The sequence below is a fragment of the Argentina silus genome, assembly GCF_951799395.1.
Source record: "Argentina silus genome assembly, chromosome: Y".
NCBI lineage: Eukaryota > Metazoa > Chordata > Actinopteri > Argentiniformes > Argentinidae > Argentina > Argentina silus.
Window position 1 is genome coordinate 20,465,943 of NC_139654.1, and position 72,089 is coordinate 20,538,031.

Genomic DNA, 72,089 nt, shown 5'->3' on the forward strand with positions numbered 1-72,089 from the left:
ACTGGCAGACAGGGTACTCACATACGGACAGAGAGAATCTCAGACAAGGACATCGGGGAACACACAGGCTATATATAACAAACACAGGACAGGACAAACAGGTGATCGGAATACTGGTGATTGGAGAGCACTGGCACTGACCGCCAGAGGAGGGCACCAGAGTGACAGTGTTACAATATGCGTTATTGCGCTCTGCGTCCTCCCATTCTTACAAGAACATCCCTATAAGAACACTTGAAAGATCATACTGAAACACACTTCAGCGTCACCACTGTAATGACCTTTAACCTTAGCGTGTCAACAAACTAATGGTGCAGGTAGCGTTCGAGCATAGGGGTAGCTAAAAAATGTAGGTCGGCTAACAGTTCATTACTGCCTCAAATAATTAGTAATCATCAAGATTATAGTGTGTTATCTTGCTCGATAAATAGGACATGGCTATCGTTATTGATTATGATGATATCAATATCTCCATACATTCATCATAATGTGTCCTTGTGTGGTAGGGTTTAAACAGCAATGTCCTCGGCCCTGTATTTAGTTCCATGCGGTCTAGGTTTCGGCTCAACAATAATCCTGTTTTTTGCGGCTTTTGACAACCCATAATATCTCACATAAAAGTTTTTTAGTTTTTTTTATATTTAATGGTCAAATCAAATCAAATCAAATCATTTATTAAGGACCACACAACCAAGGTTGGTGGAATTTGCTTTCAGTACAGCATGTTATTAAGCTCAGATCAAGTGTCATATCACAAACATTAACAAGACAATAACATTAACATAGACAATCAATACAGACATATACACAGACAGTAGTACAGCAGACAATATACACAGACAGTATACAGCAGACAATATACACAAATTAACACATGCAGTGGTGATTTAGTGCAAAGAGTTAAGGGTCCTTATGGCTGTGGGGAAAAAACTGTTTTTGAAGCGGGTTGTTTTGATGGATATGGATCTGTAACGCCGCCTGGAGGGCATCAGTTGTAACAGGTGGTGAGCGGGGTGAAAGGGATCAGATAATATTTTTTGTGACTGTTTGATTGTGCGTTTATGATAAAGTGATTCGACTGTGGGGAGGGGGGAGCCGATGATCTTTGATGATTTTTTGACTATGCGCTGTAGTTTTTTGCGTGAATGACTGTCCAGGCTGCCGTACCAAACTGTTATGGAGGAGGTGAGGATGCTTTCAATAATGGCTGTGTAAAACTGAAGGAGGAGGTTTTGTTTTATTTTGAATTTCTTGAGCTGCCTCAGAAAAAACAGTCTTTGATGGGCTTTTTTGATGATGTGGTCTGTGTTTATGTTCCATTTGAGTGTATTACTGTGTGTGCCAAGAAATTTGAATGAGTCCATTACAGTTATGGGTTCGCCAGAGATGTGAATGGGTGTTTTGAGGGAGGGTCTGCGCCTGAAATCTATGATGAGTTTATGGTAAATTAGACAATATAAAGACAATATTAGCCTTAGCAATCCCACACCTAGTGAAGAGATCACAGGACAACAGATGGTCCTGGAACATTTGGAGAATGCAGTCAGAAGGGGTGAGATCAGATAGGTGGGGGTTGACTAGAGGGTATGAATACAATGAAGTACAATGGTTCAAAGCTGTAGAAACAGGATAGAGTGATCTAAGGACAGGATAGATGAGTAATAAACACAGTTGTAAACAGCCAGGACAAAAGGCTTTAGAAAACAGCCTAGGTCAATTGATCTCTCAGTAGACTGACCGACGCCAAGCCAGGTAGGAGTATCTCCCTGGATGACGAAATGTAGTTCTTGAATGTCATTGGTGCATGTAGACAGGAATTAGAAGTTTGTTGAATGGAGGGGGTTGACCTGTGTGATGTTTATAAAAAGACAGGTAACGGAAGTGAAAGGGGTTCAACTTTGCAAACCTGACCCAGCTTCTTTCTCTGTGAATAAAGTCTCTGAATGAATCAACAGCTCTGGTTAACAGTATTTTATTTCAAAATACTATGATTTAAATTCTACGACATAATTGGCGTCACGAACAGGATTGGATAAATAAGGCTCGCATCGTGAACTATCGTTGAGGAGGGGACCGGATGATTTATACAAATTAAATGAGCTCAAAAACAAGGTAAGCAGAATTCCTGCTTTTAGTATAGAAAATGTGTATAAATCGCCCTGGATCTTCTGCCTCTACGGTAAGAAACTAGCATGAGTCTTACCAATAAAGAAACCAAATTTAGGATTTGAACTAGAGCTGTTGAGGATTTCAGAAAATGTGCATGCCGTAACTGTTGAATAACTGTAAATAAGGTAAATCCTGTGGATAAACGCTGTGATATTGAATAAATATTACGGGGCCGAACGGACGGAAGAGCTTAGGATAACGCCAAATCAGATCAATATTTCAGGCCTGCTCGGGTAAAATGTAAATTTTATGGAATACCGCTGAAATTGAAATTGATTGATTTGGGGCTGGATAGTAAGCTAAAGAGTTAGAGCGATATTTGAGGTCTGTATAGGTGTATACTAATCTGTGGATGCCGCTGTCATATTAAATAAATGTTACAGGTCTGAACGGGCAGATTATTGCATGGATAACGCTGAAATATTGTTGATGTGTAGTTTTAGTGAAATAGTGCTGGATAGAAGTATTAAGTAGGTGGACGTAGATAACAGAAGCGCTTGTTAGCGCTGTGTTATGATAGAAAACTGCCGCCTGTAGTTTTAATGAAATATTGCTGTGTCGTGTTGTGATAATATTTGTACAATTGCTATGTCATGTTGTGAAAATGTTTGTAAAAATTGCTATGTTGTGAGTGTTTGTGAAAAGCGCTGTGTTGTGTTGTGTCTCCCGGGAATTCAGGCTCTGTACAGAAGCCCCCGACCAACCCTCTTGTAACAGGTGTGGATCCTCAGCCTGCAGGGTCTTACCCACCTCAGCTGCTGACTGGTCCTATGTAGGTTGGTGTCGATTAGACTCACTCCGCTGTTAACAGTCTACGTCCCATAGTTCCTCCCAAATCTTCCTCTACCCACCTCAGCTGCACTGAAAAGTCACCCCAATAAAACCGTACACCGAAGTGGGTAATCTCTATGGTTAACGACTGCTCCAATCTTATAAGAGTGCCCGATGGTGTGGTTGCGGATAAAATGTTTATCGGTAAGGATAACTTACCCAAAGGAGGTAATAAGGGGCCAGATATAACCCTTCAGATCCCAAGATGTAATATGCACAGTAGTCTATAATGTTTTATGTCACCAGGAGGAGGTAAAATTGCTTATGATGGATGGATACTAAACTTCCTTATATGTATAAAACTAAAAACTAAAAATATAAAAATTAAGATTAAGAATTAAAATTGAGAAAACTGTTCCTTTAAATGCAGGTTAAATTCTTTAATGATGGCTTAAAGCATTGCAGCGTTACAGGCAGAGTGATTATATTGTAAAATGGTAGTATTCAAAAACGATAAAAACCTATCAGTCTGTCCCTACTCTGCCTGTGAAATTTAGAGAAGTCCCAGTTTCACTCCGTCGAGCGTAGCCGGTTCCTCTATCCGCCATTGCCGTTGTTGTACAAAGAAAGGTCCGCCAAGGTCCTCCGTTGTGCTTGAGTGGCGAGGCCGTCAGTCAGAATTCAATCAGAGTGTGAGCTCCGGACAAGGAGAATCTGCTCTGGTGCTAGAGTATGGAAGCTCCAGTTTCCACTCCGGGGTAGTCTTCAACACACTCAGTCCTGCTCCGGTCCTTCATGTGTTACGCTCCGCAGCGGGGAATGACCGTTGTACTGCTCCGGGGAGCTCTTTTTATATTCTCGATAAAAAGTCCTTCAATGTGGCTTCTTGTTACCCCCACCCTCTCTTATGGGGCTTCCTGTTCGTCTAACACCAGAGTGCAGGTGCTTTGTGTGTTTGTCCCTAAATATGTGTTACACATAGTGTGTGTTTTATTCATGCTTGTATTTCTGTGTTAGACACAGTGTCTGTGTTTGTAAGGTCATATTAAGTGTTTTTAGGGAAGTTCTTTTTAGGAAGTGTCTCTGTCCCTCAACTCTCAGGGTCACAAGACATATAATCATACACTTTAACCTTTATACTCACTTAGTCAGGCATAGAATTCGATCTAGTTCACTCAGTCAGGCATAGAATTTGATCTAGTTCACACAGTCAGGCATAGAATTCGATCTAGCAACTAGTACATCACCCTGAGTTCGCACCCATGCTTAATCATGGGCATAAGGGCACCTGTTGTTATGTCTACTAGACATACTTATCACACTCATGCTTAACCATGGACTCAAGGATACTTTTTGTTACGTCTGCTAAACCCTTCTTCTCACACTCCTGCTTGATCATAGATACAAGGGCACTTTTTGTTGTGGAATTCTGCAACCTGACCCACTACATCCCGCAGATCCTACACTATTAACCCTTCTTATGCCATACTAATCTAGGCATTTATCAAAGTTAACATTTAGTACATATGGTATACAATCAAACATTAGCACACATGATTAGCCTACTTCAGTAATCATCCCTGAGTAAGAATTATACTGTGGGGGGACATGCAGCGTTCGGACTGTAGGGGGAGCTACAGGACCGTGGCCGGGGTTGTGTCGGCGAGACTTTGTTGCACACCTGCTGCAAATGAAGTCTCGTCGGCGAATGTTTAAGATGTGTGTGCTTCTGCCATTTCAGTAGGAGAGGTGAGCTGGGAACGGCGGAGCGAGAGAGAGAACGGGGCGAATACAAAGTCGTCGAGCGTGCGTGAAAGAGGCTGGAAAGCCAAGAGACATTGACAAAAGACTTTATGAATAAACGGGAGCAATCCCTCAGTGACATACTGCGTCTGCCTCTCTGTGTCAAAGGACCTTGTTACATATACAATCAACATTAGTACATACAGTGGGGGAAATAATTATTTGATCCCCTGCTGATTTTGTTAGTTTGCCCGATTACAAAGAAATGAGCGGTCTATAATTTTTATGGTACTTTTATTTCAACAAATAGAGACAGAATATCAACAAAGAAGTAAAAAAAAAAACACATTATATAAAGTTATAAATTGATTTGCATTTGATCGAAGGAAATAAGTATTTGATCCCCGACAAACCAGCAAGAATTCTGGCTCATACAGACCGGTTATATGCCCATGAGGCACACAGATTACTCCTGTCACTTTAAGAAAGTACTCCTAATCTCTACTTGTTATGGGTATAAAAGACACCTGTCAATAGAATCAATCTCTTCCATTCCAACCTCTCCACCACCATGGGCAAGACCAAAGAACATTCAAAGGACATCAGGGTAAGAGTTGTAGACCTGCACAAGGCTGGAATGGGCTACAAGACCATCAGCAAGAAACTTGGTGAGAAGGAGACAACTGTTGGTGCAATTATTAGAAAATAGAAGAAATACAAAATAACCATCAATCGCCCTCGGCCTGGAGCTCCATGCAAGACCTCGCCTCGTGGGGTAAGGATGATCATCACCGGTTCCTCACTCCCCTCCATCGAGGCTGTCCAGGGCAAACGATGCTTGCGTAAGGCACGCAGCATCGTCAAGGACATCTCTCACCCCAACCATAGACTTTTCACCCCACTCCCCTCCGGGAGGCGCTACAGGTCTCTCCGCACCCGAACCAGTAGGTTCAGAGGCAGCTTCTTCCCTGCGGCTGTCACCCTGCTGAACACGAACACTACACCTACCTGACAACCTACTACCCCCGCAACCCCCCCCCCCACCCGGACAATTGCACTATTGCACTATTACTCCCCTCCCCTGCTCTTACTCTTACTCAATACCACTGCTCTTCTGTACATACCTGTCCATACTGTTCATACTGTTCATAATGCACATAATGCACATATCCTATATTTTCTTTAATACTACTGCACATACTGTAGATACTTGTTTATACTGTTTATACAGCATTCCATATTTATATTTATTCTGCATCTACCTCATGTTACTGTTAATACATATATACTGCTAGACTGCATTACCTATACAGCTCATATGCTGCTACACTGCTCATACTGTAACTATTTATTCTGCTATAATGCTACTGCTACTCACATACTGCTATACTGCACTGCTATATATACTGCTTATACTATACTATATTATACTGCACTACTACTGATCATATATTGCACTACCTGTAAATACTGTTCATTGCACTTTCTGCTATTTTGCACTTCTGGTTAGACGCTAACTGCATTTCGTTGTCTCTGTACTTGTACTCTGCACAATGACAATAAAGTTGAATCTAATCTAATCTAATCTAATCATGAGAAGGGTGAGGGATCAGCCCAGAACTACACAGGAGGAGCTTGGTAATGATCTCAAGGCAGCTGGGACCACAGTCACCAAGAAAACCATTGGTAACACACTACACCGTAACGGATTGAAATCCTGCAGTGCCCGCAAGGTCCCCCTGCTCAAGAAGGCACATGTACAGGCCCATCTGAAGTTTGCCAATGAACACTTAAATGATTCAGAGAAGGCTTGGGAGAAGATGATGTGGTCGGATGAGACCAAAATTTAACTCTTTGGCATAAATTCGACTCGTCGTGTTTGGAGGGAGAGAAATGCTGAATGCTACAATCCCAAGAACACCATCCCCACCGTCAAACACGGAGGTGGAAACATTATGCTTTGGGGTTGTTTCTCTGCTAAGGGTACAGGACGACTTCACTGCATTGAGGGGCCAATGGACGGGGCCATGTACCGTAAGATCTTGGACGAGAACCTTCTTCCCTCAGCCAGAGCACTGAGGATGGGTCGTGGATGGGTCTTCCAGCATGACAATGACCCAAAACATACGGCCAAGGCAACAAAGGAGTGGCTCAAGAAGAAGCACACGAAGGTCATGGAGTGGCCTAGCTAGTCTCCAGACCTTAATCCTATCGAAAATTTGTGGAGGGAGCTGAAGCTTCGAGTTGCCAAGCAAAAGCCTTGAAACCTTCAGGATTTGGAGAGGATCTGTAAAGAGGAGTGGACCAAAATCCCTCCTGAGATGTGTGCAAACCTGGTGACCAACTACAAGAAACGTCTGACTTCTGTGCTTGCCAACAAGGGTTTCTCCACCAAGTACTAAGTCATGTTTTGCTTGGGGATCAAACACTTATTTCCTTCGATCAAATGCAAATTAATTTATAACTTCATATAATATGTTTTTCTGGACTTTTTTGTTGATATTCTGTCTCTATTTGTTAAAATAAAAGTACCATAAAAATTATAGACCGCCCATTTCTTTGTAATCGGGCAAAATAACAAAATCAGCAGGGGATCAAATAATTATTTCCCCCACTGTACATACATGCAAGTACACAGTTGTTGGTTATATCTATATTTGATTCCCAGGGTGTAAGACACCAATTGTGATTAGGATATCTCAAGCTGATTCTAAAGTGGTTGCCTAACATATTTCTTTCATTTTAAAGCGATATCCTCGATAACCAATAATACAATATTGTTCTCTTTTGACAAATTACAGAAATGAGTGAAGATTAAGACATTTTACAATAACCCTAAAAAATAATTACTGCAAAAGGAAAGATAAAAGGAAAAATGGAGAAAGGGATTACCATGGTAACTCCAGTAGGAATATTAGAGAATAAAAACCCTCTTTTAAATAACCAAATAAAAAAGATTTCAGAAAAATGGGAAAAACGAACCAGTAAGAATCATACTAAGTGGCCTAAGGAAGGGACATTTGATGTTGCAGTGTGTAAGGAAATGGGAACACTGATAAGAAACCACAAACCTCGAGAAAATTCAAGAAAGAGACAGGAGAAAAGAAAGAGAAATAGACATGTTGAAACTGTTCAAAGCAGAAGGGAAAGCAATGTTAAAGGAGGCTAGAGAGCTAAGAAAGTTGGAGAAGGGCACAGAGGAAGAAAAGGTGATGCCCCCACCCTTCAGCCATGGGGAATTCTCTCTGTTATCAGCAAAGATACACCTGGATGGGAATATAAAGTTGGAAGAGGGAGATGAGGAAGAAGAGAAGGGAAGTGAAGTGAGAAGGGGATCTAGAAACCCCACAGAGCTTGATTGTTATGCAGGATTAAAAGAGGCCCTAAATCAGGTCGACAAAGGCGGGTGGAGGTCAGAGTCAAGACAAGAGAAGAGGACTAAACCAAGCGCACGCCGAAAGGAGAACACAGCTCCAGTGACTGACAGAACGAAAAAAACTGTTCCATACAGAGCCACATCAGAACCACTTCCAGTGCTGAGACCTCAGGGACAAGAGCAACCCACCGTACCTGTAGTTCAGGTGTATACCCAGCAGCCACAGCAGTTTCAGCCATGGACGGACAGACAGGGACCCCAAGGAAGGTTCCAAAGGACAAACCCACAAGGTCCACCTGATGTGTGCTGGAGATGTCAAACACCAGGACATTTCCGGAGGGATTGTATTAATCTATGGCAGCCGAGGGAGGATAGTCAACAGGGCTATAGTCAGCAACAGCAGGAGCCTCCACAAGGACTAGCCAATCCATATAGGGGACTAAATTATGGTTACTAGGGATGCCCAGAGAATCCGAAAAGGGAGGGTCAGCTTCCAGTATTAACCACAGAAGCTGATCAAGAACCAATGCTGCAGGTTCAAATAGAAGATAGAGACATACCCATGATGATAGATACAGGAGCAACCTACACTTGTGTAGGTCTAAATTATGCCTCTCACCTCCCCAGGTCAGGAAAATTAGTTAAAACAGTAGGATTCTCGGGACAAGCGCAGCTAATTCCAATGTCAACTCCAGTAAGTCTGAAGATAGGAGACAGAGCCACGACCCTACCCATACTGACCTCTGACCAGACACCGGAGGATCTCGGGGTGGCCGGACGGCGAGTGGACGTACCATCTGCTGCCCCTCCTGTCAGGGGAGGCGCAGCACGCTGCCCACAGCCTACCAGCGGCCGCCTAACGGGACTACCCGTCCCTGGCCCGGGCAATTCGAGACCGCCTGGGCTTCACACCGGAGGAACACCGTCGCCGGTTCCGGGCCCTGACGATGGAGGAGGGGAGCCGGCCCTTCGCCTACGCCCAGCGGCTGCGGGACAGCGTGTGGCGGTGGCTGGACCCGAGAAACAGCTCGGCGGAGGAGGTCGGGGACCGGGTGGTGTTGGAACAATTCCTAACGGGGCTCCCGGCCCGAACCGCCGCCTGGGTCCAGTACCACCGACCCCAGGATCTCGCGGCCGCCGTAGGCTTGGCAGAGGACCATCTCTCCCTCCCACCGCGGGAGGTGCGACGACCAACCCCGGCCCCCGGGAGGAGTCGAGGGACGGGAAGGAGAGAGGCCGGCGCCCGCCCCGAGGAAGAGATGGCAGGGGCACACATATCGAGAGCCAGCCCTGGCCCCGCAGGCAGCACCACGAGCGACAGGGGGGGTGTGTTGGCGATGCGGACGGCCGGGCCATGTTCAGGCCGAGTGCCCGGTGATGGAGGTGGGGCAGGTCGTCCACATCGGCGACATACCGGGCCCTCCCCCCGGACCAGGAGCGGCGTATCGTGTTCCCGTAAGGTTACAGCATGATACGCACCAGGCGTTCTTGGATTCGGGCTGCATGCAGTCCATGATCCAGGAGCGCCTGGTTCGACCGGGGGCATTGTTAAAGGCGTCGAGGGTGTTGGTGAAGTGTGTGCATGTGGACATTCACGAATACCCTGTGGTCGCTATCGAAATTCATTATGAGGGGAAAAAAACATAGTGTACAGGCGGCGGTTAGCCCGGGCCTCACGCATCCCCTGATTCTAGGTGTAGATTGGGAGGGGTTTCTTCAAGCGGTAAAGCGGGCTACCGGGGTGCGTGCACGACAGAGAGGGGGGTGTGAGGCGTGTAATGTGCTCTGTGCTGAGGCAATGCCTCGCGACACTGCCGAGGAGCCGGAGCCGGCGGGGGGGTCTCAACCCGAGATTTCCCCGCCGAACTATCCGCTGCTAGGCGACTTCCCCCTCGAGCAGTCTCGTGACGAGACCCTACGATCGGCCTATGACCAAGTGATAGCAATTGATGGTATTTTGGTACGGCCAGACACAGTGCGCGCCCACCCCTATTTTGCGATTATCAGCGACAGGTTATACAGAGCAAGTCGTGACTCACATAGTCAGGAGGAAGTAACCCAGTTGTTGGTTCCCCGTAGCTGCCGGGAAATGGTCTTCCAGGCGGCTCATTTCAACCCCATGGCGGGCCATTTAGGGTATGATAAGACACTAAACCGTATAATGGCTCGATTTTATTGGCCGGGAATTCGGGCAGAGGTGCGTAGGTGGTCCGCTTCTTGTCGCGAATGTCAGTTGGTAAATCCGCCAGCCATTCCACGGGCCCCCTTGCGGCTCTTACCATTGGTCGAGAACCCATTCGACTGCATTGCTATGGATATTATCGGGCCATTTGATCGGTGTACACAGGGATATCGATTTGTGTTGGTCTTGATAGATTACGCAACCCGATACCCCGAGGCAATATCGCTGCGCAATATTTCTGCCAGGAGTGTAGTGCAGGCATTGTTTCAAGTAATCTCCCGCGTGGGAATCCCTAAAGAGATTCTCACCGACCAGGGCACTAATTTTATGTCACGCACCCTCAAAGAACTGTACGGCTTGTTGAACATCAAGGCGGTTCGAACCAGTGTTTACCACCCGGCCACTGATGGCCTTTGTGAGAGGTTCAATCGGACCTTGAAGTCAATGATCCGGAAGTTTGTACACGAGGATAGTCAGAATTGGCATAAATGGCTAGATCCCCTGCTGTTTGCGGTACGGGAAGTCCCGCAAGCTTCCACCGGGTTTTCCCCGTTTGAATTACTCTACGGGCGTGAGCCCCGGGGTGTCCTAGACCTTCTTAAAGAAAATTGTGAGGAAGGGTGACCCCTAGGGGTTATTTCACGCGAGCATTTGCAGCAAGCCCAGGAGCGTCAAAAGCGCCTATATGACAGGGGAACTAACCTACGAGAATTTACACCGGGAGACAAGGTGCTCGTTCTGTTACCCACCTCCAGCACGAAATTCGAAGTGGCAAGGGCCGTTTGTGGTCACACGTCGCATGGGGGACGTGGATTATGAGGTAGTACGCTCGGACCGGGGGGATAGCTTGCAGGTGTGTCACGTAAATCTCCTAAAAAAATGGAACGACGTGGTCACTGTTGCTCTGGCTACAATAATTCCAGAGAGAGATGAGTTCGGACCGGAAGTCCCAAAATCAAAAGTTAGCACCCCGGTCGGTATTGATAACCATCTCTCTGCTAGCCAGGCCACGGACGTTGCAGATTTGCAAGCTAAGTTCGCCGACGTGTTCTCTCCCCTGCCCGGTCGGATTACGCTTATCGACCACCATATAGAAACGCAGCCGGGTTTAACGGTGCGCACGAGTCCCTATAGGTTACCGGTACACAAACGAGACATTGTGTGCAGGGAATTGGAAGCCATGCTGGAGCTGGGTGTGGTCGAGGAGTCCCGCAGTGACTGGTGTAGCTCCATCGTGCTTGTTAACAAGCCGGATGGGTCTATACGGTTCTGTGTGGATTATAGAAGGGTTAATGCGGTCTCCAAATTTGACGCCTACCCGATGCCCCGGGTTGACGAGCTATTTTACGACGTTGGATTGTACGAAGGGATACTGGCAGATTCCACTCTCGCCGGTATCCCGGGAGAAAACTGCATTCTCCACTCCGCTCGGGTTGTATCAGTTCACGGTGCTTCCTTTCGGGTTGTTCGGAGCCCCAGCCACCTTTCAGCGCCTCATGGACCGCATTCTGCGGCCGCACTCTGCCTATGCTGCGGCCTATCTGGATGACATTGTCATTCACAGTGACACCTGGGCGCAGCATGTGCGGAGTGTGGCGGCTGTTCTGCGGTCCCTGAGGCAAGCAGGGCTGACGGCCAACCCGAAGAAGTGCGTGATCAGGCGGAGGGAGATCCGGTATCTGGGGTACCACTTGGGTCATGGGGAGGTGCGGCCGCAGATTGAAAAGACTGCGGCCATCGCCGCCTCTCCGCGGCCCAAGACTAGGAAGGAGGTGAGGGCCTTCCTGGGGCTGGCTGGCTATTACCGGCAGTTCGTGCCTGGATTTTCAGAGCTGGCCAGTCCCTTGACGGACCTCACCCGGAAGGATGCCCCGGATCCGGTCCAATGGTCGGGCCAGTGCCAGGGGTCGTTCGAGGCCCTTAAGGGATCTCTTTGTCGAGAAACGGTCCTGTATGCGCCTGATTTTAACCTCCCTTTCTCTCTACAGACCGACGCGTTGGATAGAGGCCTGGGAGCAGTGCTGACCTAGCGGGTGGAGGGGGCTGACCGGCCGGTGCTGTATCTGAGCCGCAAACTATCGGAGAGGGAGGGCCGGTACAGCACGGTGGAGAAGGAGTGCCTGGCCATCAAGTGGGCGGTCGGCGCCCTCCGCTACTACCTGCTGGGTCGCGCTTTCACCCTCTATTCTGACCATGCTCCCCTCCAGTGGCTCCACCGCATGAAGGATGTGAACGCGAGGATCACCCGGTGGTATCTCGCGTTGCAGCCCTTCAACTTTTCGGTCGTGCACAGACCGGGGGCGCAGATGGTCGTGGCAGACTTCCTCTCCCGTGCAGGGGGGGGGGAGTAGGTTGTCGGCCGTCGTGTCCCCGGCCTGTGTCGGGCGGTGGGGGTATGTGGGGGGGCATGCAGCGTTCGGCCTGTAGAGGGAGCTACAGGACCGTGGCCAGGGTGACGGGGGGGCGAGGCTTTGTTGCGCACCTGGTGCGAATGCAGCCTCGTTTAACGAAATGGTTAAGATGTGTGTGCCTCTGCTTTCAGTAGGTGGGCTGGGAACGGCGGAGCGGAGAGAAATACAGCTGAAAAGCTAACGAGAAGAAACAGAGACTGAAAAGTCCTCAGCGAACTAAAAATAAACAAACAATTCCCTCATCCCAACACTGCGTCTGCCTCTGTGTGTACGGACTTTGCTACAAGAAGTAATACCCAGATTTGGAATAAGTAATGAGATTAGCTCAGATAACGGTGCAGGATTTATTCAGAAAACTGTGAAGCAAGTCATACAGCAGTTAAGCATAAAGCAAAGATTGGGTTGTGTCTACCATTCACAATCACAAGGAATGGTAGAAAGAATAAATGGTACCCTCAAAACAAAGCTGAATAAGATATGTGCCAGCACAAAGCTTAACTGGGTAGATGCCTTGCCACTTGCATTAATGAATTATCGCATGCAGACTAACAGAAACACGCATTTAACACCGCATGAAATGCTTACGGGTCGACCCATGCCAGTGCTAACAATAAGAGGACCTTACAAAGGACCACCACTTGAACAACTCCAGATAGAATTGAAACAATATATGAAACAATTAACTGAGATACACAAAGTTATATGTTCACAGGAAAAAGACAAGCAGCCGGAGCCGGAGACACCCCTGCCCAATCCAAGAACTCCAGGAGACCAGGTGTACATCAAAGTCTTCAGAAGGAAGTGGAACGAGCCAAGGAGAGAGGGACTGTATGAGGTAGTGAGAGCCACCCCCACTGCAATACAAGTCCGAGGGAGTCTAACCTGGTACCACTTGAACCACGGCACCAGGGTCCCGAGGCAAGAACTCAGGCAAACCAGAGAAGAAGACGAAGGAATGGGTGAGATCGTACAGGAGCACAGAGGAAATGAGGGCACAGACTTTGGGAAATTAGACTGGTTAGACAACATCCTAGGATCATGGGGAGGAATGTTGGTGAAAATGGGAATAATGGTTGTGATAGCGATTGTAGTGTTAGGACTGTTATTTTGTTGTATAATGCCTGTTTTGAGATCTGTTTTTATACAGAGCACAATTAAGCAGATGAGTGTAACCAGAGGGATAGCTCCGATGGCACTCAACAAAATGGGAGGCCACCTAGACCTATATCCTGTTCTCAACTGGGGAGGCAGCATTGAGTCTTCTGCCCCTCATCCGAGGATGACCAGATCGTCTAGACTCCCAGCCAGGACTAGCAAGCGCTAACAGCTACACCTACTTGGGAGGAACATGGCTACAATCATCAAGAAGGACGAAACCCTGGCCATACAAGGACTATATTCCCCTTGGAATATTGACAATTTGAATGGACAATGATGTGTTTTAAGGTGTTATGTGTAACAATTATTGTGTGTAGTACTGATAGAATGACCATGTTGAATGTATGCATAGAGGCACAATGGGATGGACATGGTTAAGGGACAAGGAATGTTCCCCTGTGTTGGACATATAGGTCCCATTATAGGTTGATGTGTTGTGTGTTGTTTTACTTTTTATTAACAATTTGTGTAGTCATTTAAATGTGTAGGAAGTTGTTGCTCATGGGGACGGGTGCTCATTTGCAGACCTGTAAAGTGGTTGCTCAATGATGATTGGATAAGGTGAGAACCGTGGGGGAATTTTCCTAAGTATGAGGCTGGGTTTTTCGCCCCCACCTGTAAAGGAGGCGTGTCCCCAGGAGCTAATAGAATGTCATACTGTTGATGCCATACATGCTATGTTTACTTCTGTGATTCGCGTATGTATATTGTCTTAAATGCACTTGCATGTTTTATTAGTATATCATTTACAACTCATTAATATAGGATGTGGGACTATTAAGTCTCAAAGGGGGGAGTATATGGTAAATTTAAAGACAATATTAGCCTTAGCAATCCCACACCTAGTGAAGAGATCACAGGACAACAGATGGTCCTGGAACATTTGGAGAATGCAGTCAGAAGGGGTGAGATCAGATAGGTGGGGGTTGACTAGAGGGTATGAATACAATGAAGTACAATGGTTCAAAGCTGTAGAAACAGGATAGAGTGATCTAAGGACAGGATAGATGAGTAATAAACACAGTTGTAAACAGCCAGGACAAAAGGCTTTAGAAAACAGCCTAGGTCAATTGATCTCTCAGTAGACTGACCGACGCCAAGCCAGGTAGGAGTATCTCCCTGGATGACGAAATGTAGTTCTTGAATGTCATTGGTGCATGTAGACAGGAATTAGAAGTTTGTTGAATGGAGGGGGTTGACCTGTGTGATGTTTATAAAAAGACAGGTAACGGAAGTGAAAGGGGTTCAACTTTGCAAACCTGACCCGGCTTCTTTCTCTATGAATAAAGTCTCTGAATGAATCAACAGCTCTGGTTAACGGTATTTTATTTCAAAATACTATGATTTAAATTCTACGACAAGTTCTAGTGTTTTGGATGTGTTGAGCTGGAGGTTGTTGTCTTGGCACCAAGTGAAAGCTTGGGCCACCTGCTTGCGGTAGTGGTCTTAGTTATTGTTGGTTATGAGTCCGGTTATGGTTGTGTCGTCTGCATATTTAAAGAAAGTGACTGAGCTGTGGTGGGATGTCATGTTGTTGGTGTAAAGGGAGAAGAGCCAGGGTGAAAGGACGCAACCTTGGGGGGCACCAGTGCTGAGGGTCAGAGGTCGAGATAAGAGGCCACTTATCTTAACCCTCTGTCGCCTTCTCCACAAGAAGCTCTGGATCCAGTGGCATAAACTGGGGTCAATGTTCATGTGCATCAGTTTGTTAAAGAGGGTGACCGGGTTTATTGTGTTGAAGGCTGAGCTGAAATCGATGAAGAGGATGCGGGCGTAGGTGTTGGGTGACTCAAGGTGTTGTAGTATGTGATGGAGGGCTAGGTTGATAGCATCCTCGACAGACCTGTTGGCACGGTAGGCAAATTGGTGGGTGTCCATCAGAGGGGCAGTGTATGATTTGAGGTGAGAAAGGATGATGCGTTCAAATGACTCCTGAACTTGGCGCGGACCCCGGCTCACCGCCTTCTCTTGGCCGGGCGTTGCCTCCAGGAGGTCGGGTAGCCAGGTGAGTTGTTTCTCGCTTGTATCTCCACAGGTAACGATGGGATCATGGAAGGATCGGTGGCTACCGAACCGTCTCTGAGCGAGAGCAGTTCCCAGCGAGTGTATACAATCCAACAGGACAACGGTTCCACACAAAACAAAAGAAGTGCGAGACACAGGAGCAGAGCCTGTACCGGGGCGAGCCTCACGGCCGCCATCTTGCCAGGAGTCATGCCAGGCCTGGATACGGCACTCCAAGCAATACTTTCCACGCTGCCTAGCTCAAGACAAAAATGGTCTTGGTTTATACACTGTAAGGTCACCTACTGTTAAATAAACATTTTATTATACATCACTATTCTATCTTGCTAGAAAACCTTATTAGAAAAGCAAAAACATTTAAGAAGGCTTATTCTTAAGTATGACGCTGGCTGAATTTCAGCCATTAGGCGAGCAACGTACTGGCAGGTGAAGTGAGATAGCTACCACGTTATTACACCACTTGCAACCAGTAGCCTATATAATGATGGACGTATTATCAGAGAACCTATATCAAAAAGGGCTGTGGTATTATGGTTCATTTTGAGCGAGCTAACTTAACCTAGCTACTACCGTCACTGGCATTGGAGGAAGTGTATTATGTCATCATTGGCATTTTTATGGATTATTTTTTACACAACATGCATGACTGTTACAGAGAAGCATCAAGGGGATGGATCAGTGGTGAGCCTAACCATTACAGTTTTTCTCGATTGCTTAAACACAAAAACTGTCACGCCTGAGGGTTCTGTCTGGTGACTCTGGCGCCCCCCTCTGGCACGGGTCAGTGCCTCCCAATCTGCCGGGATTCACCCTCATCCGCTTCACCTGTGTGTTCTGTCTCCTGTTTGCTATTTAGCCTGTGTATTCCCTCATGTCCTTGTCCGAGATTCTCTCCGTTGTTTGCTAGTACCCAGTCTGTCTGTCTGTTAGCTTCGCTATTGTCGCCTGTCCCTGTGTTCCCCGTTAATATTACCTTCCGCTTATTAAGTGAGTACCTTTGTTACGGAGCTCACAATGGAAGATACATGGTCAATGTATATTTCCAGGGGGAGGGGAGCAATTGGACGGCCTCATCGACCTCGCCATACGCATGGACAACCGCCGCAGGGAGAGACTAAGGGAGCGACGGTTGACACGCGGCGCGCCTCCCCCTGAGCCTCCCTACCCAGACCCCTTTCCCTGTCCCCCGGGGGAGGACCCTCAGGAGGAGCCCATGCAGTTGGGGGCAGCGCACCTCTCGAAGGCGGAGAGACAGCGCCGCCTGAGCGAGGGGCGCTGCCTGTACTGCGGCCGGTCGGGTCACCGCTGTGCTGCCTGCCCGGAGAAGGCGGGAAACGCAGGGAACCGCTAGTATCTGGGGGGGTGCTAGCGGGACGGGATCCACCCTCCATGCCTGGAGACCCCCGCACCTTTCTCCGGAGCGCAGTGCAGTGGGGCTCCGGCCAACAGAGGGTCCTCGCCCTGGTCGACTCTGGAGCAGCGGGGAACCTGATGGACGCAAGCCTGGCGGCTGGATGGGGTGTCCCACTCATCCAGCTAACGGAGGCCATCCCGTTCCGGGCTCTGGACGGCCGGCCCCTGGGAGCTGGCCTCATCACCCAGCGCACTATCCCCGTGCGCCTCCAGGTCGAGGGGGTCCCCTGGGAGGAGGCCCAGTTTTTCATCATTGACTCTCCTGACTGCCCCCTCGTCCTGGGTCATCCCTGGCTGGCTTCCAGCAACCCCCGGATCAACTGGGCCACCGGGTGGGTTGTTCTGGGGGTAGGATCGACCGTCCGGCCCTGTCCATCCGGTTCCCTTACCCCCATTCCCCACCCACTGCCACCCACCTCCCCTGCCCCCGACCTGACCGGTGTTCCCCCGGAGTATTGGGACCTGGCGGAGGTCTTTAGCAAGTCACGGGCCAAGAGCCTGCCACCCCACAGGCCCTACGACTGCGCTATTGACCTCCTGCCGGGTTCCATGCCTCCTAGGGGCCGCTTGTTCTCCCTGTCCCGACCCGAGACATTGGCCATGAGGGAGTACGTCGAGGAGGCGCTCGCCGCGGGGCACATCCGACCATCCACGTCCCCGGCGGGCGCCGGGTTCTTCTTCGTGGCCAAGAAGGACGGGGGACAGCGGCCCTGCATCGACTACCGGGGCCTGAACGCCGTCACTATCAAAAACCGTTACCCGCTCCCCCTCATGACATCAGCTTTCGAGTCCCTGCAGCAGGCCCGGGTCTTCACCAAGCCGGACCTGCGCAACGGCGTTCAACACCCCGACGGGCCACTACGAGTACCGGGTCATGCCATTCGGGTTGGCCAACGCCCCGGTGGTTTTCCAGGCCCTGGTTAACGACGTCCTCCAGGACCTCCTGGACCACTCAGCATTCGTCTACCTGGATGATATACTCATTTTTTCTAAGGACCTGGCCCAACACAGGTTGCACGTGCGCCAGGTCCTGCAACGCCTTCTCCGCCACCAACTTTTTGTTAAGGCGGAGAAGTGTGTTTTCCACCAACACACCGTCTCCTTCCTGGGATTCATCGTTTCCAGGGGGGAGCTGCGTATGGACGCCGCCAAGGTCAAGGCGGTGTTGGACTGGCCCCAACCCTCCTCCCTTAAACACTTACAGCGCTTCCTGGGCTTTGCTAATTTTTATAGGCACTTCATTAGGGGGTTTAGTGCCCTGGCCGCTCCCTTGACCGCCCTCACCCAGTCCAGCCGCCCTCAATTTGCTTGGTCCCCCGAGGCAGAGAACGCGTTCGCCACACTCAAGCGGCGCTTCACCTCCGCCCCGGTCCTGAACCATCCGGACCCTGCCCATCCCTTCGTGGTGGAGGTGGATGCCTCCGACATTGCTGTGGGGGCGGTGCTCTCCCAGCGGTGCCTTACGGACGGGAAGGTCCATCCCTGTGCCTTCTTCTCCCGTCGGCTGACCCCAGCAGAGCGCAATTACGACGTGGGCAACCGTGCGCTGCTGGCGGTCAAGCTGGCGTTGGAGGAGTGGAGGCACTGGCTGGAGGGCACCGTCCAGCCGTTTGAAGTGTGGACGGACCACAAGAACCTGGAATATATCCGGGGGGCCAAGCGATTGAACTCCCGTCAGGCGAGGTGGGCGCTCTTCTTCACCAGGTTCACCATCTCTTACCGCCCAGCGTCGAAGAACGTCAAGCCGGACGCCCTCTCCAGACAGTTCGACCCGGTGGACCTGGTGGAGACCCCCGACCCCATCCTTCCGAAGGCGCTTATCCTCGCCCCTGTGTCCTGGGGCGTTGAGAGGGCGGTCATAGCGGCCCTGGGGCGGGAGCCAGACCCCGGGGGGGGCCCGCCGGGGAGACTCTACATACCCAAGGCTGCGCGCGCACGGCTGCTTCTCTGGGCTCACGCGTCCCCCCTCACGGGTGACCCAGGGGCCGCCAGGACCTTGGAGTTCATCCGGAGGAGGTTCTGGTGGCCCACGGCAGAGGGGGATACGCGCGCCTTCGTGGCTGCGTGTGCGAGGTGTGCGCGCAGCAAGAACCCCCGTCGGGCCCCGGCGGGTCTCCTCCGCCCCCTTCCCATCCCCAAGCGTCCCTGGTCCCACATTTCCCTGGATTTTATTTCAGGCCTTCCCCCCTCCGACCGGTTCACCACTATCCTGGTGGTGGTGGACCGGTTCTCTTCATCCCCCTTCCCAAGCTGCCCTCGGCCCGGGAGACCGTGGACCTGATGGTGCAGCATATCTTCAGGATCCACGGTCTCCCCCAGGACCTTCCCCTCCGGGTCGAGTCTCGGAAGCTGTCCCCCCGCTTCGTGGGCCCCTTCCCGGTCATCAGGCGGGTGACCCGACCTTCCATATCTCTCTGCTCAAGCCGGTCGTCTCCTTCTGTCTGGTGACTCTGGCGCCCCCCAATCTGCCGGGATTCACCCTCATCCGCTTCACCTGTGTGTTCTGTCCCCTGTTTGCTATTTAGCCTGTGTGTTCCCTCATGTCCTTGTCCGAGATTCTCTCCGTTGTTTGCTAGTACCCAGTCTGTCTGTCTGTTAGCTTCGCTATTGTCGCCTGTCCCTGTGTTCCCCGTTAATATTACCTTCCGCTTATTAAGTGAGTACCTTTGTTACGGAGCTGGTTTTTCTCCGCCTTTGTTTTATCGTTTTGATCCCAGTGTTTGTTTGTTCCTGTGTCCCTACCCGTTCTTATTAAAGATTACCCAGTTCTCGTACACTTCACGCTGTGGTCTGAGTATCTCTCCGCTTTTAGGTCCACCACACTACCACCCAGCCCTAACAAAAAACTGGTTCCTGTAGCACAAAAACCCAAACCCTTACGTCATTCCTAAAAACACACACACATTTCCCATAACCGTAAACACTATTCACACATTTCAATATTCAAAACTCTTTCTGCAAAACCTTACACAAACGTGGCCAAATAATTAATTAATTGCACTATATGTTCATTCAGCAAACACATGCTCTCAATATAATTAACTCAAGTCATCACAACCTAAACTCAAAGAGCATACCTTTCTCCAGCTGCAAACACTAAGCACTAAACACTCAAAATTGTTAACACACCAATCAGAATTGCAGGGTCAATAAATAGGGCCTAGAGGCATGTCCATGTGCTTTGGAACAATGGATCCTAACAATGCCGAAGACAACAACAAAGACAAGTAATCTCAGATGAAATCCGTGCCACCCTAGTTCATCATGTGCTCATACATGGGAGGACTATGAGAGAAGCTGGACAGCAAATGCAACCCAACCTAAGTCGTTACATGGTTGCATCCATTGTCCGTACTTTCAGAAGGGAAAACAGGTAATTTGCCTTGTTGTTACTGTGATACATGTTATGTTGTAATGCACATAGACTGAATCTCCACTTTGTTCTCATTTTAGTTTTTAGCACAGTAATGGATGACCATAGGTCAGTAATGGTCAAATTTCATTTTTGCAGTGAGAGGCGGCCATCTATTGGAGGTAGGCGGAAACTTCTCACAGCTGAGCAGGAAACTGCCCTGGTGAATATGGTGATTGCCAATAATGCCATCCGTTTGAGGGAAATTCAAACCCAAATAGTTGAAGACCAGGTAGTCTTCCAAGGAATTGACAGCATCAGCATTTCCACCATTGACCGGATTGTTCAGAAGAACCACATAAGGACAAAGCAGCTCTACCGTGTGCCTTTTGAAAGGAATTCAAACAGAGTTAAGGAGCAATGATTCCAATATGTGCAGGTAATTGCTATACTGTACAACATGTTTACAGTATGTAGAGTATGGCCCATCTCTCCAGCATATCAATACCGTACTGTATAGTAATGTGTTACAGTAATTGCAGTACACTACAGTACTGTATGTAGTACAGTAAAATGTGTGTTTTTTTTACTTCTGTAGAGAATCTTTGAGCTGGATGCCATGGCTGACCCACATGAGTACATCTTCATCGACGAGGCAGGGTTCAACCTAACAAAAAGGCGTGCAACATCATTGGTCACCGTGCTATCATACAAGTTCCTGGCCAGAGGGGAGGCAACGTCACCCTATGTGCAGCCATCAGCAATCGTGGTGTCCTCCACCGCCATGTGAAAGTGGGTCCATACAACACGGCACAATTCCTTCAATTTCTAGATCAGCTGCTGTTGTGAGGAATTTTACCTGGGGGCAAACTATTTAAGACTCTATTATAATGTTAACCAGATGTGGAACATAGCCTAGGGGTCCCCTACCTCCAGACTTACTGGCACCATGCCACATAAGGTATGGGGGGGAGGCTTACAAAGAGTTGGTTGTCTTCCTGTATAAATAGGAGCGAAACCCCCATTTTGTTGCTCTCTTATGGGAAATATACATTGACCATGTATCTTCCATTGTGAGCCCGGATCGATCTGAATTAAACTATCCTGATCCAACTTTTATTCGGCATATCTACTATCACCGGTGACTGCATTCTTCAACATCTGAAAATCATCATTACAGCTGCACAATTTCCTTCTTCAACAGGAAGGGGAGCCAGGGCAACCAGAGCAAGCCCAATATGTTGTCATTTGAGGTAACGTGAGCTTCCATTGGGCTGCTCTGGTTCAATGACCAACCCAGGTTCACCATTCTTTTTTTGCCAGCATATTCCCCATTTCTCAGCATGGTGGTGGAGAGTGTATGACCGCAACCCAAACACAGAGCAAAACCCTTGGAGGCAATGGTGGACGCCTGTGGTGATGTGTGAGTCTATCCAGCGTTTTCTATGGCACACAATGGCATTTTTCCCATGCTGCCTGGCAAGAGCAAACATAATGTGTGACGTTGATGAGATATTATGGCCTGACCTAGACCTGAAACGAGGTGATGAGAACGCTGATGCTGAGTAACCTGTACATTTGCTGCATTTGGAAATAAAGCTTTTGGAAATTGGGTATTTTACTGTGCATGGACTCTTCCTTACATGTTTTGTCAGTGTGACATTTCAAAGGTCAGGTTTTTGACCAAAACAGCATATACAGTAGTATTCCCTTATCCACTAATGTAAGAGGTATTTATTACAGTAGTGTTTTGAATTTCTCTCGCCAGGGTGTTCCTGAAAGGGTTATCTGGATAGTCAGTGCTGTGATTTTACAAAGTTCCAAATTATTTCTTTGAAAACCTATTCTAAACATTTTGGTAGCAATGTTTTGAATTTGTCCCTCCAGTGTGTAACAGTCAGTCATGTAGTCTGTGTTTTTGACAGCTTGTGTGTGTTGTCTGAGGGCAAAGTTCGAGAAGTTAGATATTTGTACCGTTGGGTGTGAGTTTTTAAAATTGTGTGTGAAGATTTGAGAAAATGGTGAGTTGTTCCAGGAATTGTGTCTCAGCAATTGAGAAAAACTGTAAACACCACACCTGAACAAACGGGTTACCTTAATGGGCTTCCCCACCCGGGACTAGTGTAGTGGGAAGGGGCTTCTCCACAGGCATCCCGAGAGCAAATGTTTCTCTCCAGTGGATGGCTATAGCGAGCTAGATTTCTTGATTATAGCGATATCAGGCATAATGTGTGGTGATCCGAGCAAAGGCACCCCTTTGTCATGATTATCTGACTAGCTTCTTCACACAGTTATCATTAGCTATGTTGTTAGTAGTACTACGCGAAAGCTAGATCTATGAAAATGTAGCTAGCTTGCAATATCTACATAGCATATAGTAAGGGTAAATCAAATAGTAGTTTCATTTGTAGTAAATCTAATCATTTTAACCACACAAAATACATAATGTTTACAACATCTTTGCCTTATTGATTTAACTTCAGCGAATGTAACCAACTTGTTTGATCCAGCCATCCACGTCCTTCGCCAGCAACAACTGCTGCGTGGTGGTGGAGATAGCAGTGATGATGGCCTTGGAGCGCCTTATTTTTGATGTTGTACTGTAGGTGCACATTAATTATGCTTAGTTACAAATGTTTTTAACTCATAAATGGTAAATGGTGTTACACTTTGCATTCACGCACTAACTGCCAAAGAATTTCAGAACGCTAACCACCGAGAGTGCCAAGTGTTTTATGTGGTGTTTACCTAGCAACAATATTTTGATTGGCTACAAAATGAAGCATCATAATTGATGCGTTTTTGGTGAATAAAGTCACCCTTGGCACTCTAGAATGTTGACAATTTGGGTGACTTTATTCACCCTCAGCACTAAATGAGTTAAGGTCACATTTCTTCAGTTAGAAATGTTGATAACTCATTCATTACTGTTGGTAACTCATTAGTAAACATTGCAAGCCTATTTGGCAAGCACCAAGTGATTATTGAACAATCTTAACTAATTATAGTTTATTTATAACTCAAATTATTAGAGTTATAGCTGTTTGTAAATGGTTTCTAATTGAATAATAAACTGGTTATAAGTGATTTATTAACTAATTATAAACCCTTTACAAATGTGACCTAAATGTAAAGTGTTACCTTGATTTTTACGACCACTTCTAGCATGACAGTACTTCTTGATATGAATCAAGTGAGTTCCAACCATGAGCGGTGTCATACAAAGTGTTGTTAGCTTTTTACTGCTGTCATATCTTTTTGAGGTTCTGCTATTTTGTATCCTGATCAAAGATGACAAAACAGATAATAGCATATTACGGAATTATATTCATTGAGAGGAAACAACACATTATTACTGCATGTGTAGAACACAAAGGGAAGCTACGAATTCAGTTTCAAACCAACTTCTTTGCATACCATGATTACCCTCATTACGAATTAGTCAAATTTAGCACCTCATTATAGTCATTCAATTGGACCAATCAGGATAGTAGGTAGGTAAAACACAGAGCGAACCTGCAGGTAGAAGCCGGGGTGGTGGGTGGGACGACCAAAACGTAACTCGCATAGCCAGTGTCGAACAACTGCACAACTATGGTGGAGTGTAGCAAACTCGGCTCTTAAAGCCTGGTCCTGTGAACATGTGATGTGTTTGCTTCTTTCATTGGTGGGTTTAGCTGTCCGTCACCTGACACCTGTCAGTCACTCCTTAAAGTGCCCTGCCTGAACTTACGTAGACTTACATTTTGGCTATGTTTCTGATCGTCAGTTTCCGATTTTTCAGCCTAATAAAGGCTTCCTTGACCTTCATTGACAACGCTTTAGTCCTTATGTTGACAGACACCAATAGCAGACTCCAAAGGCAAACGCAAAGCCAAGAATCAATACTAGACATTGACAGCTCTCTTATACCTATGGAACTATGCATACAAAGTGTTGTGGTGAGTGGTGAAAGCAATATGTATACAAACCATCAAATATAAGATGAGAATCTCTACTTTAACCTCACGGTAATTGTTTGATTTCAAACCCAAACTTTTGGAGTGTAGAGCCAAAAGAAGAGAAAATGCTTCACTGTCCCATTACTTACGCAGGGCACTGTATATTATGCCATATGTGCCTTAATTGTAAAACATTTTGAAGTGCATCGTATTGCAACAATGTAGCCTACATTACATTAGTTGTACATTAGTTATAGCAACAATTTGAGTAAAACACATTGGCTTTCACGGAAAATAAGTGTGTGTACTGTTGAATGAATTGCCTTTCCTAATTTAGATTAGATTTAGAACTTTATTGTCATTGCACAGAGTACAAGTACTGAGACAACGAATGCAGTTTGGCATCTAACCAGATGCAAATAGTGGCATAAGTGCAAAAAAGACATGATATTGTACATAGTCCATGGTAATGTAATGGTAATGACTGCATATGGTTAACAAGTTTTGCCAATTTCTCAATGACTCCCTTAAGTCAATACTGTATGCTTGAAATAAGACTTTTCAAAAGTAATATGCACACCTCCAACTTATTTATAGCGGGGCTCAAATTGTGTTTATGAAGAGAAAGACATGCACACAGTCGAATGCTTCCATGTTTATTTTCCAACTTTAGGACCAAGTAGCCTAGATACCATTTGCATTACCAATGAATACGTTCGATTAGGAGACAGGTGGGACATGTCTCTGATTGGTTACCGTGCAATGAGGTGTGGCAGTCATCCTCACCTGTAAAAATACTAAACAGTCCATTATGTGTGCCCTATGCAGTCAAGATGAGGCACTTTGAACTGTTTGGCCACAGTATAAAGCCAACAACACGTTGCATGACACCGCTCATGGTTGAAACTCACTTGATTCATATTCTCGAAGTGCTGCTGAGTAGAGAGGTAGTACAAATCAAGTTTAGCCTTGGAAACATGTTTGTGTACAGTCCATTATGTGTGCCATATGCAGTCCAGCAGTCTTTCATCAGGGTAATTAGGAGTAGGAGGGATATTAGGAGCATTACAAACCCTTAAAAACACAAATAATACATTGATTGATTGAGTAAATGTTTATTTCCAGAGAAAGTTACATATAATCTGTGGTTTCTTTATCCATATTTACTACTTCTAAACCCTTCAACAAGTTTAACATGGGTGCTTTTATTTGGAAGAAATCCTCATTTACATACTCATTTACATACACCATACACAGGTTCACAGAACAGATTGGAGATCACAGATCGTTCACAGAACACTAATTTAATTTCCAAAACATGTTGAGACACAAGGGGGCTATTGCTGTGTACCTAGCGTCAACCTATTTTAGCCACGCTTTGAGTGTGTTCCCAATTATTATTATTTATTTATTTTATAATTGAGTGGTTTACGTTTCACCTGTTAGTGTGTAAATCGTGATTGCTGTGTCAAATCACTCATGAGTTTTCTAACTTTAAGCAAAACTGTCTGGAGAACGGCAAGTTGAATCTAACCAACCTGAATTCTCCCATGTGCGTGACAGCGTTGGCTGCTTTTGCAGGTCGTAGCTACACATGCACATGTAACAAAAATGGATCGCACTATGCACTGGTTGTCTTTTTCTTTCGCAATCATCAACATAGATTTCTAGCGCCATGACAGTCACGTTTATTGTAATTTAAAGAATTCTGACATTGCGAGAGTAAAGGTATTTCCATTATGAATATGTTTTCCGGGTCAATGCCTCCTATTTCATCTTTCTTAGTTTGGTGAACCACAAATGCGAAAACAAGAAGTAAAGGAGAGAAACGTCTTTAGGCTCGTGCGCAAAGTAGGCTGTGCAATTTGTGAAATTATAAGATGTGTATTCTGGTATTTCATGGAATATGGCTACATTGTAATAAATAAATAAAAAATCACAAAGAAAATGTCGTTCTTAAAATCATGCCAATACATGATGGTGACACCATTGAACAGTTTAAAATGTCATGATAACGAATGTGTACCGAAAGTGGTTTATATTCCTAAATCAAATACACTTTTCTCTCTTAACACTAGAAGCCCTGGGCTCTCATTACTAACCAAAGTACCCAGAGTGACGTCTGGAGACCTTCATTTGTTGAATGAGATCAATATCATGCACAAAATAATGAACTGCTTGTGTTTAGTCAGGACTTAAGAATATCACATTTTGTTTTTTTTAAAGAGCTTACATATTGAATATAACATATTGACAGACATAATTGGTGTAACTGTACATGGCCTACTGTAAAAAACAAAAACCTGCAGTTAAATGTAAAGCGCCAATATAACTATAAGTAAAACAGACCACAAATCTGAAGCAATAATGAAATGTAATGAAATATAATTATATATATTGACAATAATACATATACACCAGTCATTTGCTAAAGTTAAAAAAAGTAAAAGTGGACACAACATCGCTTCTTCTTTCAGTGGCTATGCGGCACAGACAAATCCGTTGACTCTTATGCTCCACCATGCAAACCACATTCAAAACAAATATACAGTAGATGTTCTCTCCTGGCTTATAACAAGCAATCAAGTTACTCACAAAGGTTTTCCAAATGTCTGTAACCAGGGCGAATTTGTCTGTCTCCCTGAGCATGGACATCATGCCCTTATCAATCAGACACACATACCTGTAGGCTACTGTAGCCTACATACACACAGGTGGAGAAAATATGGCGGTTCTAATAGACCGAGAGCAAAATTATGGCTTGAGTAAAACAAACGTAATAAGTCTATATTTCAAAATATGGGTGTGATGAAGGGTGTGTGTGGTCTTCGCAGGCTGAGTGTGTGCTGCGTGGGCTTCTATTCACATGTAATCGCTTTGTTCATGCAAATAATTATAGTCTGTCTATGTTGCTGATATCGCCATTACGGTTGAAATAGGTAATCCATTCATAACTATATTAGCTTCTATTCACATGTAATCGTGCATTGATCATGCAAATAACTGTTATTGTCTTTCTGTCTGTGTGCGCGACCCATTATGGTTGAAATGGGTAAGCCATTCATAACTAAGGTCAGTTTTGATTCACCAGGATGAGGGTAAAAGCTACGGTGTGGGAGATATACAGTGGGGGAAATAATTATTTGATCCCCTGCTGATTTTGTTAGTTTGCCCGATTACAAAGAAATGAGCGGTCTATAATTTTTATGGTACTTTTATTTGAACAAATAGAGACAGAATATCAACAAAGAAGTCCAGAAAAAACACATTATATAAAGTTCTAAATTAATTTGCATTTGATCGAAGGAAATAAGTATTTGATCCCCTACAAACCAGCAAGAATTCTGGCTCATACAGACCGGTTATATGCCCATGAGGCACACAGATTAGTCCTGTCACTTTAGGAAAAGTACTCCTAATCTCTGCTTGTTATGGGTATAAAAGACACCTGTCAATAGAATCAATCTCTTCCATTCCAACCTCTCCACCACCATGGGCAAGACCAAAGAACATTCAAAGGACATCAGGGTAAGAGTTGTAGACCTGCACAAGGCTGGAATGGGCTACAAGACCATCAGCAAGAAGCTTGGTGAGAAGGAGACAACTGTTGGTGCAATTATTAGAAAATGGAAGAAATACAAAATAACCATCAATCGCCCTCGGCCTGGAGCTCCATGCAAGATCTTGCCTCGTGGGGTAAGGATGATCATGAGAAGGGTGAGGGATCAGCACAGAACTACACGGGAGGAGCTTGGTAATGATCTCAAGGCAGCTGGGACCACAGTCACCAAGAAAACCATTGGTAACACACTACACCGTAACAGATTGAAATCCTGCAGTGCCCGCAAGGTCCCCCTGCTCAAGAAGGCACATGTACAGGCCCATCTGAAGTTCGCCAATGAACACCTAAATGATTCAGAGAAGGCTTGGGAGAAGGTGATGTGGTCAGATGAGACCAAAATTGAACTCTTTGGCATAAATTCGACTCTTCGTGTTTGGAGGGAGAGAAATGCTGAATGCTACAATCCCAAGAACACCATCCCCACCGTCAAACACGGAGGTGGAAACATTATGCTTTGGGGTTGTTTCTCTGCTAAGGGTACAGGACGACTTCACTGCATTGAGGGGCCAATGGACGGGGCCATGTACCATAAGATCTTGGACGAGAACCTCCTTCCCTCAGCCAGAGCACTGAGGATGGGTCATGGATGGGTCTTCCAGCATGACAATGACCCAAAACATACAGCCAAGGCAACAAAGGAGTGGCTCAAGAAGAAGCACACTAAGGTCATGGAGTGGCCTAGCTAGTCTCCAGACCTTAATCCTATCGAAAATTTGTGGAGGAAGCTGAAGCTTCGAGTTGCCAAGCAAAAGCCTTGAAACCTTCAGGATTTGGAGAGGATCTGTAAAGAGGAGTGGACCAAAATCCCTCCTGAGATGTGTGCAAACCTGGTGACCAACTATAAGAAACGTCTGACTTCTGTGCTTGCCAGCAAGGGTTTCTCCACCAAGTACTAAGTCATGTTTTGCTTGGGGATCAAACACTTATTTCCTTCGATCAAATGCAAATGAATTTATAACTTTATATAATGTGTTTTTTCAGGACTTCTTTGTTGATATTCTGTCTCTATTTGTTAAAATAAAAGTACCATAAAAATTATAGACCACTCATTTCTTTGTAATCGGGCAAACTAACAAAATCAGCAGGGAATCAAATAATTATTTCCCCCACTGTATGTACTCAGCGCTTGTGCTTGACACTGTCTTTTTGAATTCATCCAACTTGACGTTCTTATCAGAATCAGATTAGAATTCTTTTATTTGGCCAAGTATATTTGCACATACAGGAAATTGACTTTCTGGGGCTCCAGTGCTGATGGTCCGGGGCTCCGAGACAAGCTTGCCCAGCCGCACATGCTGCTTCCTGTCTGTCAGGAAGTCAGTGATCTACCTGCAAGTGGGCTCAGGCATGCTCAGCTGGGATAGCTTGTCCTGGAGGAGAGCTGGTGTTGAATGCGGAGCTGAAGTCCACAAACAGGATCCTGGCGTAGGTGCCGGGGGAGTCTAGGTGCTGGAGGATGAAGTGGAGTCCCATGTTGACTGCATCATCTACAGACCTGTTGGCTCTGTAGGCAAACTGCAGTGGGTCGAGGAGCGGGTTGGTGATGGCCTTAAGGTGGGTGAGCATGAGGCGCTCAAAGGTCTTCATTACCACAGAGGTGAGGGCGACTGGTCTGTAGTCATTTAAGGCCTGTGATCCTCTGCTTATGATGCTGAAGAGTGTGTGTGTGTGCCTAGAAGAGTATGTGTGTGCCATCTCATCAGGGTAGTCTTCGACGCCTCAAAGGCTGATGCTGCTGAAGTGGCAGCGCCGATGCAGAAGGAGAGAAGTGTGTATGTTCCCGGATTTAGCTCACATGGCGCAAGAGCCAGTGACGTGCTCTACCGGCATCTGGTCATAGATTTTCCCACCTCGATGAAGAACATCAGTTTGTAGGCATCGTCCATGATTGCCATACTAGTCATCATCCATGACCATCAAACTAGTTAAAGCAACAATGAGCCTCAGTCCTACAGCATGAAAGCACAGTTTTTTGTTAACATATTAGAACGTGCTGCTGTCCGCTGGAGCACTCCTCGCTAATGGAGCCAGCTCCGACACTACCACTGAACTGCACCCAGTACAGCAACCCAAAACCCACAGTTACAATGTAGAAACTAGAAAACACCAACCACACACACTTCTGGTCCTACAAAAGAACCGCAAACACTTTGAACACTGAACTGTGCCGACCGTTGCATGTAACAAGCAGAACTCAACAGCGAGAACACAGAGAAAAACAAATGTTTAACTTCCCTGTTTACCGTTGGGATCGCGGGCACATCTCTGGAATGGGTAGAGGTGATCTTCTTCACCAGGCACTATCACCTCTGGAGGTGGTTGAGTCTACATGGTTCTCACCACCCGTAAAGTTCAACAGGTGGAATCAAGAGGAAACTCTTGTCAGTCCATAGAAAGCAATCACAGCTCAGTAGGCAAAAAGGCAATACTATGAGGCAAAAATCTTACAAAGTCAAACCTAATAATGATCACCCAAGTAGCAAGAAATAACAAAGTTAAAGATGAAAAGCAGCAGCCAAAAGCATACTCTCACAATGTGTAACACGTAATAGGTTGCTCTACTGTGAGTCATTGTGAACAAACATCCATGGGTTAAAACAAAACATCGAGAATGTGGTCCGTGGGCCCAATCAAAACATCCAATTAGGCGGCAGCTAGTTAGCGAGTAGCACGCCGAACCCTACAAGAACCCAAAAACTGCCGTTGGTGACTCTGGTGGCAAAACCTGCTTGATTCTCTCGTCGAACCATCCAAATATGGGTCCAGAAGTCAGGCCGAAAAAAACCCTACCTGTTAGCAAGTGATGATGCGGTGGACCCAAGTGCGGAGAAATACTCGGACGAGTAGCGTAAAGTTAATCACCGGAAATGTCTTTAATAAGGTAAACGGGGCACAATACAGAAACAAACACTGGGGGAAAAAGGGGAAAATAAAAGTGGAGAAAACTAGTGATGGCAGTTTGACACTGAAGCTTCGATACGTGCTTCAAACACTGACCAACAATTTTATCGAAGCACTGCTTCGAAGCTTGCTTTGGTGCGAAAAAAATCACGTGACATATGACGTCCGAAGCAGCAACTGCTTCGTTGCCTGAATGAATCACCTGACTGGTTCGCGGTCCAATCAGGTGATTCACTGGCACTGCCTCGTCTCGATTCTGACAGGTGAAAGGTTGCGACAGTTTTGAATTTGAGTGCCTCAACACTTTATAACCGCTCTAAACAATGCACAATTTGTGGATTGTCGTAGTAGGTGCGTTGTTGCTGTTGAGTTGTTGGTATTGCGTTTGTATTCTCTGAGTGTTCTTCTTGTAATCTTTGAGTGTTCCCCATCCCACATAATCACCCCCTGCCATAGTTACACAAACACACCCAACCTATGCCATATTTTCCCCAGCACTCTCTCCTCAATAACACAATACACACATTCATCAATCTTTATTTGTAAATAGAACATGATATTCAGTCTTAGTGTGTGTGTGCATCAAAGAATTTCATCAAAGCAAAGATGCTGTAGCGAACGGCGTGGTAGAGCAGCTTGCCTTAAGCGGGTATCGAACTCGCAATCTTTCGCTTACAAACCGGCCGCGCTAGCCACAACACCAAGAGCGGTAACTCCCTTGGCGGAATTGCTAACGGGCCTTTCACAGGGTCGTTACAATACTTTAAATCCAAGGGTGATCAAAGCAAAGATGCTTCAGAACAAAAGATCTTTTCTACAAAAGTAAAGTAGTTTCTCCAACACTGCTCATTGAGGTGTGTGTGTTCGTGCGTGCGTGCGTGCGTGCGTGTAATTAAAAGCCTCCTGTCCACCAACTAGCCTGCCTAATTTGACTGCAGCCTTGCACTTCGCCAGGAGAGGTCACTGTAACTGAAGCTTCGAGTAATGAACCCATTTTCGAAACAATTGGCACAAGTGGTTCAGTGCTTCACAAAAGCTTCATTTGCCCATCACTAGAGAAAACCAAACTCTGTAAACAAAGGTACTCAATAAGTGGAATAAGGTAAAACTTAAGGAATAGCAAACATGAACTAGGGCAACGGGATAAACAACTGGGTATACAAAAACTGACTGGCAGACAGGGTACTCACACACGGACAGGGAGAATCTCCAACAAAGACATGGGGAACACACGGCTACATATAACAAACACAAGACAGAATACACAGGTGAAATGGATCCTGGTTGATTGGGAGAGCACTGGCCCCGGAGCGCCAGAGGAGGGCACCAGAGTCACCAGACAGCAACCTCAGGCGTGACACTACCAGAAGAATTTGGCCAAAATGTACTCGCATAGCCAGTGGCGAAAAAAACCTGTTTAACCATGGTGGAGTGTTGAATAAGTCGGGTCTTTTAAGCCTAGCCCCATGAACATGTGATGTTTTCCTTTCTTTGATACGTGGGTTCAGCTGTCCATCACCTGGTGGGCTGTCCGTCACCTGACGGCCAGCTGCCCTTCTCCTTAAAGTGCTCTGACTTACTGTATGTAAACTTCATATACACAGTGCCCTCCGTAATTATTGGGACAGTGAAGCATTTTTTCTTCTTTTGGCTCTATACTCTAAAAGTTTCGATTTAAAATTTTGAAATTACTATGAGGTTAAAGTATAGATTCTCAGCTTTTATTTGAGGGTATTTGTGTACATATTGTTTTCACCATTTAGAAATCACAACCATTTGTATACATAGTCCCCCTATTTCATGGCAACAGATTGATATTATGTTTACTCATGTTTAGTATTTGGTCACATATCCTTTGCATGCAATAACTGCCTGAAGTCTGTGGCCCATTGACCCCACGAGACGCTGGGTATCTTCTCTAGTGATGCTCTGCCAGGCCTGTACTGCAGTCATCTTCAGTTTGGGTCTTTTGCCTAAAATCTTCAGGAAATGAAATGCATGTTCAATTGGATTTAAATATGGAGATTGACTTGGCCAGTCAAGAACTTGTAAAAAACTCCCTAGTTGCTATGGCAGTATGTTTGGGATCATTGTCTTACTGTATGATGAAGCGCAGAGTTCAGAGAGGAGGCATTTGCTTGTACTTGAGCAGACAAGATGTTTCTGTACACTTCAGAATTCATTCTGCTGCTGCCGTCAGCAGTTCCATCATGTTTCACAGATGAGGTGGTATGTTGTGTATCTTGGACAGATCCTTTTTTCTCCAAACTTTCCTCTTGCAATCACTCTGCATGATAATATTTGTCTCATCTGTCCACAACACCTTTTTCCAGAACTCTGCAGTTTTTTTTGCCTGACCATCTTATTTTTGAGGCTAACTAGTGCTTTGCACCTTGCAGTGTAGCCTCTGTTGGCTGGTGAAGTCTTCTGCAGATGGTAGTCTCCGACACATTCACACCTACCTCCTGGAGAGTGTTCCTGATCTGTTGGACTTTTAATTATGGTGAGCATTTTTCAGTCATCCACTGTCGTGGTCTTCCTTGGCCTACCAGGCCGTTTGCTATTGCTGAGCTCACCAGTGCTTTCTTTCTTTTTAATGATGTTCCAATCTGTTGATTTAGCTAAGCCTGGTTTTGGCTATGTTTCTGATTGATTCTTTCAGATTTTTCAGCCTCATAATGGCTTCCTTGACTTTCAGTGACACCTTTTTGGTCTTCATGTTGACAGACACCAATAGCAGATTCCAAAGGCAAATGCAAAGCCTAGAATCAAGACGAGACATTGACAGCTTTCTTATGCCTGCACAAATGATGTGACAGAACACACCTGATTAAACAGAAACACATGTAAAGCCAATTGTCCCAATACTTTTGGTGTCATGAAATAGGGGAACTGTGTATACAAATTGTTGTAATTTCTGAATGGTAAAACCATTATGTACACAAATACCATCAAATAAAAGCTAATTGTTTGATCTAAAATTCCAACCTTTGCAGTATAGAGCCAAAAGCAGAAAAAATGTTTTGTTTTTTTACGGAGGGCATGTTTTGCTGAGATTCCTAAAATAATAATACAGTATGTAGCAAAATTCAATGCCTTGGTTATGAGTGTAAAAGTGTTAGGTAAGTCTGTCTAAGAGTGAGTTGCATCTCTCTTATATCCATGAGGTTGAGCAGCATGTAAAGTAAACTATGCAAAATTAGCCAGCCTAAATCCTCATTTAAATACTCCCTGGAACAAGATTTCTTATATTGTCTACTCGCTATTTCCCCAGAAAACTCTGATCTAGGAAGAGGCTGTGAATACAACCAGCCAGTTGACTATGCACTCTGACCACAACCCAAAAGTGCGTGTGAGCAGTGCTGAGCACACTGACATCAGAGGCTTTGGGAGAGAATGGAGGGTGTGTTCACAAGCACCTGCAATGCAGTATCCTAAAACTGCAAACTATTCTAGAGCAAGTCACAGAGCAAGGTGCTCAACAAGACAATACAGATAAAAGTCTCACAGATTGATGTCCTTATAATGTACAGATTGATGTACTTATACGTTGTATACAACTTAAGATGTTGCGATTGCTAAAACATTTCTAGGAGTGGGAGCACAGAACTGTTTTCCCTACAAATTCAAAATACAGTACTCAGATTAACCTGCCCAAGTAATGGGACAGTGAACCATTTTTTCTTCTTGTGGCTCTACACTCCAAAACAAACAATTACTATGAGGTTAAAGTAGAGATTCTCAGCTTTTAATTGATGGTATGTGTGTCCATATTGGTTTCACCATTCAGAAATGACAACACTTTTTACGCATAGTCCCCCTATTTCAGGGTACCCAAAAGTGATGGGACAATTGGCTTGACGGGTGTGTTCTGCCACATCATTTGTTCAGTCGTAAGAGAGCTCTCAATGTCTAGTATTGATTCTAGGCTTTGCGTTTGACCAAGGAGACATCAATGAAAGTCAGGGAAGCCATTATGAGGCTAAAATATCAGAAAAAGCCTCATAATGGCTTCCTTGACTTTCAGTGACACCTTTTTGGTCTTCATGTTGACAGACACCAATAGCAGATTCCAAAGGCAAACGCAAAACCTAGAATCAAGACGACACATTGCCAGCTCTCTTATGCCTGCACAAATGATGTGACAGAACACACCTGATTAACCAGAAACACATGTAAAGCCAATTGTCCCAATACTTTTGGTGTCATGAAATAGGGGGACTATGTATACAAATTCCTGGTAGGCCAAGGAAGAGTTGTACAGTGGATGACCGAAGAATGCTCACGATGATTAAGAAAACCCCCAAAACAACTGTCCCACAGATCAGGAACACTCTCCAGGAGGTAGGCGTGAATGTTTCAGAGACTATCATCCGCAGAAGACTTCACCAGCAAAACTGCAGAGGCTACACTCCCAAGTGTAACCACTAAAACCACGAGTTAGCCACAAAACAGGATGGCCAGGTTAGGGTTTGCCTAAAAGAGCCTGCAGCATTCTGGAAAAAGGCCTTGTGGATAGATGAGACAAAGATTAACATGTACCAGAGTGACAGCAAGAGTAAAGTGTGGAGAAAAAAAGGAACTGCCCAATATCCACAGCATACCACCTCATCTGTGAAATATGGTGGAGGGGGTGTTATGGCTTGGGCATGTATGGCTTCCACTGGAACTGGCTCACTTGTCTTCATTGATGATGTAACTGCTGACGGCAGCAGCAGAATGAATTCTGAAGTGTACAGAGACATCGCTAGCCCAAGTACAAGCAAATGCCTCCAAACTCATTGGACGGCGCTTCATCATATAGCAGGACAATCAACCAAAACATACTGCCATAGCTAGGAACTAGGGAGTTTTTCAGGGCCAAAAAGTGGATTTAACCTCTCAATTGTTTTGGAGTGGAGAGCCAAAAGAAGACAAAATGCTTCACTTTCCCATTACTTGCGCAGGGCACTGTATATCCCAGATGATTCCAATGTAGGCCATACATGAAGTCAATAATGGATACCATATACCATATTAAAGGGTTACACAGTTTATTTGTTTTTGAATAAAAGAAAGAGGACTAATACAAAACAATGAATGTCATGGTCTTGGGGGTGTAAAAGGGGATAATTATCTTCACAAAAGTGGTTGGAGTTTTGATCCAACATACATTATCAATGAAGCAATGTAGCCTTCTTACTCAAAAAGAGCAGGTTTAATGAAAAGTCATTGTTGCCAATGAAAGTGGGGCTTTTTCCTCTGGAAACTGACTAAAAAGGGATTAAGCATGACTGCTTCTGAAGTGGTTTAACATCCAAACAGCATCTGACCAACAGTTAGAAGATTTACACTATCATGAGATATTTGTCTGTGTAACAATGTGGTTTTGGTCCTGTGTTAAAGGAATGGTGCTCACTCTTGCGAATGACCATCTTCTCTAGTTTCCTCTTGGCTGAGGCCCTCTCCAGGATCTTCTGGTCAATGGTGTTGGCGGTACACCACCACAGGTTTGGTTTGCCTGGTTTTAGAGACCCTATAAAAACAAAGATATTAAAATTACATTAACAATTATCCTTGCATTAAGATGGACTCGATTCAACTTATTGAGTGATTTGTTGATGACATTTTTGCATTTCAGCTAATTTCATAGCAAAGGGTCTGAATACTTATGTACATGAGGTATTTCTGTATTTCAATTTTAATAAGTTTACTGAGATTTCAAAAAAATGGTTTTCGCTTTGTCATTCTGGGGTATTGTGATGGCAAATTCTTTTAATTTAATCCATTTTAAATTGAGTCTATAACACAACAAAATGTGGAAAAAGTGAAGGGATCTGAATACTTTCCGAAGGCACTGTATGTGCTTGTTGAACATCTCATTCCAAAACCATGGGCATTAATATGGAGTTGGTACTCCTTTTGCTGCTATAACAGCCTCCACTCTTCTGGGAAGACTTGCCACTAGATTTCAGAACATGGCTACGGGGATTCGCTCCCATTCAGCTACAAGAGCATTAGTGAGGTCGGGCACTGATGATGCGCGAGAAGGCCTGGCTCGCAGTCATTCCAATTCATCCCAAAGGTGTTCGATGGGGTTGAGGTCAGGGCTCTGTGCAGGCCAGTCAAGTTCTTCCACACTAAACTCGGCAAACCATGTCATTATGGACCTCTTTGTGCACAAGGGCATTGTCATGCTGAAACAGGAAAGGGCCTTCCCCAAAGTTGGAAGCATGCAATTCTCTAGAATGTCATTGTATGCTGTAGCATTAAGATTTCCCTTCACTGGAACTAAGGCGCCGAGCACAAACCATGAAAAACAGCCCCAGACCATTATTCCTCCTCCACCAAACTTTACAGTTGGCACTATGCATTTGGGCAGGTAGCGTTCTCCTGGCATCCGCCAAACCCAGATTCGTTCTTCAGACTGCCAGATAGTGAAGCGTGATTCATCACTCCAGAGAACGCGTTTCCACTGCTCCAGAGTCCAATGGCGGTGTGCTTTACACCACTCCAGCCGACACTTGGCATTGCGCATGGTGACGTTAGGCTTGTGTGCAGCTGCTCAGCCATGGAAACCTATTTCATGAAGCTCCCGAACGAACAGTTCTTGTGCTGATGTTGCTTCCAGAGGCAGTTTGGAACTTAGTAGTGAGTGTTGCAACCAAGAACAGACGATTTTTACGTGCTACGCACTTTAGCACTCGGTGGTCCTAGCTTGTGTGGCCTACCGCTTCGCGGCTGAGCTGTTGTTGCTCCTAGACGTTTCCACTTCACAATAACAGCACTTACAGTTGACCGGGGAAGCTCTAGCAGGGCAGAAATTTGACGAAGATGTCATGGTGAACATGGGTGCTTTTTGCTTACCAGAAATTGTTTTAACCTTAGCAGGTGCAATGACATCTATAACTTTCACAATTTTGGAATTAAGGTTATCTACAAGATCATCAGAACATGGGGTGGGAGGTGGTAGCATAGAGATGGCGCTTTTAAAGAGTGCACTAGAATGTTCATTGATATACCATTTTTTGACGGTGTTTGATTTGATCTGTATGTCAGGAATAAAGGATATATCAAAGAAAACACAAAAGTGGTCAGACAGGGAAGGATCAATCACAGAAATATCAGAAACACTGAGACCCTTTGTGATAATCAAGTCCAGGGTATGGCCCTTACAGTGAGTAGCCTCTTTCACGTGTTGAGACAGTTCAAATGTGTCCAGAATAGCAAAGAATTATTTTGCACTCTTGTCATTCAAATCATCAGTATGAAAATTAAAGTCACCAGTTATAACTAGACAGTCAAAGTCAGTGGAGATGCTAGACAATAATTCTGTAAAGTCATCGAAAACATTTGCTGAATATTTTGGTGGCCTGTAGATAATTAATAGGAGAACTCTGGGGGAACATTTCAATACAGCACAAAGGTATTCGAATGATGTGAAATCACCAAATGACATCTGTTTCCCCATAAATACATTTTTAAATATAACAGCAACCCCTCCACTGTTAGGGCTGGGTGGTAGTGTGGTGGACCCAAAAGCGGAGAGATACTCAGACCACAGCGTGAAGTGTACGAGAACTGGGTAATCTTTAATAAGAACGGGTAGGGACACAGGAACAAACAAACACTGGGATCAAAACGATAAAACAAAGGCGGAGAAAAACCAGCTCCGTAACAAAGGTACTCACTTAATAAGCGGAAGGTAATATTAACGGGGAACACAGGGACAGGCGACAATAGCGAAGCTAACAGACAGACAGACTGGGTACTAGCAAACAACGGAGAGAATCTCGGACAAGGACATGAGGGAACACACAGGCTAAATAGCAAACAGGAGACAGAACACACAGGTGAAGCGGATGAGGGTGAATCCCGGCAGATTGGGAGGCACTGACCCGTGTGGCCAGAGGGGGGCGCCAGAGTCACCAGGCAGAACCCTCAGGCGTGACAGTACCCCCCCCCCGACGAACGGCACCAGCCGTTACTTAGGTGCCCCGGGACAGTATCAGGGCAGGGTCCAGTATACTCCGCCGGGGCACCCAAGTCCGTTCCTCTGGGCCATACCCCTCCCAATCCACCAGGTACTGTAGCCCCCTCCCCACCCTTCTACACCCTGCAACACCGGCTGACCTGGGCCTGGACTGAGGGCACCTCCGCCTCCTCCTCTTGCTCAGGGAACAGGGGGGGTTGGTATCCGTACTGGCACTGGAAAGGGGACAGACCAGTGGAGGAGCAGAGGAGGGTGTTGTGAGCGTACTCGGCCCAGGCCAGTCGCCGGCTCCAGGTCGCAGGGTTCCCGGAGACGTAGCACCGCAGCACGCCCTCCAGATCCTGGTTGACGCGCTCCGTCTGCCCGTTGGACTGGGGATGGAAACCGGAGGAGAGGCTGATGGAGGCGCCGAGGCTGTTGGCGAACGCCTTCCAGAACCTGGAGGCGAACTGGGGACCCCGATCCGACACCATGTCCTGGGGGAGACCGTGGATCCTGAAGATATGCTGCACCATCAGGTCCGCGGTCTCCCGGGCCGAGGGCAGCTTGGGAAGGGGGATGAAGTGGGCCGCCTTAGAGAACCGGTCCACCACCACCAGGATAGTGGTGAACCGGTCGGAGGGGGGAAGGCCCGAAATAAAATCCAGGGAAATGTGGGACCAGGGACGCTTGGGGATGGGAAGGGGGCGGAGGAGACTCGCCGGGGCCCGACGGGGGTTCTTGCTGCGCGCGCACCCCGCACACGCAGCCACGAAGGCGCGCGTATCCCCCTCTGCCGTGGGCCACCAGAACCTCCTCCGGATGAACTCCAAGGTCCTGATGGCCCCTGGGTGACCCGTGAGGGGGGACGTGTGAGCCCAGAGAAGCAGCCGTGCGCGCGCAGCCGTGGGTATGTAGAGTCTCCCCGGAGGGCCCCCCCCGGGGTCTGGCTCCCGCCCCAGGGCCGCTCTGACCGCCCTCTCAACGCCCCAGGTCACAGGGGCGAGGATAAGCGCCTTCGGAAGGATGGGGTCGGGGGTCTCCACCAGGTCCACCGGGTCGAACTGTCTGGAGAGGGCGTCCGGCTTGACGTTCTTCGACCCTGGGCGGTAAGAGATGGTGATGGTGAACCTGGTGAAGAAGAGCGCCCACCTCGCCTGACGGGAGTTCAATCGCTTGGCCCCCCGGATATATTCCAGGTTCTTGTGGTCCGTCCACTGTTATGGAAAATACATTCATAGAACTATTTTCAGGTTATACACTTTCATATGACTGATACAACTTACTTTTGTAACCACTGTGATGATATTTTCTCTTGCCACACCTCTAAAGTTCTATAGCCATTGTTCTGAGAAGCACTGTATGATTTACCATATGAACAGCGGTGATCTCTGAGGGAGTGGTGGGAGAGAGCAATAATGGGGGGACAGGCGCATCCTGCCGATAGGTGTGAAATGTTGAACGGCGATTAATCAGTACGAAAGTGCTGATTGATCAGTAAGAGAGTCTCCCCATTGTTCATTCTCTCCCGCCCTTTCTCACGTAAAACACAAGCCCATCAGCCAGTAGCCGTGGCGGCGCCTACTATTATGTTCAAACTGTATAAAAGACAAACCTGATCATTGTCTCTTGAGACTTGTGCTGAACGGACCCCCGGTTCTACGCTGGGCTGCTGTTACGCTCTTGTCTCTTGTTTGCAAGCAATAAATACCGGACTCAGATATTGTGGCTACTCAGGACTTGTTTCTTGATTCTTACCTCCGAAGAGCTAAAGTACAAAGTGGTAAATCCTAGACTTCCACCACACCACACTTCAAATGGCTGGACGGCGCCCTCCAGCCAGTGCCTCCACTCCTCCAACGCCAGCTTGACCGCCAGCAGCTCACGGTTGCCCACGTCGGTAATTGCGCTCTGCTGGGGTCAGCCGACGGGAGAAGAAGGCACAGGGATGTACCTTCCCGTCCGTAAGGCACCGCTGGGAGAGCACCGCCCCCACAGCAATGTCGGAGGCATCCACCTCCACCACGAAGGGACGGGCAGGGTCCGGATGGTTCAGGACCGGGGCGGAGGTGAAGCGCCGCTTGAGTGTGGCGAACGCGTTCTCTGCCTCGGGGGACCAAGCAAATTGAGGGCGGCTGGACTGGGTGAGGGCGGTCAAGGGAGCGGCCAGGGCACTAAACCCCCTAATGAAGCGCCTATAAAAATTAGCAAAGCCCAGGAAGCGCTGTAAGTGTTTAAGGGAGGAGGGTTGGGGCCAGTCCAACACCGCCTTGACCTTGGCGGCGTCCATACGCAGCTCCCCCCTGGAAACGATCAATCCCAGGAAGGAGACTGTGTGTTGGTGGAAAACGCACTTCTCCGCCTTAACAAAAAGTTGGTGGCGGAGAAGGCGTTGTAGGACCTGGCGCACGTGCAACCTGTGTTGGGCCAGGTCCTTAGAAAAAATTAGTATATCATCCAGGTAGACGAATGCTGAGTGGTCCAGGAGGTCCCGGAGGATGTCGTTAACCAGGGCCTGGAAAACCGCCGGGGCGTTGGCCAACCCGAATGGCATGTCCCGGTACTCGTAGTGGCCCGTCGGGGTGTTGAACGCCGTCTTCCACTCGACCCCCTCCCGGATCCTCACCAGGTTGTAGGCGTTGCGCAGGTCCAGCTTGGTGAAGACCCGGGCCTGCTGCAGGGACTCGAAAGCTGATGTCATGAGGGGGAGCGGGTAACGGTTTTTGATAGTGACGGCGTTCAGGCCCCGGTAGTCGATGCAGGGCCGCTGTCCCCCGTCCTTCTTGGCCACGAAGAAGAACCCGGCGCCCGCCGGGGACGTGGATGGTCGGATGTGCCCCAATGTCTCGGGTCGGGACAGGGAGAACAAGCGGCCCCTAGGAGGCATGGAACCCGGCAGGAGGTCAATAGCGCAGTCGTAGGGCCTGTGGGGTGGCAGGCTCTTGGCCCGTGACTTGCTAAAGACCTCCGCCAGGTCCCAATACTCCGGGGGAACACCGGTGAGGTCGGGGGCAGGGGAGGTGGGTGGCAGTGGGTGGGGAATGGGGGTAAGGGAACCGGATGGAAAGGGGCGGACGGTCGATCCTACCCCCAGAACAACCCGCCCGGTGGCCCAGTTGATCCGGGGGTTGCTGGAAGCCAGCCAGGGATGACCCAGGACGAGGGGGCAGTCAGGAGAGTCAATAATGAAAAACTGGGCCTCCTCCCAGGGGGCCCCCTCGACCTGGAGGCGCACGGGGATAGTGCGCTGGGTGATGAGGCCAGCTCCCAGGGGCCGACCGTCCAGAGCCCGGACCGGGATGGCCTCCGTTAGCTGGATGAGTGGGACACCCCATCCAGCCGCCAGGCTCGCGTCCATCAGGTTCCCCGCTGCTCCAGAGTCGACCAGGGCGAGGACCCTCTGTTGGCCGGAGCCCCACTGCACTGCGCTCCGGAGAAAGGTGCGGGGGTCTCCAGGCATGGAGGGTGGATCCCGTCCCGCTAGCACCCCCCCAGATACTAGCGGGACCCTGCGTTTCCCGCCTTCTCCGGGCAGGCAGCGCAGCGTTGACCCGACCGGCCGCAGTACAGGCAGCGCCCCTCGCTCAGGCGGCGCTGTCTCTCCGCCTTCGAGAGGTGCGCTGCCCCCAACTGCATGGGCTCCTCCTGAGGGTCCTCCCCCGGGGGACGGGGAAAGGGGTCTGGGTAGGGAGGCTCAGGGGGAGGCGCACCGCGTGTCAACCGTCGCTCCCTTAGTCTCTCCCTGCGACAGTTGTCCATGCGTATGGCGAGGTCGATGAGGCCGTCCAATTGCTCCGGGAGCTCTCTGGAGGCGAGATCGTCCTTCATCGCCTCCGCGAGCCCCTGTACGAAAAGGACGACCAGCACGCTCTCCTCCCAACCTGCCTCCCTAGCCAGGGTCCTGAACTCCACGGCGTAGTCCGCCACGGAGCGCTCACCCTGCCGACAGGCCGTGAGGCGACGACCGGCCTCCTGCCCCGACGCCGCCCGGGAGGTGTCGAAAACTTTCCGTATCTCCCGGGTGAACAGCGTGACGTCGGAGCACGCCGGTGTCTGGTGCTCCCACTCGGCCGTAGCCCAAGATGTAGGCAACCCTGGAGCGCTCCGTGGGAAAGGATGAGGGCTGCAGACTGAAAACCAGGGAACACTGGGTGAGGAACTCTCTGCAGCCCTCCGGACGTTCGCCGTAGCGTGCAGGCGGTGGTAGGCGGGGCTCCCGTGCTGGGATCTGTGGAGCTGGAGCAGGCAGTGTTGGTGCGGGTGCAGCGGCGGCTTCCCGAGCCTCCGACATGGAGTGGACCATGGCGGTGAGTTGGCGGAGGCTCTCGGCCACCTGCTGCATCCCTAGCTCATGCTGAGCTAACACTTCACGCTGTGCTGCGGCGTCCTCCCGCAGCCTGAGTATCTCCGCTGGGTCCATGTTGGTCCGAGATTCTGTTAGGGCTGGGTGGTAGTGTGGTGGACCCAAAAGCGGAGAGATACTCAGACCACAGCGTGAAGTGTACGAGAACTGGGTAATCTTTAATAAGAACGGGTAGGGACACAGGAACAAACAAACACTGGGATCAAAACGATAAAACAAAGGCGGAGAAAAACCAGCTCCGTAACAAAGGTACTCACTTCATAAGCGGAAGGTAATATTAACGGGGAACACAGGGACAGGCGACAATAGCGAAGCTAACAGACAGACAGACTGGGTACTAGCAAACAATGGTGAGAATCTTGGACAAGGACATGAGGGAACACACAGGCTAAATAGCAAACAGGAGACAGAACACACAGATGAAGCGGATAAGGGTGAATCCCGGCAGATTGGGAGGCACTGACCCGTGTGGCCAGAGGGGGGCGCCAGAGTCACCAGACAGAACCCTCAGGCGTGACACTCCACCTCTTTTTCCAGATCTACATACATTCAAGAAGTTATAGTTGGGAGGAGCTGTCTCTATCAGAATGGTTGCACTATTATTTTGTTCCAACCAAGTTTCAGTTAAAAACATAAAATCAAGTTTAAAAGTGGTAATAAGATCATTGACTGAAAATGATTTGTTAGCAAGAGACCTACCATTAAGTAGACCCATCTTGATGGTGTTATTGACTTCAATCAAAGGCTCTAAGGTTGATTTTGGTTATTAAATTTATTGAGTTCGCAGTGTGTCTAAGTTACCCTTTGCTTAATCTCTTACTAGTCACAACAGGAATGAACTCGACCATCACTTTCTGTGGCATGTTGAATTTCTTCAGCTGCCGCAGGAAGAACATCCTCTGCTGGGCCTTCTTGATGGTGGAGGTGATATTCTCCGCCCACCTGAGGTCCTTTGAAATTATTGTCCCCAGGAATCTGAATGACTCCAGTGTTAACTGGGGACAGCTCGGCCTCATCTCCATTGGGCAAGCTCCGACATTAGATTAGATTAGATTAGATTCAACTTTATTGTCATTGTGCAGAGTACAAGTACAGAGACAACGAAATGCAGTTAGCGTCTAACCAGAAGTGCAAAAAAGCAGAAAGTGCAATGAACAGTATATACAGGTAGTGCAGTATATGAGCAGTAAGTAGTGCAGTATAGTACAAGTAGTGCAGTGTAAGCAGTATATGAATTAGCAGTGGCATTATAAGCAGATAAATAGGTTGCAGTATGAACAGTGTAGCAGCATATGAGCTGTATAGACAATGCAATCTAGCAGTATATATGTATTAACAGTAGCATTAGGGTAGAGAGCAGAATAAATATAATATGGAATGCCGTATGAACAGTATAAACAGGTATGTACAGATATGTGCGGTGTATTAACAGTAGTATTAAAGAAAATATAGGAATATGTACATTATGAACAGTATAGACAGATTATGAACAGTATAGAACAGTATATGTACAGAAGAGCAGTGGTATGGAGTAAGAGCAGGTTGTACAAGTGTGAATACTGTAAGAGTAGTGCAATTGTCCGGGGGGGGGGTGCAGGGGTTGGTAGGTTGTCACCTAGGTGCAGGGTTCGAGTTCAGTAGGGTGACAGCCGCAGGGAAGAAGCTACCTCTGAACCTGCTGGTTCGGGTGCGGAGAGACCTGTAGCGCCTCCCGGAGGGGAGTGGGGTTAACAGTCTATGGTTGGGGTGAGAAATGTCCTTGACGATGCTGCGTGCCTTACGCAAGCATCGCTTGCCCTGGACAGCCTCAATGGAGGGGAGTGAGGAACCGGTGATGCGTTGGGCAGTTTTCACCACCCTCTGCAGTGCTTTCCGGTCAGATGCCGAGCAGTTGCCATACCATACTGTGACACAGTTGGTGAGGATACTCTCGATGGTGCAGCGGTAGAAATTTACCAGGATCTGAGGAGACAGATGGACCTTCTTTAGTCTCCTCAGGAAGAAGAGGCGCTGGTGAGCCTTCTTGATCAAGGTAGAGGTGTTGAGGGTCCAGGAGAGATCCTCAGAGATGTGGACACCCAGGAACTTGAAGCTGGTGACTCGCTCCACCTCAGTCTTGAGGTGAGGATGGGGGTGTGTGTGCCAGCTTTTGACTTCCTGAAGTCCACAATGAGCTCTTTGGTCTTCCTGGTGTTGAGAGCCAGGTTGTTATCGTTGCACCACACTGTCAGGTGCTGGACCTCCTCCCTGTAGGCCGTCTCATCGTTGTTGCTGATGAGACCAATCACCGTTGTGTCGTCTGCAAACTTAACAATGGTGTTTGAGCCATGTACAGGTGTGCAGTCGTAGGTGAAGAGGGAGTAAAGGAGGGGGCTTAGCACACAGCCTTGTGGAACGCCGGTGTTCAGGGTGAGGGTTGAGGAGGTGTGGTTGTGTAGCCTAACAGACTGCGGCCTGTTGGTTAGAAAGTCCAGAATCCAGTTGCAGAGGGAGGAGTTGATGCCCAGTTGACTGAGTTTGGAGATCAGTTTGGAGGGGATGATGGTGTTGAATGCTGAACTGAAGTCAATGAACAGCATTCTCACATAAGAGTTGGTATTGTCGAGGTGGGACAGGGCAGAGTGAAGTGCCGTTGAGATGGCATCCTCTGTACTCCTGTTCTGCCAGTAGGCGAATTGGAAGGGGTCCAGTGTGGGTGGTAAACAGGTCTTGAGTTGAGAAAAGACCAGCCTCTCGAAGCACTTCATGATGATGGGCGTGAGTGCAACTGGGCGGAAGTCATTTAAGCTCGTTGCAGTGGAGCATTTTGGCACCGGCACGATGGAGGTGGTTTTGAAGCACGCGGGGACAGCTGCTTGGGCTAGGGACAGGTTGAATATATCAGTCCAAACCTCAGTCAGCTGCACAGCACAGGCCCTGAGGACGCGTCCGGGGATCCCATCAGGACCAGCAGTCTTGCGTGCGTTAGTCCTGCTCAGTGCCGCACACACGTCGGTGGGAGATAGAGTGAGGGGCTGGTGATCAGCAGGGAGCACAGCCTTGATTGCCACCTCCTTGTTGTCCCTGTCAAAGCGGCCATAGAAGTGGTTCAGCTCATCAGGCAGGGAGGCGTCGATGGAGAGGGGTGAGGTGTTAGTGGGTTTATAGTCAGTGATGGCCTGGATGCCTTGCCACATGCGTCGGTGGTCAGAGTTGTTCTTGAAGTGATCCTCGATCCTCAGCTTGTGGTTGTGCTTGGCCTTTTTGATGCCCCTCTGCAGGTTAGCCCTGGATGAGCTGTAGGCCCGAGCATCCCCTGATCTGAAGGCAATGTCGCGTGCCTTCAGCAGGAGTCGGACCTCACCGTTCATCCATGGCTTCTGGTTAGGGAAAGTGGTGATCCGTTTGAGTGTGGTGACACTATTGATGTTGGAGTTGATGTAGTCCAAAACAGAGGAGGCATATGAATCAATGTCCGTGTGGGAGTCATGGGTGGCCTGTGTGGCGAACACACCCCAGTCAGTGTTTCCAAAACGCTGCTGGAGCGCTGAGTCAGCTCCCTCTGGCCAGACCTTGACTGTCCTCACTGTAGGTTTCACCCGTTTGATGAGTGCTGAGTACTTGGGCAGTAGGAACAATGAGAGGTGGTCAGATTGACCTAGGTGGGGGAGGGGAACGGCTTTGTAGGCATCAGCCATGCTAGTATATACCTGGTCCAATGTCCTGTTTCCTCTGGTGGGGCATGAGACATTTCGGTGGAATTTGGGCAGTACAGTCTTTAAATTGGAGTGATTGAAGTCACCCGCGACAATGAAGGCTGCCTCGGGGTGCAGAGTCTGTTGTTTGCTAATGGCAGAATGCAGTTCTTTCATAGCAATCTTAGCATTAGCATCCGGGGGGATATAGGCTGCCGTGATAACAGTTGACGTGAATTCTCTGGGCAGATAGAAAGGTCTACACTTAACCATGAGAAACTCCAGGTTAGCTGAGCAGTGACTCTCGGTGATGGTAGTGTCCGTGCACCATGTCTTGTTCACATAGATGCACAAACCTCCACCTCTGGTCTTACCGGAGTCACCCGCTGTTCTGTCTGCTCGGAGAACGTAGCGCCCTGCTAGCTCGATAGCGTTGTCGGGTACCTTGCTGTTGAGCCAGGTTTCCGTGAAAACCATGATATTACAGTCCATAATCCATTTGTGTGTGGTGATCCGCAGCCGCAGTTCATCCATCTTGTTAGCCAGGGAACGAACATTAGCGAGGAAAAGGCTAGGTAGTGAGAGTCGGTGTGGAGTTAGCTTTAGCCTAGCTCTCAGCCCACCTCGGCTCCCTCGCCTGTGTTTTCGTTTCCGAGCCGGTCTGGGGCCTCTTCCGGTCGGTGTAGCGGAGTTGGCTGGTCCCGCTGTTTTGGTAATCTCGGGTATAGCGTCGATAAAGCTGTCTGGAATGCCGGAACCGATGTCCAGAGACAAGCTTGCCCAGCCGCACGTGCTGCTTCCTGTCTTTCAGGAAGTCAGTGATCCACCTGCAGGTGGGCTCAGGCACGCTCAGCTGGGATAGTTTGTCCTGGAGAAGAGCTGGGGCGATGGTGTTGAATGCGGAGCTGAAGTCCACAAACAGGATCCTGGTGTAGGTACCGGGGGAGTCTAGGTGCTGGAGGATGAAGTGGAGTCCCATGTTGACTGCGTCGTCTACAGACCTGTTGGCTCTGTAGGCGAACTGCAGTGGGTCAAGGAGGGGGTTGGTGATGGCCTTGAGGTGGGTGAGCACGAGGCGCTCAAAGGTCTTCATTACCAAAGAGGTCAGGGCGGCTGGTCTGTAGTCATTAAGGCCTGTGATCCTCTGCTTTTTGAGAACTGGGATGATGGTAGATGTTTTGAAGCAGGCAGGTACCATGCATTCAACCAGTGAAGTGTTAAAAATGTACATAAACACTGGAGACAGCTGGACTGCACAGTGTTTCAGTGTGGAGGGGGAGACAGTGTCTGGTCCAGCTGCCTTGCGGGGGTTCTGTCTCTTTAACAGTTTGTTGACGTCTCTCTCCTGGATGGAGAGAGATGTGATGGGGGGGAGGGGGAGTCTGGATCCATTGTGTAGGGGGGGGGTAGTGTCTCTGTCCAGGCTGGGAAGAAGAGGTGTGATAGCTGTGGAGGCGGATTGGTTGTGTGGGTCAGAGTCAGGACTGTTCCATTGTCTGTCGAATATACAGTAGAAGTCATTCAGGTCGTTTGCAAGTCTGAGGTCATCCATAGAGTGGGGGGATTTGGTTTTGCAGTCTGTGATCACTCGAATGCCTTTCCAGACTGACGAGGAGTCGTTGGCTGCAAATTGTTGTTCCAGCTTCTTTGAGTACTGTCGTCTGGCCTCCTTAATCTCCTTGACAAACGTGTACTTAGCCAGTCTAAACCTTTCTTTGTCTCCACTCCTGAAAGCCCTCTCCTTCTCCAAACGAAGCTGTTTGAGTCTTGCTGTGAACCAGGGCTTGTCATTGTTGTAACTCACCCTGGTGCGTGTTGGAATACACCTGTCCTCACAGAAGCTGATGTATGATGTATGAATACTGTGTATTCGTTCAGGCTGTTGGAAGCAGTCTTAAAAATGTCCCAGTCTGTGTTATCAAGGCAGTCACGCAGCTCCTCCACTGCTTCTCTGCTGCTCCAATTCTTAGATCTCAGCACAGCAGGTTTAGAAAGTTTTAGTTTCTGCCTGTATGAATAAGAGCGTGGTCAGATAGTCCCAGAGCCACGCGGGGAACTACTAGTGAGCGGACATTTGAGAGGAGTATTCCCGGTAGAGGCGAGCGTAATTCTCTCTCCCTGAAGCGCACCAGAGCCCCGGCGCGCTTACCTCTCCGTCTCCACCTCACTGCTTGGCCAAGGGCCAGAGCACCTTTGACCAGAATGTCCAGTAAATCCACAGATGAGGCAAGAAAGTTGGGACATAAATCAGATGGTGTTGAGTCCCTGATGTTAAGTATCTCGTCCCTCGTGAAAAAAATCAGAGTGGAATCACAATTAACCTAATTAAAGACTAAAAACAAACAAAGAAGTAACACACCGTGGCAGCCGTAGGAAACGCCATCTTGAATCTTGTGAATGAATATATTAATATTTAATCAATATCAATCAATGTTACATGTTTCTGTTTCCAATGTATGTTGATTATAAAACAATTGTCTTCTTTACCTTCCTATAGTCCTTTGGGGCTAGGAAAACGTTTTTCTTAAGGGCTAGCTACTGTTTTTCGGTGCAACAATACAACCAAAGACCAGCTTACTTTGCTCAATGTTACAGTGACTCCCACCAAAGCCTCATTGTTCCTCCCTTTCAACATTGTTATTGTCACTCTACACACAACCAAGAGAACAACATGCAAGAAATGACTTGTCTTTGCTGGCTGTCCCCTCTCATCATAAATCTGGAGGGTAAGAGGCAAGACCTCTCCATTGACTCAACCACAGTTAGTATAGACATACAGTCATGAGAAAAAGTTAGGACACCCCCCAAAATATTAAGTTATTCTCTTAAAAATATGGACATATCAATATGTTATCTTCTTTCTAACAATGTCTATAGATAAAGGGGATGTAATTGAACAAAAAACTATGAAAATGTAACTTTGTAATCATTTATTTAACGAAAAATTAACAATAATGCCAATTCCTACTGAGGAAAAAGTTAGGACACCCTATGCCCTAATAGCTAGTATTGCCCCCCTTGGCTGAAATAACCTCAATTAGACGTTTCTTATAACTGTCTACAGGTCTCTGACATCAATTGGGAGAAAGTTTTTCCCACTCCTCCTTGCAGAATTCTTTCAGCTGTGTGATGTTCGAGGGGTGTCTTGCATGCACAGCCAGTTTCAAATCAATCCACAGCATCTCAATAAGATTAAGATCCGGGCTTTGACTTGACCATTCCAGAACTCTCAATTTATTTTTCTTGAGCCATTCCTTGGTAGATTTACTGGAATGTTTTGGGTCATTGTCATGTTGCATGGTCCACATCTGCTTCAGCTTCAACTGTCGAACAGATGGTCTCACATTTTCCTCAAGCACCCTCTGATACAATACAAAATTCATAGTGGATTCTATGATGGTGAGCTGACCAGGCCCTGCTGCAGAAAAGCAGCCCCAAACCATGACATTTCCACCCCCATGCTTCACAGTTGGTATGAGGTTCTTGTTCTCAAATGCTGTCTTGGTTTTGCGCCAAACATGTTTACTCTTACTGTGCCCAAATAGTTCAACTTTGGATTCATCTGTCCAAAGCACATTGTTCCAGAAGTTCTGGTCTTTCTCTAGGTGTTCTCTGGCAAACTTTAGTCTTGCCCTGATGTTTTTTTTTGACAGCAGGGGTTTCCTCCTTGCACACCTCCCATGTAATGCAAACTTGTTCAGTCTCTTTCTTATGGTGGATGCATGTACTTTGACATCAATTGTGGCAAGAGATACCTGTAGGTCTCGTGATGACATTCTGGGATTGTTGGAGACTTCTTTAAGCATCTTTCGGTCAGCTCTTATGCTGAACTTGCTTGGACGGCCTGACCTGGCCATGTTGGTGGTGGTTTTAAATGTTCTCCACTTGTAAATTATTTTCCGGACAGTGGAATGGCCAATTTCGAATAGTTTGGAGATCTTTTTATATCCCTTCCCAGACTCATATGCATCTACAATTTTTCTTCTGAAGGCCTCAGAGAGCTCTTTTGATCTCGCCATGGTGATGCAACTCACTTCAACAATCAAGAGCAAACCAAACTAAATATCTGAGGCTTAAATAGGACAGGCTCCTCCAAAATCCTCTGTAACGATGTTCTAATCATTTGCACCTGATGTGGTGCTCTTTATTATAATTTTAGGCATTTTAAGTGGAACTAAATGTGGGGGTGTCCTAACTTTTTCCTCACAAGAAGATTGCATTTCTATTAATTACATTTTACCAATCATTTTTTAAATAATTTGTTTCAGTTGTATTTGTTTAGTTATATTACCTCAATTTTTCAATATTGTTCAAATGAATATCAAATGTCCATATGTTTGAATATGTTGAAGAAGACAAAGGTTTTCATAGGGTGTCCTAATTTTTTCTCATGACTGTACATACTGCCTGAGAGTCAAACTGGCTCAAATTACAAGGGAGAGTGTTCATGTGGCAATGATGATGCCAAGGTGTGAGAATAGTGTCTTGTTATGTCATTCAAGGGTGATGTCCTTGGAGTTATATCTTGATCATGTACTGCATGTCCAAAACTAGTTTAAAATGCCTTGTAAAGACCAAGAAAAAAAAAAAGCCAGAACAGGATCTTCACTTGAACTGGGTTCAAGAACCTGTCATGGTTTTCATACAGTGATTCAAGATTCAAGATTCAAAGTGTTTATTATCATATGCACAGTAGAAAACATGTTTCCCTGTACAACGAAATTCTTGCTTTGCTGTCCGCATAATGCCAACCAATGTAAAATATACAATACTAAAGAATATACAATATATACTAAACAAATGTACAAGACAGCAATTCAGCAAGACAGCAAAGTGGACTAGCATTCCATATAAAAACACTCTTACTGTATATCAGTGGGGTTTCATGTCTCAGCAGTTCAAATGAATACAACACTTGAACTGGAAATACACCAATTGAGCTAGATAAGCAGGCTAGATACTATTTAATCTCCTTTGAAGAATACATGAATTCCTGTGGGAGCTATTGGGTTAATTTCAATCCCATTCTGAATGGGATGGCCATAAGGTGGTCTCTTGTTTAACCAGATACAGACGTGAAAGAGGGTTTAGCCCATGTTAACGGCTAAATGCAGAAATATAAACATGAACATGAACATTGAGAGATTAGATCTACTAAGAATTTAGTGAAAAGATACAACAATACAGTATAAATATCGTATCGACCTTTAGTTAGTTCAGGGGTACCCTTAGTTCAGGGGTATATTAAGTGGGAGTTTCAGTTCATGAGCCTCTTCTCATTTTCCCCCGGTCAGAAACTGCAGTACTACTAAGCTAGTAAGATAGCTAGGTTTATCCCTGCAACGAGATCCTTTGTACACAGAGGCGGACGCAGTGTTGTGATGAGGGAATGGTCCCGTTTATTTCCGATTTTTAATTCCTATTCTGAGTCTCTGGCTTTCAAGCCCTCCAAAACCCTCGTCGACTTTTCAGTCGCCGTTCTCCAGTTCTCTCGGTCCCCTTTTGAAAGCAGAGGCACACACATCTTAAACCATTCGTTAACGAGGCTTCATTTGCAACAGGTGTGCGACAAGCCTCGCTCCCGCACCCTGGCCACGGTCCTGTAGCACCCTCTACAGGCCGAACGCTGCATGTCCCCCCACAATCCCCTCTTTTGTTTTGGGTACAGTCCCTTTTGCCCTACAGTGTAAGAATAAATGCTGTTCTGGATTTAAATTGGATTACGCTCGCCGGTCTTCTATTTAGTATAAAGGTAGCTAACTCAGAGGACCTGTGTCACCATACTGGTGTTCGGAACTGGGATTGGAACCTACGCCTCGTTCTCCGAGTAGATTAGTTAGCTAGCTAGAGTGCCAAGACGAGTATGGAGCTTGTGAACATGGATGATCAGAAAATCAGTGACCAGGAAAAGACAAACGGCGAGCAACACCCCTCTGTTCACACCAGCGATGCATTGGCTGAGACGAAGGTCGCTCTCTCCCTGCGACACACGGGAGAAGGTAAACAAAGCATGCTGACGCCACGTCAACCGCCGCCGCGGGAGGACATCATGGCGTCAGAATGTCAACAAACGAGCCAAGATGGCCCACAGAATGCCTTGCCAAAGAAGGAAGAGCACCTGGGGGTAAGACCAATTTACCTCAAGTCAAGCTTCAACTTGACATTTCGGGTGCATGTAATAATTGGAGTGAGGAGACTAAACGAATGAAACTACTGAGGGCTCACATGAATTACTGGAGTGTTGTGGGTTGGATGGATGGGTTTTACCTCAGCCATGAGTCACCTCCACATGGGCCTAGCCCCGCCCATCAGTCAGACAGGCCTGAAGGTACTGGAACCCAGGAGAGACCACAGACACGGCCGGCTCAAGGATGGCAGCCTCCCATTTACATTACATTTACATTTATGGCATTTAGCAGACGCCTTTATCCAAAGCGACTTACAACAAATACATTTGTCTAAGTAAGTGAATCATCTATCCGTCAGTCATCATAAGAAAAAGTAATCTATGCTAGGACTAGGGGCTATTGGCAGTCACAATGCTAGAAGATTAGATGATTTTTAGATTAGATTCAACTTTATTGTCATTGTGCAGAGTACAAGTACAGAGACAACGAAATGCAGTTAGCGTCTAACCAGAAGTGCAAAATAGCAGAAAGTGCAATGAACAGTATTACAGGTAGTGCAATATATGAGCAGTAAGTAGTGCAGTATAATATAAGTAGTGCAGTGTGAGCAGTATATGAGTAGCATTAGCATTATAGCAGAGTAAATAAGTTACAGTATGAACAGTGTAGCAGCATATGAACTGTATAGTAATGCAGTCTAGCAGTATATATGTAACATTAACAGTACATGAGGTAGATAGCAGAATAAATATAAATATGGAATGCCGTATGAACAGTATAAACAGGTATGTACAGTATGTGCAGAGTATTAACAGTAGTATTAAGAAAATATAAAGATATGTGCATTATGAACAGTATGAACAGTATGGACAGATATGTACAGAAGAGCAGTGGTATTGAGTAAGAGCAGGGGAGGGGAGTGACAGTGCAATTGTCCGGGTGGGGGGGGGGGGGGGGGGTTGCAGGGGTTGCAGGGGTAGTAGGTTGTCAGGTAGGTGCAGTGTTCGAGTTCAGCAGGGTGACAGCCGCAGGGAAGAAGCTGCCTCTGAACCTGCTGGTTCGGGTGCGGAGAGACCTGTAGCGCCTCCCGGAGGGGAGTGGGGTGAAAAGTCTGTGGTTGGGGTGAGAAATGTCCTTGACGATGCTGCGTGCCTTACGCAAGCATCGTTTGCCCTGGACAGCTTCGATGGAGGGGAGTGAGGAACCGGTGAGGAACCGGTGATAATTACTTCTTTTTCAAAAATAATAATATTTACAGTAGATAAACTTGTACAGGGGGGTAGTGGGGATGAAGAGGTCTTTAGGAGGGACAGTGAAGATGTAGCCTGAAGAGATGGGTCTTCAATCTACAGCGGAAGATACAGTTAGGTCCAGATATATTTGGACTCTGATACATTTTTTGTTATTTTAGCTGTTTACCAAAACATATTCAAGTTACAGTTATATATGGATATGGACTTAAAGTGCAGACTCTCAGCTTTAATTTGAGGGTATTCACATCCAAATTGGAGGACGGGTTAAGGAATTACAGCTCTTTAATATGTAGCCCCCTCTTCTTCAAGGGACCAAAAGTATTTGGACAATTGACTCAAAAGCTGTTTCATGGACAGGTGTGGGCTATTCCTTTGTTATTTCTTTATCAATTAAGCAGATAAAAGGTATGAGTTGATTCCAAGTGTGGCATTTGCATTTGGAAGCTGTTGCTGTGAACACACAACATGCGGTCAAAGGAGTTCTCAATGCAAGTGAAACAGGCCATCCTTAGGCTGCAAAAACAAAATCAGAGAGATAGTGGCAACATTAGGAGTGGCCAAATCAACAGTTTGGTACATTCTGAGAAAAATAACGCACTGGTGAGCTCGGCAACACAAAGAGGCCTGAACGTCCACAGAAGACAACAGTGGTGGATGATCGCAGGATCCTTCACATGGTAGGATGGTCCTTCACAACATCCAGCCAAGTGAAGAACACTCTCCAGGAGGTAGGCATATCATTATCCAAGTCTACCATAAAGAGAAGACTTCACAAGAGCAAATACAGAGGGTTCACCACAAGGTGCAAACCATTCATAAGCCTCAAGGCCAGATCAGACTTTGCCAAAAAAACATCTAAAAAAAGCCCTGTTCTGGAACAGCATTCTTTGGACAGATGAAACTAAGATCAACCTGTACCAGAATGAAGGGAAGAAAAAAGTATGGAGAACTGCTCATGATCCGAATCATACCACATCACTATAAAACATGGTGGAGGCAGTGTGATGGCCTGGGCATGCATGGCTTCCAATGGCACTGGGTCACTAGTGTTTATTGATGATGTGACAGAAGACAGAAGCAGCCGGATGAATTCTGAAGTGTTTAGGGATATACAGATTCAGCCAAATTCAGCAAAGTTTATTGGACGGTGCTTCATAGTACAGATGGACAATGACCCAAAAAATACTGCGAAAGCAACCCAGGAGTTTTTTAAGGCAAAAAAGTGGAATATTCTGCAATGGCCGAGTCAATCACCTGATCTCAATCCGATCGAGCATGCATTTCACTTGCTGAAGACAAAACTAAAGGCAGAAAGACCCACGAACAAACAACAACTGAAGACAGCTGCAGTAAAGGCCTGGCAAAGCATTACAAAGGAGACTCAGCATTTGGTGACGTCCATGGGTTCCAGACTCCAGGCAGTCATTGCCTGCAAAGGATTCTCGACAAAGTATTAAAAATGAACATTTTATTTATGATCATGTTAATTTGTCCAATTACATTTGAGCCCCTGAAAATGGGGAAAAAAATGGTTGCAATTCCTAAACGTTTCATACAATATTTTTGTTCAACCCCTTGAATTAAAGCTGAAAGTCTGCTTTTCAATTGCATTTCGATTGTTTCATTTCAAATCCATTGTGGTGGCGTACAGAGCCAAAATTATGAAAATTGTGTCACTGTCCAAATATCTGTAGTACCTAACTGTAGGTAGTGACTCTGCAGTCCTGACAGCAGTGGGAAGCTCGTTCCACCAGCGGGGCGCCAGGACAGTGAAAAGCCATGACCGAGTAGCGTGACTGCTGCATCCACGTAAAGGCGGCAGTGCCAGGTGGCCAGCCGAGGTGGAAGAGCGGAGTGATCTTGCAGGGGTTTGGGGGCTAACCATTGCTTGCAAGTAGGGAGGGGCTGTTCCCTTTTAAGTGTGATGTGATGTTCGCCACACAGGATAGGCGGTTGTCAAGGATCACCCCAAGGTTCTTTGCTGTATGGGAGGAGGTCACAGTAGAGTTTTCTACTGTGATGGAGAAGTCTTGGAGAGGGCAGGCTTTCCCTGGGAGGAAGAGCAGCTAAGTCTTGTCAAGGTTGAGCTTTAGGTGGTGGGCTGACATCCAAGCAGAGATGTCTGCAAGACATGCCGAGACACGTGTTGCCACCTGTGAGTCAGAAGGGGAAGGAGAGAAAAAGTTGAGTGTCATCTGCTTAGGTGTGGTAGGAGAAACCATGTGAAGAAATTACAGAGCCGAGAGATTTGGTATAGAGAGAGAACAGTAAAGGCCCAAGGACAGAGCCCTGGGGGACACCAGTGGTGAGGGCTCGTGGAGAGGACAGCGATCCTCTCCACGTCACCTGGTAGGAGCGATCGGCCAGGTAGGATGCAAACTAGGAGAGTGCAGAGCCAGAGATGCCCAATTCTGAGAGGGTGGAGAGAAGGATAGGGTGGTTTACTGTGTCGAATGCAGCAGACAGGTCCAGAAGAATGAGAACAAAGGAGAGGGAGGAAGCTTGAGCAGAGTGGAGAGCCTCTGTGACAGCGAGGAGAGCAGTTTCAGTAGAGTGCCCAGCTTTAAAGCCGGATTTGGTGAGGGTCAAGGAAGTTGTTTTGAAGGAGGTAGTTAGACAGTTGGTTAGAGACAGCACGTTCAAGGGTTTTAGATAAGAAGGAGAGAAGGGATACCGGTCTGTAGTTATGGACAGCAGACGGGTCAAGAGTTGGTTTCTTGAGAAGAGGCTTGACTCTGGCTGTCTTGAAGGCAGCTGGGACAGATCCTGTGGATAGAGAGGAATTGATTAAGGTGGTAAGGAACGGAAGGAGGTCTTTGGAGATGGATTGGAGAAAGGGGGAGGGGATAGGATCGAGGAGACAGGTGGTTGCCTGCTTGGATGTGACCAGCTTAAGAACATCCTCAGGGGAGAGGGGGGAGAAATCTGATAAACCAGGGACTGGGAGTTGCACAGTGGGTTTGGGAGGAATGAAGACCTTTGTGGTAATGAAGACCTTTGAGCGCCTTGTGCTGACCCACCTTAAGGCCATCACCAACCCCCTCCTCGACCCACTGCAGTTTGCCTACAGAGCCAACAGGTCTGTAGACGACGCAGTCAACATGGGACTTCAGCTCCACATTCAATACCGTCGCCCCAGCCCTTCTCCAGGACAAGCTATCCTAGCTGAGCATGCCTGAGCCCACCTGCAGGTGGATCACTGACTTCCTGACAGACAGGAAGCAGCACGTGCGGCTGAGTAAGCTTGTCTTGGAGCCCCGGATCATATGTGCTCTCTTCTCTACTCTTCTCCCTCTACACCAACAGCTGCACCTTGAGCCACCCTTCTGTCAAACTCCTGATGTTCGCGGACGACACAACACTCATTGGATTAATCTCCAATGGGGATGAGTCCGCCTACATCAAATAAGTTGACAGCCTGGCTTCCTGGTGCAGCCAGAACAACTTGGAGCTGAACACACTAAAAACTGTAGAGATGGTAGTAGACTTCAGGAGGAGCCCAGCCCCAATCGCCCCCCTCATCATGTGTGACTCCCCAGTTAACACTGTGGAGTCATTCAGATTCCTGGGGACAATAATTTCACAGGACCTCAGGTGGGCGGAGAACATCACCTCCACCATCAAGAAGGCCCAGCAGAGGATGTTCTTCCTGCTTCCTGCATGTTGAAGAAATTCAACATGCCACAGAAAGTAATGGTCGAGTTCTACACGGCCATCATTGAGTCCATCCTCAGCTCATCGATCACCGTCTGGTTCGCTGCCTCCACTGCCAAGGACAAAGGCAGACTGCAGCGGATCATTCGGTCAGCCGAGAAGGTCATCGGCTGCAACCTGCTGTCTTTCCTGGACCTGTTCCACTCCAGGACCAGTAAGAGAGCAGGAAAGATCATAGCTGATCCTTCCCATCCTGGTCACCACCTCTTCCAAAGACTTCCACCCGGCAAAAGGTTCCAGTCTATCAAGACCAAAACCTCGCGCCACCTGAACCGTTTCTTCCCCATGTCAGTGTTGACAGTGGAGTTGAGCTCTAGGCCTGTGGTGAAGATGCCTGTCGTCAAGCCCCAGAGCAACAAGGGCCATTCCCTCTCCACCCTGCGACAGAGGGCACAGGCCACCAAGGTACTGCTGTGCACAGCCAGCCAGGCCATCCACCTTCACTCTGGAGGGGTCTTTCCATGGTTTCGAGGATATTATATCACATTTCAGCACAGTAAGCGTCAAACATCTGTGCTTTGAGTAAGATGCTCAGTCATAGAAAGAAACAAAATACATACACATGTTAATTTATTTGGTGATATACGTCTATCAAATTGACAGCGAATTGTATTTTCTGGTATCTTTCTCTTAAAAAGTAAAATGTTTAACAGTGCATTGTTTTAAATGTGTGTGCAATGTCTGCCTTGAGTCGAGCATTTTTCTTTGCCACCACCTGTTGGTAGAATAGTGCCATTATCAGATGTTTAGACTGTTAAGCACTTAGTGTTGAAGTGGTTTCCTGATACCAACGTCCCATTCCACTCTCGGAGGAGGACATTTTCTCTCTGTTGCAGTTTGGGATGCACCGATTCATCAGCCAGAAATCGGTATTGGCTGATATTGGCAAGAATGTGCATGATTGGCCGATTTTGCTTCAATGGCAGATTGTTCATTTCATCTAAAGAAGTGTCAAATCTGCTCTGCTCGTATAAAAAATATTTGTATTATAGAAAAACATAAATGACAATGACGTGCACATTTACTGTGATGCCATAATTAAGTGCCATGCTGTTGTTGTTTAGCATTTGTTAGAACGCGCCTGGTAAAGCGAAAATGTCGGCTGTGTGGACCTATTACAAGTGTCGGATCAGGACAGCAGAATGACATTTGTCACGTACAGTGCCTTCTGAAAGTATTCAGACCCCTTCACTTTTTCCACATTTTGTTGTGTTATAGACTCAATTTAAAAGCGATTAAATTAAAATAATTTGCCATCAATCCACACACAATACCCCAGAATGACAAAGCGAAAATAGGTTTTTTTGTGGAAAAAGTGAAGGGGTCTGAATACTTTCCGAAGGCACTGAAAATTCCACTGAAATATCAAGAGGAGGCATTTCGGAAAAGGATTTCAACACAACTTGATAAATCACCTGAAAAGGCGACACACAAAGGACCATGCAGAGTATCTAAAAACGCAACAGCAACATCTAAAAAGGCAACAGCAGCAAAAAAGAAACTCCCCCCTCCCACCAACCAGACTCCAGATTTGATGAAGCGTCCATGAAGACATAATCTTCTAAACTAAGGTTTATCCAAGGATATAATGTGTCTGACCAGACAATAACTTCTCCTTTTCCGAATATGAGTTGTTCAAATAACTCTTATTGTACTCTGCAAATAACTGATTTCGACTGTCCTTTTCCAAATGCGAGGTGGGCAAACATATCCAATATGCTCAACGATGCCTCCTGGTGGTTGTTTTGATGAGCTGAATGACATGAAAAACTCACCAGTGGCGTCGCAAGCCGTTGCGACATCGTCACACCGGCGGCCCGGCTCTAAACTTCTGCCAACTGTATGACTTCACACTCACAGACAAAGAGACTGTGTTCTGTTCACTACATTGTCACAAGCACAATATGTCAAACAGAGCAATAGTATTCAAATACACCAGTCAGAATCACTAAAGCCCTGCTTCTATATTCTTGGCCTTTATTTACTTTCAATGGCTGCAGGGACACCAAAATCTTATGTTGACCTATGACCTCTTCTGCCCGACCATTCAAATATGACAGGTCATGATATGGAGAGCAGAGAAGACAAGCTGGTTTGTGTGTTGGAGCAGGTGTACAGATACAGGGGAGGGAGATTCACAGCCCGGGGGAGTGCGCCACAGATGGAGGTGGAGAGCCCCCTTACATGCACCACATGGATTTCACAGGCACGCAACTTGTCGCTGTCAAGAGAAGCCTCGCCGAGAGGCTGACGACCCTGTGTCCGTGCTGTATTGCGGGGCCATGTTAGCGTAAATAAAGCTGTTCCTGTCCTCGCGGCTGGCCGTCCATAGGTCAAGCCATGCCATCTACCGCATGTGTCTGGTTTGGAAAAGAAGACCCTCTCTCCAGCCTCCCAGTGCTCACCCCACCCTACCCCATGACTAGGGTTCGCAACAGCAACACATCACTTATTTTACAATAACAATCCATCCTGATTGGTTAGCTTGCGTAACTAAGTTGCAACTAAAGTGGTAAATATTTGAGGATAGTTGGTGGTGACGTTTGAGACACACTGCCCTGAGTTCTAGTTCTAGTGGTATCCATCAGTCTTAGTCCCATACAGTAGTTTGTCTTTGACAGCTTTGAATAGTTTACTTTTTCTTGACTATTACATTTAGTTTATCGGGATAATGCACTTCAATCAACATTTCTGTAAATGTGCCAGTTTTAGCCAGCTGGCTAATTTACAATTGTACTCCCTGGGCAGGTATTCATTGACTACTGGTCTAACATGGTCAGGTGGAAACAAGTGTTTCCACTCGAGAGCTTTCACCAGTCTACAGTAAGATCAGAGGTAATGCCAAGGGAGGAAGAGAAGATGCGTTTTTAACATTTAGAACCAAGTAGGTGTTTAAGGCATAGTCTGAGATGTCTCTTCTTCTGCCTGGAGCACTTAAACCTCTCCTCCGAGGTTCCTTCTGTCTATCTGTCCATCTCTTAAGCTCCAGCATGAGTACTGAGGGGGGGAGCCAGAGGGAGTATTTACGGCACAGTCTTGGACCTGAATTTCAAATCCAAACTGTTGGAGTATAGAGCTAAAAGAAGACACAATGCTTCCTCTTTCCAATACTTATGGAGGGCACTGTACTGTCTCGATGGTTACACGGTTTACGTCTAATCTCAAATCGAATCTTATTCTTCTTAGTGGCAAGCTAATTCTACCCCACTGAATTTCAGAGTTCCTTTCCTTCTCTGTGGAATCTGGCAGTGCAATCCTTCAGCCTAGTGCAGTCCTCTTGTCACGTTTTTATCGGACTAGTCTACCCCTTTATACACATTTTTGGACCTGCTAACCTCTGTAGTCATTGTCGCCGAGGGTGAGTCTAGTATGGCCTTTCCCCGGCCTAAACACCATTCCCAACGTTACCCAGTTAAGCACAGCAGGATTGGCCCGAGGTTTGAGAGCAACCTTGGTGAATCACCACGACACTGCGAGAAAGAGAAAAAGCTTAGCAGCTGGGGGCCCAACCTGACGAGGGACACCACGGCTGCGGATGTTCCTGAAACACATTTTATCTTTGATTTATCCCTCAAATAGGTGCAACTGCATAACTGCTTATAGATGATAAAATGATTCACACATTGTGTAACTGCATAATTGCATACAGATGATGAGTAGAAATCAAAGATAATGTGACTGAAGTGATAAGTTGATTCAAACATATGTAACAGCCTAAAACTGCATAGACATAACTAGAATGTGAGTGTATGACCCCGTGTCACCATATCTGCTTAGGCCTCATCGTGATGACGGCCCGCTATCAAAGAAAGTGCTAAGAATATGAGAATACCCATGTTTGATTGTGTAATCTTACTTAGAGATGATCACTGAAGTAAGATACTATATTACTGAAAGTTGTAGTCATGGGTACAAAGATTAATCACTGCAAGAAAGGGCATATTGTGTAAGGCCTGCCGGGAGAGGCAGGTCAGGTGGTGGAAAGTCCCCAACTGAAAAGTACCATGGCGTCCAAAATTAAGTGTGAACCTGTTAAGAAATGTGTAATACTAATGATATGAAGAATAGAATGTTTTACTGGTTTTAGATCCTTTAAAAAAATTGATTATTATACAGTCATACGGTTGGAGAATGTGTTGATGTGATGGGGCCTGAAAGCCATACTTATTGAGGGACAGAGAAACTTTTCTAATTTTAGTGTTGCGAAATCTGGTGTTGCTGAAATCTGGTGATGATGCAATTCCCCCCCCCCCCTTGTCTAGACACTCTCTGCAAATACTTTGTAGGCCTGCTCTGCAAAACAGAGACACACACTATGCAAAACATAGACACCCAATGTTCAGACATAGACACACATACATAAGGTAGGGAGGTACCTTAGCCAGGGTATAAAACAAGCTTTTCGGGGCATTTCCCTGGTCATTCCCCGCTGCGGAGCGTATGAACCTGAAGCATCGGAGCAGGAGAGAGTGTGTTGGAGACCAAGCCCGGAGCTCATACTCTGATTAAATTCTGACTCATGAATTGCAACCGCTGAACAGCTATTGAAGACGAGTTTTCTTGACAGTACTTGGACAACATTTTAGTGACTAGACCACACTCTGAAAGTTCCTCTCTCAGCACGGGGCTCCTCCCTTAGCTGTTGAGGCTGTGGCAGTGAGGAAGACTGGGGGCTATTATTATAGGTTTTCACAAATTCCTGGATCACATTTAGACATATTATTATTATAGGATTTTTCAACAGTTTCACGGAAAATACATGGGCACATGATTTCAGGATCGTCTAGATTTCAGGTTCATCCAGAATTCCGGATCCTTGAGATTTCAGGATCATCCAGAATTCAGGAGTCTTCAAGCAATCAAAGAAAAATAATTTTAGTAGATTTTCTAGGTTTTACTCGTCAGGGGCAAAGCTGAGGCCCCCCGCGGGGAATCAGAGCCTCTTGGCTGGGTAGAGGAAACTCGAGCTCACTACCACAACCACGGCGGAAAGAGGAAACGGGCCTGCTCGACGGAGTGGAACTGGAGCCTCTCTAAATTTCACTGACGAACAGTAAAACAGGCAGAGTAGAGATAGAGGTATGGCTTTATTTACTTTTAGGATTTTTACCATGTTTCTATATTTTATCTGATTAACATTTTAGAACACTGTCTGTAACCCCATTTTATGATATTTTAGCTATGCTGTAATGCTTTGAACCATTATTAAAGATCATATCCTGCATTCAAAGCAACAGTGTCATGAAATTTAATGGTTTATTATTTTTACTTTAAATTGTATGACTCAGTATAAGTCATATATCTCCTCCTGGTAATGTGAAAGGTTATAGGTTACTGTGCATGTGTTATCATAGGATCTGAATGGTTATATCTGACCCATTATTATTACCTCCTTTGGGTATATTATACATACCGATAAATCTTTTATCCGCAACCACACCAACTTGCACTCATTAAGGTTAGAGCAGTCGTTCAACCATAGAGGTTGCCCGCTTCTGTGTACGGTTTTATAGGGGTGAATTTTCAGTACAACTGAAGTGGGTGAATGAAGCCAAGGGGGAACTATGGGATTCTTAGACTGTTAACAGCGGAGTGAATCTAACCGCCACCGACCTACACCAGACCTGAGGTCCAAACCTGTTACTAGAGGGTTGGTACCGGAGCCCTGTAAGGGGCTTTGAGTTCTTTTTATTATTTTTATATTTTTAATTCGAACTCATCTGCCGGGAGACATCATCCAATAGTGTTGAGCTTCCACCCTCAATCCCAGAGATCAATCTCCCTGCCGTTTGGTAGGACACCTTCAACCCTTCAGCTATCAGAATAAGATGAGCTCAGAGGTTGGTCAATGGGATTTAAACACACACAAATCCTATATCAGTATACATATACTGAAGATCTGAGTCCTTGGTGGTTTCGCTGTACATCTTCTAATCTATCAATTCAGAGTGAAATGACTATCCATAACCAGCTTTGCATCTCAGGCTCTGTTTAGACCCAGAGTACCAACACAACATACAGTCAAGGGGAATCTTGAACTGTACCAAGCACTCCTCCGAACTTTTTTCAGTGAAGAGTGAGGAAAGAGATGGTGGTTCTATTTATCAACCTGCTCCACTTCATTTTAGCCTGCCTGCAGAGATCCAACTCCCTTCCCCAGCTAGAGTGCAATAAGACTGCACCATTTGCAAGGGTTTTGCAAGGGAATTTGGCTATATATTGTTAATAGCAAAGCATAATTTAATATCAATAATCTGACTCCAAGTAAAGTGCATTTTGACTCTAGGCTAGTAACTTAAATTAATCTTCTTTAGACTCAGTGTGTTGCTGTAGTTATCCTGCCAGAAGCCTAGGGTGCTAGTTGCTGTTGAGAGGAGACTGTTTGAGAAGCCAATCGCTGTCAACTACAAGTGGGAGGGTGTTCGATAGCTGTGTAATTTATTCCGCAGCAACACAATAGTTTTCAGGTTTGCAATGAGATTAAATAAAGAGATCTGAAGGTCAACGTCTTTTGGAGAGGGTACTTTATTCGATGTTACAAAGAAATGATGTTTCAGGCTAGCATGTTATATCTCTCTCTGGGAGAGAGGGAGAATATATCGACTTGCAATAGAATTTGGCCTTGGAGGGCTACAGGTCCTAGGCCCCCCTTTCCCTAGCATCTGATGTTATGTCTCTGCGTTGTGGACTGGGTACGGCCTGGTACCACTAGGTGAAAGGTTGAGAGGCACATAGAATATTGTACAATTTCAACAAAGTTGCAACTTAAACAGGCTAGTCATTAACTGGTCGTTAGGTGGGAGGGGCTGCAACTCTGCTAGGTCATCAGCAGTTACGAGAATCTGTACTTCTATCCTGATTGTCTAAGAGCGACAGCCTCTGGACACGAAGACGCCTGACACAAAGATGAGGGAGTCCATCAAGGAAGGACTGAGAGAAGGGCCAGACTACTAAGTACTGTATTTGTTTTCGCTACCCTTGTGTGTATTTAGAGCTACCTGCATCTCATATTACCTTGAAAACTCTCTAACTCCATACCTGTAACTACCATAATGTGCTTTCTCCCCATTCCTGTCATTTCATCCCTCAGGAGGACACACAGACGCTATACCCCCCCTCGCAACCCATCTAATCTAGTCGACCCACCATGCTCAACCTCGCTGTCACGGGAGGACTTTGGAACTGCCAGTCAGCGGTCCGGAAAGCAGAGGTTATCTCAGCCTATGCCTGCTTCATGTCCCTCCACTTCCTGGCTCTCACAAGACATGGATTACACCGGCCAGCACGATCCTCTCCACACGCTCCTTGCCTGTCTGAAACCCTGCAAGCTTCTAGATTAGGGCTTCAGGCAGCTGAGAGGAAATGGAGTAAAACTGGCCTCCCTGATGACCTAAAACCTTATCTCTCTCTTTCCTCACCTCCTCTGCATCAGCTTCTAAAGCTTCTTAATACCATTCCAAAATTCAATCCTCTGCCTCTGACCCAAGGAAATCTGTTCTCCACATTTTCCTCACTCCTCTTGGCTCTGTAATTTCCTCACATGGTTTCTCCTACCACTGCTACGCTGATGGCACTCAACTCTTTCCCCCCCCTCTGACAAACGTGTGGCGACACCGGTCTCTGCGTGTCTTGGAGACATTTCCGCTTGGATGTCAGCCAACCACCTCAAGCTCAACCTTAACAAGACTGAGCTGCTCTTAGTCCTCCCTGGGAAAGCCTGTCCTCTCCAAGACTTCTCCAGCACAGTCGAGAACTCCACTGATCCTTGACAACCACTTGTCCTGTGCTGCAAACATCACAGCGACAGCACGCTCCTGTAGATTCTTCCTCTACAACATCCGAAGTATACGTCCATTCCTCACGAGAGAAGCAGCACAACTCTTGGTCCAGGCACTTATGATCTCCTGCCTTGACTACTGCAACGCACTCTTGGGCGGGCTCCCCGCCTCCGAGGATGCAGCGGTCGCTCTCTGTTCAGTCACAGCTTTTCACTGTCTTGGCGCCCCGGTGGTGGAACGAGCTTTCCACTGCTGTCAGGACTGCAGAGTCACTACCTATCTTCCGCCATAGACTGAAGACCCATCTTTTCAGGCTAAATCTAGACTGTCTCTCCTAAAGACCCCCCCCCCCACTACCCCTCTGTACAGTTCCTCGACTGTTAATAAAAATAATAAAAAGTAATCCTTTGTTCTTCTAGCATTGTGACTGCTAATGGCACCTGTTCCAAGCATAGATTTTGGCTTATGATGACTGATGTATAGATCAGTGGTTCTCAAAGTGGGGTCCGCGACCCATAGCCAGTGGTTCCGCAAAATAATTTGCAATAAATTATAAAATTGTGCTGTATCATTAAATTCCATATCATATCATTAAATAAGTGCATATCTACAGATGGGGACCATTTGCGCCAAGCCGTGCAATAAAACAAGCATATTGTGTCCATTAAGTTACTCTCACGTTAGCTTTGGGCCAATAGAAACTCTGATGTGATTGACGCATCACGTCAATCTGTCATGAATCACTCACTTCAGTCAGGGCGCAACGAACCGTTCCTGCTGCTGCTTAGCTTGGCTTATTAGCCAGCTAGTTTGCTGGCGAGCATGGAGAAATATTTGAGTCAGTCCACATCGTCAAGTGATGCTAAGCCCAAACTAGCTAAATTGAGAAAATATGACGACAGTTATATTGAGCTTGGTTTTATTGAGAACAGCGACGGGAGACCAAAATGTGTCATTCAGGTGCAAGCGAACGAAGCCATGGAGCCAGCCAAGCTAAAGCGACATCTGATTACAAAGCACCCGGAATATCAGGGCAAAACAAAATAAACATAAGAATTTTTCCGTCGAAAGAGCGAGGAATACACCGGCCAGAAAACACGGATGGTGAACTTAACCCATTTGTGCCGGATGCTGCGCGACGCAACATTGCATCTACCGCCGGTTGCTGCGTTGCGCAACTTTGAATCTACCGCCAGTTGCTGCGTGGCGCAGCATTTTTGATTTCTCGTACTTTTCATGAGTGCAGCATATAATGCACTGTCATTGGTTCAAATACACATGAGGTGGGTCTTGTTGATTTTTTAAAACCACGTGAGCACCCAAATGTCGTGTGGTTCGCCGAAAATCAATCAGACATACACGTGCGTTTAAAAAATCTACGATAAACGCACGTGTATGTCTGATTGATTTACGTGATTTTCGGCTGAATTTTCTATTCAGTTGGACGAATCAACAGACATTGCCAGTGCGGCTCAGTTGATTGTTTTGGTTCGCTATCCATGGCAAGAGAACATTTTGGAGGACTCTCTGTTCTGCAAGGAGGTGCCTGGGAGGACAATGGGTGAGGAAATATTCAGACTCCTGGATGCTTTCATGACTGAAGCGGGACTGAGCTGAGAAAAATGTGTGGCCGTTTGTATGGATGGTGCGGCGGCGATGACGGGCCGAAAGAGTGGGGTTATTGCGCGGATAAAGGCTGTCAACCCGAAGGTTATGGCTACGCACTGTATTTTTACATTTACATTTATGGCATTTAGCAGACGCCTTTATCCAAAGCGACTTACAACAAATACATTTGTTTCAGTAAGTGAATCATCTATCCAATAGTCATCATAAGACAAAGTAATCAATGCTCACACCAGGGGCCATTGGCAGTCATAATGACAGAAGCCTTTATTTTTTATTTATTTATTTATTTTTATTAACAGGAGAGAACTTGTGCAGGGGGTTAGTGGGATTGAAGAGGTCTCTAGGGTTGGGGTTAGGGTTAGTGCATGGGGGGTAGTGGGGGTGAAGAGGTCTTTAGGAGGGACTGCCTGAAGAGATGGGTTTTCAATCTATGGTGGAAGATCGGTAGTGACTCTGCAGTCTTGAAGAAAGGAAGAATCTACAGGAGCGTGCTGTCGCTGAGATGTTCGCCACACAGGATAAGTGGTTGTCAAGGATCACCCCAAGGTTCTTGGCTGTATGGGAGGAGGTCACAGTAGAGTTCTCTACTGTGATGGAGAAGTCTTGGAGAGGGCAGGCTTTCCCTGGGAGGAAGAGCAGCTCAGTCTTGTCAAGGTTGAGCTTGAGGTGGTGGGCTGACATCCAAGCAGAAATGTCTGCAAGACATACCGAGACACGTGTTGCCACCTGTGAGTCAGAAGGGGGGAAAGAGAGAAAAAGTTGAGTGTCATCTGCGTAGGTGTGGTAGGAGAAACCATGTGAAGAAATTACAGAGCCAAGAGATTTGATATAGAGAGAGAACAGTAAAGGCCCAAGGACAGACCCCTGGGGGACACCAGTGGTGAGGGGTCGTGGAGAGGACAGTGATCCTCTCCACATCACCTGGTAGGAGCGATCGGCCAGGTAGGATGCAAACCAGGAGAGTGCAGAGCCAGAGATGCCCAATTCTGAGAGGGTGGAGAGAAGGATCGGGTGGTTTACTGTGTCGAATGCACGGACAGGTCCAGAAGAATGACAACAGAGGAGAGGGAGGAAGCTTGAGTGGAGTGGAGGACCTCCGTGACAGCAAGGAGAGCAGTTTCAGTAGAGTGCCCAGCTTTAAAGCCGGATTGGTGAGGGTCAAGGAAGTTGTTCTGAAGGAGGAAGTTAGACAGTTGGTTAGAGACTGCACGTTCAAGGGTTTTAGATAAGAAGGAGAGAAGGGATACCGGTCTGTAGTTATGGATAGCAGACGGGTCAAGGGTTGGTTTCTTGAGAAAAGGCTTGACTCTGGCTGTCTTGAAGGCAGCTGGGACAGATTCTGTGGATAGAGAGGAATTGATTAAGGTGGTAAGGAACGGAAGACCTTCACACAGTTTTTGTTCATTTTGTGACGTCAAGGGCACTGCAGTCACGTTTGTTTCGATAATTTTGTAGGGAGATGGGTGCTGGGCATGATGCACTGCGATATCACTCTGTGATGGCTCTCTCGTGGTAAAGTTTTGCAGCGGGTGTTTGAGCTACGCAGTGAGATGTCAAAGTTTATGAAAGAGGACAAACCCGACATCGCAGAGTTTCTTTCTGACCCGGAGTGTGTGGCCAAATTGGCCGATCTTGCAGACGTATTCAACTTGCTCAACAACCTCAACCTCTCTATCCAAGGAGGCTATGCATCTGTCCTTGAAGTTAGCGACAAAATCACCGCCTTCATGAAAAAAACAGAGCTATGGAGAAGAAGGATACAAGACGGAGCAACAGACATGTTCCCCCAACAGACTGAGTTTCTCCACACAAACAACCTGTCTGTGGCTATAGTGAGAGAGGAGTACCTCTCACCTCACTGCACTGAGCGAGCACTTCAGCTCATACTTCTCTGATGTGAACACCAATGCCTGGGACTGGGTGTGGGATCCCTTTGCCCCAGCTGCAACAAGTGGCCTTACTGGTGAGGCAGAAGAGGAGCTGTTGGACTTATCCTGTGATAGGACATTGAAGGCAGGTGCCTCATGCAGACTTTTGGCCCTCCTTCTCACATGCGTATCCTGAACTCACTGCCGAGGCCATGCGAATATTGCTCCGATTTCCTACCACTTACCTCTGTGAGTCATCATTCTCCACTTTGACTGCAATGAAGACTAAGTACAGGGCTCATTTGCATGTGGAGAACGATTTTAGAGTCTGCCTTTTCATCCATCACTCCAAGAATGGAGAAACTGTGTTGTGAGAGACAGGCTCACCCATCTCATTAATTTAGGTGAGCTCATCAAGTGAGTTATTGTGAATTGTGAGCTAAGAATATGATGTATCTTAATTCAAATATTCCAATCAACATTTTCTGAAGTAATAGGCCTAATTACTATTCTTGTTCTGTAACGCTGTTATGATAACAGAAGTTATGATTTGTTCAGAGCTTTCTGCCAATGATTTGAATAAGGAGCAATAAGTTCATTATTTTAAAGTTGGAGCACTTACTGAAAGTCAGCTTTAGACTGGTCATTTTAAATGTCTGTGTTTATTAGGACTATGCCAGTCTTGCTACTGTTCATTTTCTGAAAGCTTTTAAGATCACATTACTTGAATTGTATAAATGCTGTCAAGTTGAGTCCAAATGCAATTAGAATAAAATGACCCTTTGTTTCAAAGTATATAAGTGGTATTAACATGATTTCAAATTGAAATGTGTTTCTGTTTATCACTATGAAACAGGTCTGAGGTATTTAGGTTGAAAAGTTTGAGAATACAAATGGTTCCAATGGCATCGAAGAGTACAAATGTGGTGGTAAGCATATGCTTACTCGGTGTTACGATTATGATGGGGGTCCTTGGAAAATGTTCTCCCCTGAAAGGGGTCCCTGGCCTCATAAAGTTTGAGAATCCCTGGTATAGATGATTCACTTACTTTAGACAAATGTACTTGTTGTAAGTCGCTTTGGATAAAAGCGTCTGCTAAATGTCAAAAAATGTAAATGTAAGTAACGCTGTGCAAAGAATTGTTGAGATTGTGCTGAATTAGTGCAAGAATGGTCAACGTTTGAATGAATCAAATGAGGCTTTAATAATACTGTATACCTATACAATTATTACAAGGCAAATACTTCAGACAACATGATCTGTTTACTGTACTCACAAATAACACCTAAAGTTCTGACCAGGACACGAAGAGGAAAAAAATTAGAAAGACTTATCCCCTGCATTCTGCTTTTATATCCCACTTCAACCACAGTATTTAAATTAGAAGCTGTTTGCAAGGAGAACCAATGAGACCGCATCCTATCTATTCGATTCAGATAACACCACTGCATTACCATATTCTTGAGAACTTGTGAAACTTCAGAGATCACAGCCATTTGTCCCATCGGGGAAAGGGTCATTTGAAGATAGAGGGGCATAATTGATATTTTCCCCCTACATTTGAATGCCTCAGTATTTTATACAGTAGATACTATCACTGATGAATAAACAAGGTGATTCACCTTAGGTGATTCACAAGCACTTCTACCTGAAGAGGACAGCGATCATGGCACAGTGTGAGGAGTGGATCGCCGACATCCAGCAACACAGCAGCAACAAGAGAGTGGGCCGCACCATGTCCCACCACGCCGCTGCCTTAAAGGTAAATGAACAGGCTTACACCACTCAGCCACAGCAGACTGCTCTCACTCTGCGGTTACTCTTGATGTTGGGGAGGGGGGGACGTCAATTTGTTGAACCCCAATGAGGGATTCATGTTGCGTAGGAACGTCTGAAGAACCAAATGGCGGCATAGAGAGGGTAGTGGTGTATAGCCCGAAGGCGTATTTAATATAGGAGGGGTAGGGGAGAGAAGGATAATCCAAGGGGGTCGTCAGGGTCCGGTCCAGGGGTCATTAGCGGGAGGTCCAGTAGTTGAGAGGGGTTGGGGGTCGAGGGACGGGTAGGGGCGAGGTCTCTGGAATGGATAGACGAGGAGGGGTCTGGGGAAGACGAGGGTTCTGGAGGCGCACAGGAGAATGAGGGCCCCCTCGAGCCAGTGTCTCCACTCCACCAAGGCTGCATACACTGCCAGCAGTTACTGGTTGCCCACGTCGTAGTTTCTCTCCGCTGGTGTCAGCCGTTGGGAGAAGTACGCACAGGGGTGGATCCTCTGGTCCTCCGCGGACATCTGGGAGAGGATGGCTCCGAGGCCGATGTCGGATGCATCCACCTCCACAAAGAATTGACGGGATGGGTCGGGGTGGATGAGCACCGGGGCCGCCGTGAACAGACTCTTCAGGGTCGAGAAGGCGGCCTCCGCTTCCGAAGTCCAGGAGTACGGGTGGAGCGTGGAGGTGAGGGTGGTTAGTGGGGATGAACCACCTGTAGAACCCCTCGAAGCCCAAAAAACATCTCAGCTGTTGGCGGTTCAAGGGTTGGGGCCACTCCACCACCGCCTGGATCTTCCTCTCGTCCGCCCGTAGGCGACCCTTCTCTACGATGTGGCGTGGAATTGGCACTTCTCGGCCTTCACAAAGAGTCTGTTCTCCAGGAGTCGTTGGAGG